Source organism: Erpetoichthys calabaricus, chromosome 12 (genome assembly GCF_900747795.2).
Source record: "Erpetoichthys calabaricus chromosome 12, fErpCal1.3, whole genome shotgun sequence".
In the NCBI taxonomy this organism is placed as follows: Eukaryota; Metazoa; Chordata; class Cladistia; order Polypteriformes; family Polypteridae; genus Erpetoichthys; species Erpetoichthys calabaricus.
In genome coordinates, this window is record NC_041405.2 from 81,854,026 (window position 1) to 81,926,114 (window position 72,089).

The following is a 72,089-nucleotide window of genomic DNA, read 5'->3' on the forward strand; positions in this document are numbered from 1 at the left end:
AATTCAAGCTCAGTATTGATTTATGAAAATGGGAATTCAGGACGCCAGTAGGAGACAGTATCACCTCAGTCAACTGACCTCTGTGGCCCAGGGTTTAAAAACACACAGAGATTAGAAAGAGACGAGTGCCACTGAACACCACATCCATATCCCTGAAGTATGCCAGGTACCGTTTCAAATTTATGTGGCAGAAGGCTCTCCATGTCATTGTCCATTCTTTATGTTCTTAAGGTTTTTATCTTTTTTGTGAGTGCTGGAGGGCATCAGTTCTTCTTTTAACTGTTTCACATTCATCTCGTTTTTATTTTGTCATTATATTTGATCTGTAAAGCTACTTTCTAGCTCCTCCCCAATATCTGTCATTGCTGCCTTGTTAAATTTTATTGCAGTTTACTGTTTTTGAGTTTTATTTTCCTGACCAGTTTCTGTATTTAACATTGCATTGAAATGCTGCAAGCTCTATAAAGTGCCTTGCAATAGTGCTAGATGTTAACAGCACTACTTTATATAAATAAAAGACCACCTGATTTGTAGTTGGAAAATTTGATCCAGAAGGCATGTTCCCTGTTAGAAACAGGAGCCACTGTGGTTCACTCTCAAGGATGTACAGTCTAATTAAAAACTTTAACTATGTTGACTTCAGGGTGGAAAAGAATAGCGCAGCCTTGCCCTTTCTGAATGGATTTGGGCCTGAAGATTGAACTTCACGCCAGGCTTGGAGCACACCAGGACCCTGGCAGACTTCAAATCCCAGCAAAGCCCAGTCCACCAGGCAATGGGCGAAAGACATTTCCTACTCTCTTGGCAGAAGCATTCCCTTTAAAGGAAAAACAATAAATTCTGCTGGAAAAGCAAATTAGTACAAGGTAATGGTCGACTGTGTCATATCTGGGGGGGCTGGGGTATGAGAGGTTCAGAAGCATGCCAGAATAGTTAAGCAGAGCTTCAGCACGGAGGCTTCAGTGTTTATTCTGGCTGTGCGTCATCAGCAAGCTTCCAGCGGTTACAAAAAACCACCAGCTAGCACAGCTCACAACATCCATGCGGCCAGCCACTGAAATGATTTGTGGCAGACATGCTTCCAGAACATTACAGCTCTTTTGTTCCTTCAGACGTGGTTGTTTAATAATCCAGAGCTCATGGGTACTGAGGAGTGAGGGAGCTAACACCTACCTCCCACTAGAGCCAGAAGCCAGCAGGTTGAAATGCTATTGCTGGAGCAACTTTGGTCACTTACTTAGAGAAGAAGTATGCAGGACATTCATGATTTCTGAAGACTCGGAGAAAACTCAGAAGCAGGTAACTGAAATGAGACTGGCAAGACAATCTAATAGCCATTAGTCATCCAGGCAAAATAAAAAGTGCTCTTGTTGTGGAAAAATCTTTCCTCTATTTTTCTTAATTTAATCATTCTTGGAGACCAGATGAAAATATAGAATGATTCTTTATTTGGACATAGATATGCACACATGTCTTAGTCCATGGAGTCAGCAATTAATAAAGCAATTCATTCCCTTTATATTTTTCTATTACGACAAACACATCATGTCACCCGACTCTTAATAAGCAGAATTCTGTCATCTTAGCCAATTGACTACAGTCACCAGTAACTTTGTATACGTGTCAATTCTTCCGTTGTTCAAATCATCTCTTCGTTACTGGGGGAGTCCTACAGGTGTTCCCATCAATCTTCTCACCGCTTCATAATGGGGGTGTTTGGGCTTTCTCACAAGTTTGTTCTTGGTTTTTAAGGGAGTGTTTATTACTCATTTACTTCATTTTAACCTTAGTAATTACCTTGTTGGTTCCTCTTAAGATGAAGCAACCCTCAAATGCTCAAGCTTTAAGCCATGTTTAGTTAACTCTTTAGTTACCTTCAGTTCTTTTCCTTATGCTTTTAATAATCCAATGATACAGCTTCATTTAAGTATATACTTGTATTAAATTGTAAAATTACCATGTATTAATTAAAAATATTTGATTAAAATTCTATACTCTAAACCTAACTTTAGTGAAAATCACCATACAGTATAAGAATACATGGAAAATAAAATACAGGGCAAAAGGAGAACAGAAAAAAACAACAAATGTTTGAATGACAAGAAGCCATTCACACCAACATAGCTCTTCATTTTGATTTCCCCATCCTAATATTGACAAATTTGTGACATAATCTTCTTAGCCCTGTAAAACACACAATGGTGCCTTTGTTTAGCACAATATAAAATAGAAATATCTCTTAACCCATCCTTTCCTCCATTTGTCATACTGGCTTAGGGTTCTGCCTGTTCCAGAAGCATTGGACCCAAGGAAGGAACCAACCCTGGTGAGTTCTTTCAAGACTTTTGTTCAATTAGCATTTCCAAAAATGTCATTGCCTTCTGCTCCACTACTATTTTCCATGTCTATGCAGTTCAGAGGGAAGAAACATTTTAATTTAAACCATTAAAAAGCCAGCAACTAGGATGTAGAAACAAGACAGGTCAGCACTTCATAATGACACCATGGGCACTCGAGTTCCTTATATTCTAGTCCTTTTAAATGTGTATGAAGTTAAGATGCAGTGACTTCAAAAACATCACACGCTGCTGTGATGGGCTGCTAGCTGCACGAGGGGCTACCAAGCAGAAAATGGGCAAATAAATAAGGCCCAGTAAGACTTTAGTACAAAAAGGCAACTACACACTGACTCAGACAATGTACATTGTCATGCAAGTGCAGGACAAAATGTATTATCTATCGTAACGGACAGACGGAATTCCTACCTGGCTGGGACTCCACTATAACAGAAACACCGAGGGAAAGAGCTTACACAGGACAATACCTCCACCAGGACGACAGAGGGCAGCTCCCCTGGCTTGCTACAGTGCCATGGGTTTGGAGCATGGAAGCTCAGTCCTGTTGGGGCCTGTGGCCACCGCCAGGGGGCACTTGGAGAACAGCTGAGCCCTCCTCTGCAGGGCTGCCACCACACCCGGAAGGAGATTGTGGAACACCTGGAGCACTTCTAACTTCTAACAACTTCTAACCCTAACCCTTACTCCATTCAGGGAAGCCAGAGCCGGGAGGAGGTGGGCAATGCTTGTTTGAAGAGGAGTGGATGCAAAGAAGAGATAGAGAGTGCTGTGGACTGTGCTGTATAAGGTGGGAAACGAGGGAAAAATGTTTCCCACACTTAATAAAGGTGTGTTGTGTTCGGGGTTTGGGGAGCTGTATGCCCCCTGGTGTCCACAGTGTTAAAAATGTATTATGTAATATCATGGGTGACTGACAATAAGCCAGAAGAAGTGTCTCTCAAAGGATGACAGCGAAGGCTTTCTGCCAGGAACATCCAAGTCACACTGCTTTGTATTGTGAAGGACTGGAATGGAGTTAGAGTATCTGATGATTTAATTATGTATTGAGGCTATAGTACTATTTCTTAATTATATTATTTTACATTTGTTTACCACTTTTATCCAAGTTCACTTACAAAATTAAGATTCAGTACAGTTTATGTATTTCTCTCGATTTACAAATGGAGCACAGACGGTTTAAATTTCTTGCTCAGCGCTGGCTGTTGCACCAGAAGTAACCGCAGGGTGGAGTTTAAAGGCCTTTCACTACTAATGGCTCTTCGAGTTTTGAGCAACGGTTTACTTATAAAACGATGGCCAACCAGGCCAGAGACTGAAAGAAAGAGAAAGAGAAATGGAAGCAGGTAAAGAGGATGTAACATCATGTGGTGGGAAAGAGGGTAAATCCCACCAGCTAGATAAGGGACAAGAACCCACTGAGGTAGCAGGGCTTGCTGTTTGGTCTCCTTTTAATTTCTACTAACTTGTTCCTTCTTGGTGTTCATTTTGCAAATAAGTGAACTACTTTGTATATTTTGGCCTCCTTGGTATTGTTTTGTGAGCTGCTATGTCAGACTCCACTACTGTTACACTAGTTACAGGGACAGACATTGATAGGCAAACTGAAACAAAGACACATTTAGAGGAGAGGGAGGGAGGAGTGTCCGCAATACTGGAGACCCTGAAGTATAAATATGAGTGGCGGACTAGTGCCTGATGTAGCCTAAGAAAGTAGAGAGTCACCCCTTAAGCATTTACAGTAATAGTAGCAGTAGGCCCAAAATGGAAAAACTGTGCAGTCTTTAATTCTTAATATACGAGACCAGGTGGATTACACAGGGGCCTCAGTCTAACAAAATGAGCCAGGGATGATATTTCTGCCAGCTAATCAAACTTTTTTTTTGCTATTAAATCTAACTACATAAAAGGGCTGTTTAAAGGAGAACAAGTGGTTATTAAGCTGGCACCTCCTACTCATCAAAACCAACATCGATACAGGACAGTTATTTATTTATTTATTTTAATTATATAGGAAATTACTGTATATTACTTTCCTATATAGGAAAGTTGCCTATCATAGTATATGCCAAAAAGGGCTGTGGAGATTTTATAGTGTTTTCAGTGTTGTAGTAAAAGCCGCCTGGTCAATAAGGCAGAAGCATTCATGATTGACCTCAGAGGACACAGATAGAGACACACATCTACTCTGCATTGAAAGAACTACTGTCATTAATTAACAAAAAATGAGAGCCTTTATTTGACCTAAAGCACATAGGAAATGCAGAAAAAGGCACAAGAGCAGCCTCACTTTCTGACGCACCCAAGGAAGAGAAAACAAGAAAGTTCTTAAAACTTGTAGCTCCACATAACAGCAAATATCCTGATGGGTACCATCACTGTGACGTGTTCTAACAGAACCACAAGAAACAGGAAGGCCACACAAAACACATCCACAGAATAAAAGTGAAAGGCTAAAAGCGATACTGGTCTGTGCCATATGCGGCACTAATAAATGATTTTCAAACTCTGTATTCACAAGCTGTTCTTACCTCCAAAGCAGACATGTTCCCACACCAAGTCAAAAATATGAGATGCTCTCTTTATAACATGCTGTGATGAAACTATCTATTTGCAAAGAAATTGTGCAGCTCCAAAATTTATCACCAAATTTTAATTTATTTATTTAATACAGGATCGCCAGGGGAATGGTGCCAGCAACATCAGGCATCAGGCAAGATAGGAAGCAATCCTGGACAGCCCACAGTTGACAACAGGGACCACTCGCTCCGACCAGACACTAAACTGTGCTGCTAATTTTAGGTCTTGTGTTTTTTAGATCACTTTAGATAACTGTCACCCTGCTTAGTCCAGTGCGGGATCATGCGTCACAAGACACAAACCAAACACAGACAGGGTCACAGTTTATCACTGGGCACATTCCAACACTCACTCTCATGAGAGCTGCTAGCATAATGTGACTAAAACCCACATAAACATACAGTACAGAGGATGTACAAACTAAAAGGACTGGAAAGGTATATGAATCCAGGATTCTACAGCAGTAAGATGTCTGCGCTAACCTCTGTGTCACCATGATCATAACAGATTTCAATAAATGGGGTAAACAACATCTACTTTGACAGAGTAAATATGGAGTGCTTAACAGTTTAGAGTGTTTACCAGTCCTCTTACTATATTTTCCTGTGCACTGATGACAAATAGCTTTATATATTACCTTATTAAAATCTGATGGCACTATTCACATTATGAGCCAATGGTATTCAAAACTGAACGATTAAGTCTGTAAAACAGAGGTGTCAGTCTTGAGATGATAGCAACATGCTGCTGACAGCTTTAAACATTGTGGGCCTCTTTACTTTACAGCAGTGACGCAGTACACGGGTGCGATTTTTGACACAAAGTTGTCATAGAACTCTCACATTAGAACTAAATCAACAAAGATACTTTCACCATTCTGTAAATCCTGTGAATCTTTTTCTTTTCTCACTATGAGAAAAACAAAAAAAGTTTGCTGTTACTCCAGCTCTTCAGGCCTTTAGGAGATTGGTTTGTACTCCCTTCAGTAATACAATCTCAATTATTAATATGCGTTTCACATTTGTTTAGTTCAATACGTGAACCACATAGGCAGTATCACTCAGAAAGCAGAAATCAGTTAGGAGTGAATACAATTCTAATGTAGAATACACAACAATCAAAACGGGCAATTTTACAGCCACTAATTCAAATAATCCTTGGATTATTCAGTAAGAGGAGTCTGTCGTACATGGACAACATCATATGGACACAAAAAGAATTGCACAAATGCTAGATTGGCTCGAAGCATGCGCTGACAGAGTGTTGCTGCACCCACCACACGACAAACCACCTGGATGCTCTGGAAATTTCCACTTATTACTGAAATGTTCTGGAAACTCCCTAGTACTACTAAAATGTTCTCTGTTTCATTTTTTTTATTGTTTATTAATCATTTAAGTCTGTTAAGAACCCTATGCAAGAATGCATTCACAGTAACAAAACAAATAAAATGTTAAGAATGGAGCGGCCACTAAATGTTTCACAATAAGGCTGAAATTTCACAGGCAAGCAAGCTATCCCTTTTGAACAAAAGCAAGCCTTGTGGAGAAATTATTCTACAAACATCACATCTTTGCATGGGTTTGTGGACTACCCTAATATTATTTATATACTGGGGGCTCTGCCCCCTGCTCACTTCGCTCACCAACCTCTCGCGCTAGCCACTTCGCAGATCTGCCACTCACGTATAGGGAAGCGGAGGTACAGTTTAAACAGATTGTTACTTTCATGTTATTTTCAGTGTAATTTTAATTTAATTGTTACATATACATAATAGAACTAACTGTTTTACATTACAGTGAGTAATTAACCATAGTAAAATGCAATAAATTGAAAGAAAATTATGTTTCATGTTGCGTTAGAGGTATTCGTTATGTTATACATTTTTGTTCTGTTTGGCTTTGAAATTAACACCCAAATACTTTTTAAACTTACACTTACTGTAAAACTTCAGTAAAAAAATTTTTAATTAACTTTTTGTCAATATTGCATTGAATTTTGATTCCGTGTTTGGACTTACATCATGACAACGCAACGTATATCTGCCTGTGAGTGAATATCGTTTCTTTCTCTCTAATAAATAAACCGACTTCTCGAATGTTTATCCCTGTGATTTGTTAATTGTCATATCAAAAGCTAACTGTAAACATTTTAATACGAATGGCATATCAAGATCTCCTTTGGTGTCTAATGTTATCCGCAGAACATGTACTGCATTACCTTTCTTGTCATCTGTCAAAATTTTACATCTGAATTGATCAACCAATTTTGAATACAGCTAATCATGTCCTATTGCATAGCCCATCACTCAGACATAAATTACGCAATAACAATATGATACCTCCTTCTTTCAACAGTAATTCGGCCAGTGGAAGACCGGACGGTGATAACGGTTGTAGATATTCTACGGGATATTATAAGTTGATGTTTTCATCTTTTGCACCATCACCACCAACTGTTTCAGCATAGTCTATTGATACACATTTAACCAATTTGCCGTGTAACCGATCGACAATTTTCGCATTAATTTGTTTCATCGTTTCTTGGTGCTAGGATTGCCCGTGTACTAATTTCTTCTGTTGATAACTCTTCGGGATGAAATTCTTCAATAAGATTTGGACATAATACAGTGTCTTCTTTTTTGGGAACTTAAAGTGAGGAAAACGTAAAAATTTATAAGACCTGAGAGTGCAGGAACTGTGCATGACAAAAGCATTCAAATGGTTGAGAGGAGGGTGGAACTTGAAAAAATCTCTTGTCAATAGCCTCGTCTGAAGAAGTAATACATTAGGCTGATGTTTACTCATCACCTTTCTCTCCTTTACTTTAAGAGATAACAGGACAGATTAGGTTTTCACTCAACACATTATTTTGCACTACCTTACAAGAATGTTTTTGACCTTGATTGCCCACCTACCGTAACAGTTTATTCATCTAGAAGAACTTCCTGCTGGAATTTGGGAACGTCAATAGCAAGGGTTCTTAGGTAAAGTGCTTCGGCCCCAGGCAGTTGCAGGTTTTTGTTATGAAGTGCTTTCTGGGTGTCATTTTACCTCAAACTGATCTCATTGTTCAGTCAGAGGGTCTTTTCTTCTTCTCTTATTCTATATTCAGAAAAATGCAGTAGTTTGAGAATAACATTTATGAGAAATGTATAAATATTTGTATTTTGCCATAGCTTTATATCCTGAACTGTCTTTTGCCACTTTCCTAGTAATTCCCTTTTTCTTGTGCCTTTTGCTCCCTTAATGGTATCCAAAGAGCAGAGTAGACAGCAGGGCACACATCGCTGAATGATGAAAGACTGCAGCTACTTCATTCTCACAGCCAATACTGAGCACATCAGCAAATAAGCAGCTTAAACAACCAGAACACCAAAAAATAGAATTACTGCAACATGATAACCGAAATCTTAAAAAACAAGATAAAAACACTCAGTTAGCCCCATTTAACACAAACAAAGACTTGCTACATTCCAATACAAGTTCAGCAGACCCAGTCTTGTTATTTTTAAATTGGCATCAATATACAGAAACTGAGGAAATAACGGCTTGATTAGTTAATGTAGAAGGTCAATAAAAACAGAAGTTGGTTGGGATGAAAACCTCAAGCCACATGGGACTGAACTCGAGAACCTTTGGTCTGTGGTTTCTCCCAACAAACTATAGGCCTTTGTGTTAAATATGACCCTTTACAAAGTGCTTCACAAAGCACGCAGTTTCAGGGAGGCACACTTCACAAAGTGCAGTGTATACAACAATATGGAGTAGAAGGATATGCAACACAAGACGATTCTCATACTGTACATACTAAATTTGATGGAAACTTACTTAGTTAAGCTTAACAAAACCCAACAAGAAATAACAGAATATAGGAATAGACGGATAGAGCCCAGAGGATACCACATCAGCTTGACATTGGCACACTGCTAACTCATTTATTAATTTAAGCACTAAGTAATCCATCCATTTTCAAACTAACCTTTGTCCATTTCTACACAACAAATGTCAGCTAACTGACATCTGCTAGCACATATCACACCAGTTAATGAGCCCTGAGGCTGACAGTCACTCGTAAAGACATTCCAAAGGCAGTCGGAGCAGACTAGAGGCAGAATAAGTGAATATGGCATATAATGCTGAGCTCTTAAACACAAATCTGACATTGTGCCTCCTGGATAAGCTCACAGATCTCCAAACCACCACCAAGCCCAAGTGTTTTGCTGCTGACTGATCCACTATGATCTCACTTTCATCTGATCACCACTTGCTACTGCTCAGCCTGAATACCACAGGATAAAAAGAGGCAAAATAAAATATAATCAGAAAAACGCATAACTAACTTTTCTGGAGTCGGCAGCAAATATGAATTTCTCCAAGAAGCCAGAGTGGGAGCCTCATGAGCAGCAAAGGATTTGCCAACATCAACTGGAAACTTGGACCAAGTAGCCCCCACTCTTCCCCTTTCCTTCAGCTCAAGACAAAAACATAAGGAATGAAAGGGGAAAAAATTTTAACACTCTGACATGTATTTCAGCCAAAAAATGCAGAGGCACATGTGAATAATAAGAGGATGAAAAAAAAAAAAAAGCAAAGCACATAGACAGCGAAGAAAGGGAACATGAGCACCAGAGGAGTATATATAAGAGGGCGTAAATACCAGCTCAGAAAAATCTATTTGTACATGTTAAACACCAAACGAGAGTGGTGAAGGGTGCCAACAGTGGGAAGTGCTGCTTTACCCTTCTGGGCACTAAGGTTCAATTCCTTGCTGGGCCTTTCTCCTGCTGTTTATGCATTTTTTTCCTGCAAGTTCTGATTTCCTTCCCAAACCCAAAGGACATGATGTTATATTAAATGTCTACTCTAAATTATCTGCGTGTGCAACCACAGGTCCTGGTCAGGGTTGGCTCCCGCTTGTATTCATAACTCTATACAGAAAAGTAATTATGAAATGGGTAGAAGAGTGAACTATAGAGTTAAGAAATATATCAAAATGCTAATGTGACATTAAATCTAGTCCCAATGTCAGCAGTTTGTATCTAATACTCTTTGCAGAAGCAGCAGCAGACGCTTGCGTGAACCTCAGTCACACCAGCTCACTTCTCCAGCTGTTTGAAACTCTACAGAGACGGTCTTCATGACCATAAGAGTACAATATGCAAGCAAATTAGTCTTTGTAGAAAATCAATTAATCAAGAGGGAATATGCCTCTTAAGCTTGGCTCAGTGGCATGTTACACATACTGTAAAAACAACCTCACTACTGCATTATCTGCAGATCACAATGATTTAGTATTTCTCTGACACAGTGTATTTTCAGCTAGGCACTATGATGACCTGCTATCAATTATGGTCCAGTCCAGCCTAAAATTTTAGCTTGATACTTCCAAAATGGATTTTAACACTCCATTCTTTTAAAAATATTATGCTTAAAAATGTGAACTATAATTAGCCACAAACCCTACACAACAAACAAGCAACTAACAATAGGCTAGCTGACAATGTAATTGGCACCATAACTTTAGTTGTAATCTACAAGCCTATTAAGGGTTTCATTTTTAACTACAGTAAATGATATTGTGAGGTGCTATCCAAAATATATGAACTCTAGCAACACATTACATTCTATTGTCAGTTATCCTGGAATATGACTTAGTGTAATACAAATATTTAATAAACAAAAATGTGATAAGTCTTCAATCAAAGTGCAAATGCTCTAACTTTCAAAACAGTTAACTATGCTCTCAAATCCACCGGATTTGTTTGTTTTGGAAGTAACACCTTATTTTGTTGACCCCTCTCGTGAATGTTTCACAGTCTGCAGACATCTTAAACTGGAGATCAGATGATCCTGATAAAGTTCTATTGCATTTGTGACCACTTCCTCCCAGTTCCACAAAAGCTGCATCCTTCTCCCTACCAAATTCACCATTTTTCCCCTCTATAGGCCACATGAACCGGGTGCATAGCCTAAGTGGATTCTCGAAACACTAGAATCTAAAAGGGAGGAAAAAAGAAAACCGTACTAAACCCAGTAATTACTATTGTGTCCTTTCTTTCACAAGATATTATGCTTTTCAATACAATGTGTGTAATAATCAATTTGAAAACTCATTTTAAAAACAACGAAAGCGAGAGAGACACATCCGTGGTTTTTCTTTTCCAACTGCATGCACATTTACAATGAAAGAGTACCTATATGAATACTGATGAAAGCTTATTTATTTACTTTTCAAGAAACAGATTTCTCAGACGTTCACCTACACTGACTGCCCGCACTCGACCAAATGAAAAAAGTGAAACCACTCACTCAGAACTCTTAAATTTAGTCAGGCACCACTAAATCTGGACTTGGGAATGCAGACCTCTAACTCAGATCTTTAGTCTGAACGGACTCCTGCATAGGTGAGCTTGAATTCCTCAGGAAAGTGCAGTACTGCCACCTAGTGTTCATGAGAGGGAGGAAGATGTGGAAAATGCAGATTCTACCATCTAAACCTGCTTTAACTAAAATTCACTTATTGTACTATACACCTCATTTGATCCCTCCTGTATTCCTAAAATCTCTCTCACTCCAATTGCTTCAGTACATCTCATACTTTTTTTGAAATATTTTTCCCTGTTCTACTCAACATGTACAACAATAAATTAACACGTTTCACCACTTGTAATTATATACAAATCTCATACATTCCATTATCCTGTTCCCCAAAATTACTATTTGTAATTGTAAGCCCAAGTCATAGCTTTGCCATTGTGGGACTTTCTTTGCTACACAAGTCTTTGGGTTATTTGCTGCAAATGAATCTGCCACCATGACCAAACCACAGGGAAAGCGAATGTGAAAGCAAAGTGAAAGTTATTGTATGGGGACGTTTTGTACAGATTTCTTCATAGTTTTGGCCCCCCCGGGAAAAGGTGAAGTACAACAGTTACATTTCCTCCTTATTTCTACATGCCAAACCCAACTCTTGCATTGACTGGCGACTCCTTAATACTCAAAGACCCGGAAGTGCAAACAATGGAGGAATGGACTTAACACACTGATGACGTTGCTCCCAGTTGGATCTTAAAAGTCCCATTGGTACCTGTGCATGTGAATCCTCTGTCTCCCTCACCAGCTGCTCTACACTCCGCCCACGACTGACTGCCTCGCTCAGAGCCTGGAATTACAGGTTGTCTCACTCCGCTCACATTGGGTCAAAGGCAACACCATCTGTCACACTTTCCCAAGTCCCATGAGCTGATCCAAAGCCAAACTCCTACTAGCATATACCACACAGTCTGACATAGTTTAGTCCTTGTCACCCGAGAACATGTCCCTCAGATGTAGACCAAGGGTATTAAAATACCACTTACTTTGTACTTTCATCCCATACCTTCTGCCACTTCTTAAACCCAACCACCTTCAAAACTGATTTAATTTCCTCCTTCCCCATACTGTCATATCCACCCCTGATGTTTTTATTGCCTTCTTAGCTACACTATTGACCTTTTCGTTACTTAAAACTTCATATGGATAATGGATAAACAAAGAAACACATATTGAGAGAGAGTAATGACTTCTGTGAATTATTAAAAGGTGTTTCACGCAATCCAGACAAAACAATAGCATTAATACTGGCACCTTTGTGGTATACAGTCCAAAACCTCAGCCAGCAGGCCACACTTCCTTTTAATGGAAAACCAGAACCTGTTCACTATTGATAAAAGGATCAAATATTTACGTGAGCTTTGTGGGTTTAGGTAGCATGATGCACAAGAACAGTGTAAGAATGGGATTTGACTAACTGACAATGAATGCTTGGATTTTAGCAACTGACTTGAGTCCTGTTGTATTAATTACACACACACACACACATATATATATCTATATATATTGTGGTAGACGACCAGGGACCTTGCCCCACCGGGATGCCTGGATAAGGGAAGGACCGGGAAAGAAGCAACATCTCCCATGGGCGCAAGAGGGCAGCCCCCCTGATTTCCATCAAGGGCCACAGATACGGAGCTGGGAAGCTCAACCATGTGGGGGTCTGTGGCCCAACCAAGGGAATGCCTGGATGGTTCCTGAGCCCTAGAGGACAGCACTTCTGCCACACCAGGAAGTGCTGCCACTCCAGGAACTGTGTAGGCCCAGAGTGCTTCCGGGTGCAAGGGCAGCACTTCTGCCAGACCAGGAAGTGCTGCCAGAAGACCATCACCGAGCACCTGGAGCACATCTGGGGTGTGATAAAAGTGGCTGCCTCACTCCCTTCGAGGAGCCAGAGTCGGATGGAGGAAGACGGAGCTTGCGAGAGAGGAGTTGAGGCGGACGAAGAGAGTTAAGACTGAGGAGTTGTGAGTGAACTAATGGAACCAGCATGTGTTTTGGACATTGGTGTCGTGTCTGTCTGTGGCTGGGCTAGCTGTTACATTATATACAGTCAATATGAAAAAGTTTGGGAACCCCTCTTAATTCCTTGGATTTTTGTTTATCATTTGCTGAGCTTTCAAAGTAGCAAATTCCTTTTAATATATGACATGCCTTATGGAAACAGTAGTATTTCAGCAGTGACATTAAGTTTATTGGATTAACAGAAAATATGCAATACCCATCATAGCAGAATTAGACAGGTCCATAAATTGGGCACCCCAACAGAGATATTATATCAATACTTAGTTGAGCCTCCTTTGGCAAATATAACCACCTCTAGACACCTCCTATAGCCTTTGATGAGTGTCTGGATTCTGGATGGAGGTATTTTTGACCATTTTTCCATACAAAATCTCTCCAGTTCAGTTAAATTTGATGGCTGCCGAGTATGGACAGCCTGCTTCAAATCATCCCATAGATTTTCGATGATATTCAAGTCAGGGGACTGTGACTGCCATTCCAGAACATTGTACTTCTCCCTCTGCATGAATGCCTTTGTAGATTTTGAACTGTGTTTTGGGTCATTGTCTTGTTGGAATATCAAACCCTTGCGTAACTTCAACTTTGTGACTGATGCTTGAACATTATCCTGAAGACTTTGTTGATATTGGGTTGAATTCATCCGAAACCTCAACTTTAACAAGGGCCCCAGTCCCTGAACTAGCCCCACAGCCCCACTGCATGATAGAACCTCCACCAAATTTGACAGTAAGTAGCAGGTGTTTTTCTTGGAATGTGGTGTTCTTCTTCCACCATGCAAAGCACTTTTTGTTATCACCAAATAACTCAATTTTTGTCTCATCAGTTCAAAGCTCTTTGTTCCAAAATACAGTAAATCTGGCTTGTCTAAATGAGCATTTACATACAACAAGCAACTCTGTTTGTGGCGTGAGTGCAGAAAGGGCTTCTTTCTCATCACCCCGCCATACAGATGTTCTTTGTGCAAATTGCACTGAATTGTAGAATGATGTACAGACACACCATCTGCAGCAAGATGTTCTTGCAGGTCTTTGGAGGTGAGCTGTGGGTTGTCTGTAACCATTCTCACAATCTTGCGCATATGCTGCTCCTGCGTTTTTCTTGGCCTGCCAGACCTGGGTTTAACAGCAACTGTTCCTGTGGTCTTCCATTTCCTGATTCCATTCCTTACAGTTGAAACTGACAGTTTAAACCCCTGAGATAGCTTTTTGTAGCCTTCCCCTAAACCATGATACTCAACAATCTTTGTTTTCATATATTTTGAGAGTTGCTTTGGGGATCCCATGCTGTCACTCTTCAGCGGAGAGACAAAGGGAAGCACAACTTGCAATTGACCACCTTAAATACCTTTTCTCATGATTGGATACACCTGTCTATGAAGTTCAAGGCTTAATGAGCTAATCCAACCAATTTGGTGTTGCAGGTAATCGGTATTGAGCAGGTACATGCATTCAAATCAGCAAAATTACAATGGTACTCAAAATTTTGCACAGCCAGTTTTTCACATTTGATTTAATTTCATACAAGTAAATACCACTTCACTAAAAATCTTTGTTCGGAAAACACCCCAGTACTCAGATGTTCCTAGGAAGTGAAAAAAGATACCACCATTATCTTTTTTTGTTGAAAGTAGAGTAAATTAAGGGAAGGAAGGGAAGGGAGGGAAGTCTGGGCATCTCTGCTCAAGCTGCTGCCCCGCGACCCGACCCGTATAAGCGGAAGAGGATGGATGGATAGATAGAGTAGAGTCAATTATTATGTAGGCTGTATATATCTATCCATCTCTAATCCAATGTCTGTCTGTCTGCTTTTCACAAGAGAACTACTTAATAGATTTAGATCATTTTTTTTTTTTTTAATAATTTGCTTGGACATTCCGGTTGACTTTGCGCTAAGTATTATAGTTCGATTTATTCTCACAAATCCGAGAGACAGGCTGCAGACCAAGGGGAGGGGGAGGCTGGAAACTCAGTAGGGAACTGTGTGGCACCATGCTCCATTTGATTAAATTCTAGACCAAGTTAAGTTCATTTTTATTGCAAAATGTTATTACTAAGTACAGCTCACAAGGTCAGAGTGTGATACATTTTTTTTTTGTTTGTAATTAAAGCATAAGGAATGCAGGCACATTATTCAGGGTCTACCCAAAACAGGGCACCAGCCCCAAAATCCTGAACATGGGCTGCTTGGATGAAGGATTCATATTTACATCATTCCATTCCTAAACATCCTCAGACCAGCTCAGGATTGTGGTATCCTGTGCCTCTACACAGAGTTATGGGCACAGCGAAGGAACCATATCTGAACTTCAGGCTGATACTGATTATGCAACTGAAAAAAAAAAAAAAAAAAAAAAAAAACAAAACACATTGATATGCAACTAACAATCAGTATTTAATAATGTTAGAAATAAGGACATTAACTGGAAAATACACCATGCACTCAGAAAGCTACTCTGTGAAAGTAATTTGCACTAGCATACTCTCAGACAGACTTTCAATGGTTATTTGGACTGAACAGCAACTGATTAGAGTATTCATGATTCATGGAGATGGTGGTGTAACCCTAATGGTAGACTTAAGGCTTTACAAGGGCAATAACAGAACCATCTGAAGATAAGTGATTTGGAGTGTCCTTGATCACTGTCAGAGAACTGAGAGGCCATTAGCTATAGTACAACACAAGGCTGCTTAAAAGCACACCAGTGGCTTGAGCCAAACACTGTAGTCAAGACCCCTCACCAGAAGATCATGATCTACTAGGAGGAAAACCAGGATATGCTAAACAGATTTCTGAGCTGCCCTGTGAATTTCCTAAGAGGGAGCCAATGAGCAAATTGTTTGTTAGGTGTACAGAAAATTCCAGTCTAACCTCCAAGAGCCTCAATAGGAAAAACAGATGGAACATGAATTAATGGGTTAATACAGCTCATGTTCCTGGTCAGATTCTTTAACAGCAACTTTAACATTCTAGTAATTTCTTAGTTTTAGGAAACGGTCCAAAGTAAGCAACTTTCGGTACTGAGCCACAGCTTAAGAAATGTCACTTGCACAACTATGAGAGAATCAATCTAATTTTTATATTATATATATATCCATCCATCCATCCATTTTCTAACCCGCTGAATCCGAACACAGGGTCACGGGGGTCTGCTGGAGCCAATCCCAGCCAACACAGGGCACAAGGCAGGAAACAATCCTGGGCAGGGTGCCAACCCACCGCAGAACACACACAAACACACCCACACACCAAGCACATACTAAGGCCAATTTAGAATCGCCAATCCACCTAACCTGCATGTCTTTGGACTGTGGGAGGAAACCCACGCAGACACGGGGAGAACATGCAAACTCCACGCAGGGAGGACCCGGGAAGCGAACCCGGGTCTCCTAACAGCGAGGCAGCAGCACTACCACTGCGCCACCGTGCCGCCCATTATAATTATAATTATAATTATATATATATATATATATATATATATATATATATAAATAAAATAAATAAAAAGCACTGTGTGTTTTCAACATTGGAGTAATCTGATAAACTTTTCTTTATAGCCTGTAGAGTGAACACACAGAACTGAGATACTGCTAGACACCTGACCTTGGTGGTTTTGTGACAATCTAATCAGATCTAAAAAGAATGCAAATACAGGAATGAAAGGATTGCATGAAAAGAAGACAGGACATGGAATGGAGGAAGGGAAGGGTTGGGAGTATGCACTAATAGCACGTTGCTGCTCTCCCCACAAAACAAACACCCTGGATTGGGAGCCGAGTGCAGTGGGTGACCCCTCAGCATCACACTGGAACGCTGTGATTTTTTGCTGGAGTGCCAATCCTGCCACCAACCCCCAAGTTTTCCCTATAAGTTGGAGGACCTTCTTGTAGGGCTGGATACAGATTAACGTCATACCTAGGACGGGCCAATTTCAGGTCAAGGACCTTGCTCAAAGGTTTAACATAGTAGAGTCACTTCTGGTTTTTGCAGGATTCAAACCAGCAACCTTCCAATTACCTGTGCAGATCCCTAACCAAAGGGCCATCACTCCACCCAGGGCAAGGAGATAGTGAAAAAATATAAAATACTGCAAAATTGTGACTGACGTCCATATTGGCAAAAGGAGCCATTTCAAGTGCGTTCTGAAAAAGCTCAGCAGAGTATTTTTTTTTCTAAAACAAGCACACAGATCTATACTTTCCTTTCTCCTGAACTGAATATTCCATTAAACTTGGAAAACAAAATAATACAATGATTTAAAAAAAATATTCTAACCATACTATCCGGTAAAGAAAACAAAAAAAAAAAAACACCTTAAAACTGAACAAATTAGGATGTCGCACAGAACAACAAAAAGTAAAGTTGATGATTTTTCCAGTTCACTTCAAACAACACAAGTCTTCATAGACGCATGTTCTTAGTAAAATGGAAAATTCAAATTTTATGTAGAGAAAGTTTGATTTTGATTTGTCTTGCCTTTACCCTCTAGGCCACACATCTTGGCCAATGACAATGGTCTCCATCAAAAGGAGCATCATTATCATAAATGGGGTATAACATCCATAAAACACCTAATGAACAACAAAGACTTTTGATATACAGTATAATTCCCATTTTAAAAATATCTAAAAATAAATTGATCCATGCTTGATTGCACCTTCTCTCGCAATGGTTATTTAATCTCTTTCGCCATTAAAACTTAAGTCCAAAATCCAAACATTAGATTATACTGTATTAAATTACCAGTGGCAACCAACTGAGAAAACATTAAGAACAGAAAAAAATTATTTGGAACATAATAATCCTGCTAACCCTGCTTTTATCTCCTTGTGTCAAAAGCATTTCTTTAACTTGACATTTTTAATGTAATTGCTGGAAGTATGATTTTTCATAAAACAAATCACTAGGCTTTCCCATAATGTGATCATTAGAGTAACACAGAATAAGCAAATGTCAGATATGACAATGAAGGGGGAGTGCAGGTGTACAGTTCAGCATGAATTAAAGAATAATCTGACAAACCTCTACACTGAAGATCAAACTGCATTTTTTTTAATAATTAAACAGTATTGGAAGGAACATGAATTGGTCAATTTCTTTAAACGTTTAATGTTCTGTCATCATTGGTAGAAGGGTAAATTAATCCTCACTTTTCTGATAATTTTGTCTGGAGGGGACAATGCAGCTTTTGTCGTGTACATGTGGGAACATACCTGTCAACAGTGCTCAAGTTTCAACCATGATCAGTCACTTCAAGCTCCTCATCCATTCATCAGAATTATAGTTTGAACTTGCGCAGTGTTGTCATTTGTAGTGGATGTGGACAGGCATTCTGCTCCTTCTTTGTGCTTAACACTTGTAAAACCATTTTTGAACTACTCGTAAATACTGCTGTGGTAAAACACCATCTAGATCTTGTGCAGAAAGCCTTCTATGGATAATGTTTAAAACTCCCAACTTCGACCAGAACAGAGAGCTAATTAGTAATAAAAAGAGGCCCACTGTGTTATACAAGCTCATATTGATTAAAACAACAGAGACACTGGCTGAGTATCAACACTTACTTTAAAACATGAACAACTTCTTGTTAAATTCCACAGCAGTTCTGCAAAGTTCCATACAAAGAAAATTAAATTTTCTCTAGTTTTAGATATCTTCCCAGGGTGTTACGGAATTTGGATTAGGATTCTTTTCCTTGAGAAGAATTAGTTAACACACTAAGAAAGCAGAGTTGGAAAAAATAATGATAATAAATAATCCCCTGCATTGGATCTTGCACTGTACCTGACGCTACCAGAATAACCTCAGGCACTCTGTAAACCAGGAATAGGAAATTTTTTTTTTTTAAAAGTATTTAGAGAAACATTTTAGGCAAAGTTCACAAAACTAAATAAAATATAAAAACAGGCTCAGAAATTCAGTTTATAAACAATGACACCACAGTTTACATTAAAACTAAATTTGTTCTTTAATTTAGAATACAAGCTGATAACAACCCCTTTCATACTTATGTTCAATTTATAATACAATTGCCCGCAGTGTTACCTAAAATCAGGAAGAACACACTGCTCTTGGTCTTTGTGAAAATTGGTGCCCATTAACTATTTAAAATAATGAGTCCCGGATGAGAACGAATAAGGGAAGAAAAATAGAAGACATCCCATCACACACTGATCTCTGCTGTCTTACAAATTAAATGGATAAATGCATTAACAACTACGACATTTATGTCGAAGATAACGAATGCGAAAGATATCAAACTCAAACTAATACATGTACAACACACATCATACCAATTCTTGTGAAAACTGCCATTGTCAGCTTCTCAGAAGTTCACCTAAACGTGTTCATACATACAGTGGTGTGAAAAACTATTTGCCCCCTTCCTGATTTCTTATTCTTTTGCATGTTTGTCACACAAAATGCTTCTGATCATCAAACACATTTAACCATTAGTCAAATATAACACAAGTAAACACAAAATGCAGTTTTTAAATGATGGTGTTTATTATTTAGGGAGAAAAAAAATCCAAACCTACATGGCCCTGTGTGAAAAAGTAATTGCCCCCTTGTTAAAAAATAACCTAACTGTGGTGTATCACACCTGAGTTCAATTTCCGTAGCCACCCCCAGGCCTGATTACTGCCACACCTGTTTCAATCAAGAAATCACTTAAATAGGAGCTGCCTGACACAGAGAAGTAGACCAAAAGCACCTCAAAAGCTAGACATCATGCCAAGATCCAAAGAAATTCAGGAACAAATGAGAACAGAAGTAATTGAGATCTATCAGTCTGGTAAAGGTTATAAAGCCATTTCTAAAGCTTTGGGACTCCAGCGAACCACAGTGAGAGCCATTATCCACAAATGGCAAAAACATGGAACAGTGGTGAACCTTCCCAGGAGTGGCCGGCAGACCAAAATTACCCCAAGAGTGCAGAGACGACTCATCCGAGAGGTCACAAAAGACCCCAGGACAACGTCTAAAGAACTGCAGGCCTCACTTGCCTCAATTAAGGTCAGTGTTCACGACTCCACCATAAGAAAGAGACTGGGCAAAAACGGCCTGCATGGCAGATTTCCAAGACGCAAACCACTGTTAAGCAAAAAGAACATTAGGGCTCGTCTCAATTTTGCTAAGAAACATCTCAATGATTGCCAAGACTTTTGGGAAAATACCTTGTGGACTGATGAGTCAAAAGTTGAACTTTTTGGAAGGCAAATGTCCTGTTACATCTGGCGTAAAAGGAACACAGCATTTCAGAAAAAGAACATCATACCAACAGTAAAATATGGTGGTGGTAGTGTGATGGTCTGGGGTTGTTTTGCTGCTTCAGGACCTGGAAGGCTTGCTGTGATAGATGGAACCATGAATTCTACTGTCTACCAAAAAATCCTGAAGGAGAATGTCCGGCCATCTGTTCGTCAACTCAAGCTGAAGCGATCTTGGGTGCTGCAACAGGACAATGACCCAAAACACACCAGCAATTCCACCTCTGAATGGCTGAAGAAAAACAAAATGAAGACTTTGGAGTGGCCTAGTCAAAGTCCTGACCTGAATCCAATTGAGATGCTATGGCATGACCTTAAAAAGGCGGTTCATGCTAGAAAACCCTCAAATAAAGCTGAATTACAACAATTTTGCAAAGATGAGTGGGCCAAAATTCCTCCAGAGCGCTGTAACAGACTCATTGCAAGTTATCACAAACGCTTGATTGCAGTTATTGCTGCTAAGGGTGGCCCAACCAGTTATTAGGTTCAGGGGGCAATTACTTTTTCACACAGGGCCATGTAGGTTTGGATTTTTTTTTCTCCCTAAATAATAAAAACCACCATTTACAAACTGCATTTTGTGTTTACTTGTGTTATATTTGACTAATGGTTAAATGTGTTTGATGATCAGAAACATTTTGTGTGACAAACATGCAAAAGAATAAGAAATCAGGAAGGGGGCAAATAGTTTTTCACACCACTGTATAACAATAAGAACCGATTTAGCTTAATCCTTCTATAAAAAGTACCAGCAATTTCAGACTCGGCAGATTATATTTCTAAAGTTCAAGAATGCTGTAGTTATTTTAAGTAGTAAAAGTTTATCGTTAATCTGGCCAAGGAAGACAGACATTTTCGCCTTTTACCACAAGAAGCTGTGTTTTAAAAGTGTGCGGTGTACAAAGATAAAAGGGAAACTAGAGGCATACGTGAAACGTGCAAGTAATGGAACAGTATGCTTTATCTCACAGGGTCAATCAATAATTTAAAATGCATCCGTTTGTTTCACTCATCTATAATTTATATACAATACCTTCAATGTAAAGAGACAATTTTAGAGCAATGAAAAAATCAAAGGAATAAATCAAGTGATGTTTAAACACCCTGTATCATAAACTGCCATTGGCCTAGACACTAAAATTCTCAAGGCACATCAAATAAACTTCAATAGTGCAACAGACCCCAAGTCTGAATAAATAATAAAGCTAGTTCATTTGAATGAAGATAATGTTCAAAACATACAAACTAAGTGAAATAGATTATATAGACTGAGGAAAAATACATATCTCCGAATAAAATATTTAATTTCACTGAATATTCTTTAAGATTCTGTCAGATATATTGTGTAAACTAGAAGCAATGTTTTGAATCACAGTAAGGGCATCTTTACAAACCCAGTAGCTGTAAGTAAATGAACTGCTGCGGTAAAATGAGGCCTTATAATACACTCCTTGAAAGTAATTTCAGTCGTTGTATTCCAAATGTAAAATTAAGGTCGTAAAGCAAAGAGGTATGCTTTGTTTGATTTACATTACAATCTGTAATACTCCACTAACACCTGCAGTACACAGTGGGGGCAGAATTAGGTTTATTTTTTTTAGGCTTTTTGAAGATGGAGTACAGGCTGACCTTGGAGCAAACCTATATTATATAGTATGAAAGTGATTTCTGAAAAGTCTAAACTAAAATCTAAAAGTACAAAGTTTGGAGACTGCAGTTTACAAACTAGTCCTAAATAATATGAAACAGTTTGAGGCAAATTACCAAGAATGATGGCTGACAACTTCTCTTGGTTGTTATTTCTACAAAGAGATATCCTTCAATCACAGACAGGAGCCCTGTAACAACCTGTGCAATCAGAGTAATAATATATTTAAATCACAACTGGAAAAATATTTAAATATCTTTAAAACCTGACAGTATATTGATGAATGCATTTTCAAACTGTGCGTTTCTCATATTCTGCTACTTACAAAAATCACAAAAGTATGTAGAATATCAGAAGTCATTGTATATATTAAAAAAAAGTCTGGCTAATATATCAATCACTGCAAAATATTTTATGAAAGATTCCTCCCAATTCTTTATAATGCACTAGTACATCTTACACTTGAATTTTGATAAACGAGCAGCTTGCAAGTTTATGCGACAATTCATTGTAATTCTTTATTTGGTTATGTCAACACTCCTCAGAGTGTTAAGTCCCACTCCTTACTTGTAGGAAAAACTGACCACAAAAGTGAAATAAATCAGAAGAGGTAATCCCTAAAAGCAGTAGCACAAAGAGCTCTCCTCCTTTCCGATATTTTACACTAGTCAGTAGCTACAATTGTAAAAACACATCTGGAATAACATATCGGAGATAACATACGGTAGTGTAAACCAAAATGAAGACTCTGCAGGCCAAATGCAAAGAGCAGACACACTACTTTATTACATTCAGAAAAATGACAGTACTCAGACTTATCACTTCTCCATTTGGCTTTTGTTATATTTTCTAACAAAATCTTTTTTTAATACCGCCCATATCATTTATTTCCATTGGAAACAGTGGCAAATTAATGATGCAATATGGATTTAATAAGACGAGTAGATTTTTTAACAAAAGAAACAATGCTGACTATGTAGCACTTTAGAGCAAGGACGTACCTTATGATTAAACAAGTGACATGACAGGATTCAATTTTGTAACCTGCTTGGGATTAACAGATTATTCACTTTTATATAAAAGACTGTACCTTCCTTATGTTCACATTTGAAAACAGTTTTGGAACCATAAACCAGAGGACAACATCAATTTTTTTTTTTTTAATTTAGTGCATTATTCAGTGATTAATTGGCAGGAAGTAGAACAGAGTATTCTGTTGCTCTTAAGGAATAGGAATGAAGATCTCGGTTTAAAATCAGGTATATTAATCACTAATATTCTTTATTCTAATTTAATAAATAATGATTTTGATTTACAGTAATTAATTTTTTTGAAATAAAAGTAAAATAGATCAAACAAAAAGCCACTTGCTTGTAAATTTTACTCACACCAGGTCAGGAAAGACAGCAACAATCCCATAAAGGTCCATGTCAAGCTAGGTGTCTCAAACAAGTCCAACTTTTGCCATTAGGTTTCTTATGGTCAACAATCTAGCCAAAGCTGAATTCGTTTTGGCAAGTTTTGACTCCAGGTCACCACCACCAAGTTAATTACAATGACAATTAATGGAAAATTAGATGTGGAAATGGGGACCATACAACTGAAATCCATTGTTCTTTAAAATATGCAAAATGTTGTAGTTCAGAAGATTCTTAAAAAGGTGCACCCAAGGCACATTACCATGTAATAAACTTGTCACTACAATGCCATTTTTAGGCATCACTCTGATCCAGATTACCTCAATGCTCAGCCTGTCACTGAAGTAACAAATGACCAAAATGTAATGACTACAGCAATACTAATTAGGCACACCATGATCTGAAATAAACTTTGCTGAACTAATCGCTTGGACTGAATTGTATTCACTCATCTTTTTTGCCTCTTTATCTCCAATCAAATTTACAACGTGTAAGTCCTTTAAATCCAGTATTAAACCATTTTATTTACACACACAAAAACAAACGATACTCAGAGATACTTCATGCTTGAATTTGATTTCTTCCTTCCATTGCTGGCTCCTCTTCCTTTAGAAATCAGTCAAGTTGTTCACATTAAGAGCACATACTTTAGTTTAGCAGTACATGGCTTGGCACCAGCTTAATTAAAAGACATACATGGATTGCCAGTGCACCAAAACAGCAATTGAGGCCTTTAATCTTTAAAGTCCAGAGGATGTTTTGTTGCAACATTATCAAAAATGTACACACAAGTCAGTAAACAATTTCTTATTTCCTTGTCACTTGCTTGTAGAATTAGTTTAATTTTCATTTCAGTCTTTCCTCATTGGCCAAGTTTCCACAGCACATCTTTACATAAAACCATTATTGCCCAGGAAGAGGAAACAAGTTAACAACTCAAAATGTAGTTATACAGCAGATATTTCAATTACCCAAATTATGTATTCTATATGTCCTGCGGTGGGTTGGCACCCTGCCCGGGATTGATTCCTGCCTTGTGCCCTGTGTTGGCTGGGATTGGCTCCAGCAGACCCCCGTGACCCTGTGTTCGGATTCAGCGGGTTGGGAAATGGATGTATTCTATATGTTTTTCCAATATTTTTCCATTGCATCATTCCTCATCTTCAACTGTCCACATGGCAAGGCATAGAGAGGGAATTGTGCTATAGCTGGGCATTTGGCTCATGACAACGGTTAGGCTTTACAAAACAAACACAATTTTAGGGAAGAAAACAAAAGTAGATCTAATTAATTTGCCTTCTTTAAGGGATCGCCCAAGGTGGTGATCAATTTCAAGTTCATTACCCTCATTATACAGAGGGTTTTGGGACGATGAGATTAAAAGGAAAAATGACTGTGCAATACTGAAGACGATTTACAACAGTAGACAGCAGCTGCTTTCTGTGGTCTTTTCTCGATTTCTCTGACCTGTGCATTAAAAGAAAAATGTTATACATTAAATTAGCTAAAACTGACTTAAGAAATTGTATCTGTTTCCCAAAGGAACAATTTTGCTAAAGAAGGAAGTACTAAATACAAGAAATACAACATTTCCCACCCCAAAAAAAAAAAAAAAAAAAAAAAAAAAATTACCAGCAGGCTGCAGTGGAAAAACATTGTTGTTACTGGGGTTGCATAATTATATAAAAAATTAAGATTCATAAACATTTTCCAAGCCTTGCAAAGCTTTTTGAAATTTATGCCCACTGTGTAAGTCAGCATCTAGTTACTAAACCAATTACCAATGCACTCAGAATGAAAATTCACATTACTGGCCAGATACTCTAATGTGTATCAGGAATTTGTCTTGGTAATACTGAAACGTGATGAAACATACAAAGACAAGCAGAGAATACAAAAAGATTAACATCAAAAGATAAAATATGACATAGCACACAAAGACAACACAAAATATAAAGAGATAAAACAGTCTAAAAAGAAAGTCTGGGTAGTCCAGTGTGCTAGTATACAGAGTAGCAGCTCAGACCTCGTTAGTCTGAATAACTGCATATATGGAGGTGGGGGGAAGAGTTTGGGTGACGTGTTATTTTAGCTTTCATTTCACTAAAGCATTAGCCAGAGGGAAGTTTTTGGAACAGATGATGCCCTGGTTGAGTTGGATCAGCAATGATCTTTGAAACACAATTTCTTACCCTGGACTCTGAGTTTGAATGGGTGGCGAGTTAAAGCCTGCAATCATTTCACAGGTTCTGGTGATGTGCTGTAGATTGGCGTTAGTCTGAGCAGAGGCAGAACCAAACCAGACAGTTACAGAGAAGACCAGAATGGCCTCATACATGGCTGTGCAGAAACAGACCGATATTGTTTGGGGGAGATTGAATTTCCTCTTCTGATGTAAAAACATTCTCTGATGAGCTTTCTTAATAATACAATTTAACGTTAAGGTCCCACTTAAGGATTTTAGTGCACAGAAACTTAAATGACTGTCATTCCAAAGCCATTGAGTCATTTATAGCATGTGATAGGTGACCAGGTATTGTTTATTTCTCCCCCACCCAATCATTATTTAAAATGAGGCTTATTAGTGTGAAATCATTAGAAAATGTAAGAGGTTTGACAGATGATCACCAAAACGCACTGTCATTTGCATATAGGAAGAAGAATAGTGGGTAAAGGACACAGCCCTGTGGTGTATCAGTTGTAAGAGTTTGTGTGTCAAACGTGTGCCCAGCTGCACAAGCTCTTTCCTATCAAAACTAAAGTCTGTAATCCAATAGCAGGTTGAACTGGGCAAGTTTAAAATTGAGGAACTCTGGAATGATTGTTTTGAAAGCAGAAATGAAGTCCACAAACAAGATTTTCACATAAGCCCCTGGTTTATAAAGGTGTTGGTAAAGACGTTTTAGACCCAAATTCACTGAATTATTCACCCACTGGTTGGCTCTGTATACAAACCAAAATGGGTGCATGAAGTCTTTTGTAGCAATCTTGAAATAAAAACATAAGGCATGCAAAGGTCTTCACTAATATGGAGTTTAAAGCTACTAGTCTGCAGTCATTCAGGTGTGCGACCTTTGAATTTTTTGCTACTAGAATGATGGTGGAGGACTTAAGGCAAGCAGGAACAGTGAACAGATCCAAAGTTTAGTTGAACAAGTCTGCAAATACTACAGAAAAGTGGACTGCACAGTATGTGTGTGCGTGAAAGGGAAAATAAGATCCAAGCCTACAGTTTTGTGATGACAGGAGTGGAAGCTGTGGAGAAGAGGACTGTGGAGTGACACAAGTGAAATCATTAAGCTGATTTCTGTTCCATCGTCTTTCAAAATGACCATAAAACGGATTTAAATGATTAGCTAGAATAGGATCAACAGAGTCGGTTGACTTTTTTTTCCTGTAGTTAGTGACTGGTTTAAGGGCCCTCCAGAACAATGTGCTGTCATTTGCAGTGCATCATTCCTCTATAGAGTTGTCCTTCATGGTAACTGATAAATAACCAGTAAAGTAATGCTTGCGCTGCTGAACACAAAACCCCAGGCAAGCCTTATCAATTAAGATTGTGACTAGTAATGGGACAGCCCAACAACAAAACACTGATATCCAATTAAATAGATGATTTTCAGTAAGTGATGTAAAGTTTAAAAAAAAAAAAAAAAAAATTGACATTGACTGGTTGCAAATGTTTAAATTACATTATAGCTTCGTGTTCAGACAGTGACACAACTAGAATGTTGCCATCTCATACATGGCTTCATACAGACTGTTTGGATACTACATACATCTCTATTCACTTGTGTCCCAGTGACTGAAGCAGTGGAGGTAGTACGTAAGAGATTACAGAATGACCCCACTCTCAGTAAAAGAACCTCTCTCAACGCAGACCAAGTGTGCCTGCTTTTGGAACTGTGTATTCAATCAACATATTTCATATACAAAAGCCAGTACTACAGGCAGAAGCACGGGTGTGCCATGGGTTCACCTCTTTCACCTATAGTAGCCAATCTATATATGGAAGAAGTGGAAAAGAGGGCTCTATCATCCTATCCTGGAACACCACCGAGCCATTGGTTCAGATATGTGGATGACACCTGGGTGAAAATCAGATCTCAGGAGGTACCACAGTTCACAGACCACATCAACGGGGTGGACAAACACATCAAGTTCACCAGAGAGGATATGGAAAATAACAAGCTAGCCTTCTTAGACTGTGAAACTTCCATCGTCAACGGGGGACATTTGAAAGTGGATGTGTACCGTAAACCCACACATACGGACCAGTATCTAAGGTTTGACTCTCACCATCCACTAGAGCACAAACTAGGTGTCATTAGGACTCTACAACACAGAGCTAACACCATTCCCACAGACTCAGAGGCCAGGGAAGCAGAAGAACACCACGTTAAAAAGGCCCTGAGTAAATGTGGATATCCCAGCTGGTTCTTTGTCAAAGCAGGGAGGACACCTAAAGAATGCTCCAAGCAATTCATGAGAGAGGAAGGACATCCACTGCCTAAGCGAAAACCCTTAGTGATCCCGTATGTGTCAGGAGTATCGGAACAGCCGAGGCGCATTTTCTCGAAACACCGGGTCTCAGTGGCTTTCAAACCCCAAAACACGCTACGCCAAAGATTGGTCCATCCCAAGGATCGGGTCCCACGGCACAAACAGAGTAACATAGTTTACGCAGTTAAGTGCCAGGAGGAGTGCCATGAATTGTACATCGGGGAAACCAAGTAGCCACTGGCTAAGCGCATGTCACAACACAGAAGAGCTTCCACGTTAGGCCAGGACTCCGCAGTCTATTTACATCTACAGGATAGTGGTCACTCCTTTAAAGATGAAGAGGTGCACATCCTGGACAGGGAGGAGCGCTGGTTTGAGAGAGGAATCAAGGAGGCCATTTACGTGAAAAAGGAACGACCATCTCTGAACAGAGGAGGGGGCCTAAGGGTACATCTGTCGCCATCTTACAATGCTGTGATTGCAGCCATTCCTCAACCCTCTATGAATGGTTCACACATCTACTAATCAGTGGACAATTTGCATATCACTGATCAACTGGCCCTTTGTCAATGGTGCTAGTCTCTGTGATTAAGCAAAGGTACTGTTTATAAGGTTGGGGAAACCTGCAGTCAATTGAGACTGAGGAAGAGACTTGGATAAGTCTCGAAATATTTCTCCCACTTAAAAACTTTGTCCAGATGAACAGAATCAAATTTCTAGGATACTACATACAATTTCACAATTAAAACTATATACAGTTTTAAGTTGTAGGTAGCATATTTTACATTCATTCAATCTCAGATTTATAGCATATGTGTTTTTTGTAAACAGAACCCTGCTGCCCCCCCCCCCCCCATTGTTTTACATTTAAACCATCAAGGGTGTATTTACTGTACATGACAATTTGCAACAAAGAAAAAAAGAGCACGATTTGCTACACTATTTTATTGCACTGGCAGCTTACTTCACCTCAGCTTTTCAATGTGTCATACTATTAGCAGAAACACCCACAGTGTTCATGTGCAGGCTCCAAGCATTAGTTTCATTAAAATATCAATTTAACAATAAAAATTGGGTCTGCAAACATGCTCGCCTGCAAAGAATGAATGTCTTAGCTAAATTAAGCTCTTTTCATCATAGCTACAATTTTGAAGTGCTTCATGAGAGATAAAATCAAGGTAGTCATGCAATATACCCCAGCAATTTCAGATTTGATTTCTAACCTGATTAGACATCAGTTTCAAAATATATTTTTGACAAATTATTTTGAAGTTACAAGTTAGCATTTTCCATGAGTTTAAAAACTATTATATTTTCAGTGTGCTACAAAATACAACAGAATGGCTATTGGGATGCCTCAAAGTTGGTATGAGTTTAGGTGCGGTATATTATAACTGACACTAACGGTGGAAATGGAAAGAGAAAAAAAATAAAAACGCACACAAATCATATGTGGTAGCTGAAGTACATACATCTTACTTGGTTAGCACTATGCAAAATAGTAATAAAATAGTTATAATCACCTTAATTACATTTAAATACATGTACTGTATGAATTAACCAAAACAAATGTTGTAAGCACTCAAATAGTCATGTGAGTAAAACAGTGACTTTACCATGGGACAATCCATGGCACTCCATAACAGTGTTTGAGAAGTTCAGATCTAGATAAAGGTTTCTTTGGGTTAAATGAAATGCCTCACTGGGTCACATGTTTTGGGCCTGCACCAAATTAACATCGTTTTGGACCAAAATTTTTAAGTGCCTTTCAGACAGCCTTGGTGTCACAATCCCTCCTAACCCATTAATAGCTGTGTTTGGTGTTCTTCCAGATGGATTTGAAGTGGAGAAGGACAAGCAAACTGATTGCATTTACTACACTTTTGGCACGCAGACTTATTTTGTTAAATTGGAAGAATCCTAACTCTCCTCTTATAAGTCAGTGGGAAGCCGATGTTTTATATTATTTGAAATTGGAAAGAAAATCAAATTCTCAGAGGATCTGTATAGAACTTTTTCAAAGCCTGGCAGGATCTAAATCAATAATATTTTAGAATAAGAAGAAATAATTATCTTCACATTTTTTTTCTTCTCCATTTATCTTTATTGCCCCATTAAACTCAACAATCTAGGTACAGTGGGGCAAAAAAGTATTTAGTCAGCCACCAATTGTGCAAGTTCTCCGACTTAAAAAGATGAGAGAGGCCTGTAATTTTCATCATAGGTATATCTCAACTATGAGAGACAAAATGAGAAAAAAAAAATCCAGAAAATCACATTGGCTGATTTTTAAAGAATTTATTTGCAAATTATGGTGGAAAATAAGTATTTGGTTACCTACAAACAAGCAAGATTTCTGGCTCTCACAGACCTGTAACTTCTTCTGTAAGAGGCCCCTCTGTCCTCCACTCGTTACCTGTATTAATGGCACCTGTTTGACTCGTTATCAATATAAAAGACACCTGTCCACAACCTCAAACAGTCACACTCCAAACTCCACTATGGCCAAGACCAAAGAGCTGTCAAAGGACACCAGAAACAAACTTGTAGACCTGCACCAGGCTGGGAAGACTGAATCTGCAATAGGTAAGCAGCTTGGTGTGAAGAAATCAACTGTGGTAGCAATTATTAGAAAGTGGAAGACATACAAGACCACTGATAATCTCCCTCAATCTGGGGCTCCATGCAAGATCTCACCCCGTGGGTTCAAAATGATCACAAGAACAGTGAGCAAAAATCCCAGAACCACACGGGGGACCTAGTGAATGACCTGCAGAGAGCTGGGACCAAAGAAACAAAGGCTACCATCAGTAACACACTACGCCGCCAGGGACTCAAATCCTGCAGTGCCAGACGTGTCCCCCTGCTTAAGCCAGTACATGTGCAGGCCCGTCTGAAGTTTGCTAGAGAACATTTGGATGATCCAGAAGAGGAATGAAACCAAAACAGAACTTTTTGGTTAAAACTCTACTCATCGTGTTTGGAGGAGAAAGAATGCTGAGTTGCATCCAAAGAACACCATACCTACTGTAAAGCATAGGGGTGGAAACATCATGCTTTGGGGCTGTTTTTCTGCAAAGGGACCAGGACGACTGATCCGTGTAAAGGAAAGAATGAATGGGGCCACGTATCGTCAGATTTTGAGTGAAAACCTCCTTCCATCAGCAAGGGCATTGAAGATGAAACGTGGCTGGGTCTTTCAGCATGACAATGATCCCAAACACACTGCCCGGGTACCGAAGGAGTGGCTTCATAAGAAGTATTTCAAGGTCCTGGAGTGGAATAGCCAGTCTCCAGATCTCAACCCCATAGAAAATCTTTGGAGAGAGTTGAAAGTCCATGTTGCCCAGCGACAGCCCCAAAACATCACTGCTCTAGAGAAGATCTGCATGGAGGAATGGGCCAAAATACCAGCAACAGTGTGTGAAAACCTTGTGAAGACTTACAGAAAAGGTTTGACCTCTGTCATTGCCAACAAAGGGTATATAACAAAGTATTGAGATGAACTTTTGTTATTGACCAAATACTTTTTTTCCCCACCATAATTTGCAAATAAATTCTTCAAAAATCAGACAACATGATTTTCTGGATTTGTTTTTCTCATTTTGTCTCTCATAGTTGTGGTATACCTATGATGAAAATTACAGGCCTCTCTCATCTTTTTAAGTGGGAGAACTTGCACAATTGGTGGCTGACGAAATACTTTTTTGCCCCACTGTATGTTTACAAGCTTTAAGTATTACTCCTTTGGCCATGCTCTCCTTCTCAGGGGTGGGGTTTGATTTGTTTTCAGTCCTATTTTTTGTAAAAATTGATCTATTTGTACGGAATGATTACAATAAAATTAATATATTAAAACAATAACATTATATATATACATTGATTTTCTAAAAAGGTATAGATGAAATAGGTTTCTGGAGTAAATTCAAAGCATCAAGCATGTATACAATTGAAATTTTTGTTACATAACTAGCACTGCTCTTCGTATACATAGCATAACTTTATGATAAACCCATTTATGCAGGTGAACTTGATCAATATACTAACATGGTAAGCAGTCTGGTATAGTCCAAAAATAAAATCTAACTGCATAATTAAAATCAACCCACCACCCAAGAGACATGTAATTTACCATGGGAGTTGGGCTCTGGCAAATTTTCACGAGCCACAAGGTGCATCACAGTGGTTCTCCTTGGTGGTAATTTCAAAGCTGAAATTAAAAACAAATACCAGATTTGCCATATACCCACAGATAAAAGTAGAAATCCTCATTTTTCCAGCCACTATTAAATTCTCTTTACATAATGATGCAATAAAAGATGCAAGTCAAGAACTCCAGAAAAAGAACAAATTCAAGCTGAAGTATACTTCTTGTATACAGTATTTGAGTTCATATAACATAATCAGTATATTAACTATAATGTAACTATTAAAAAAATACACATTTTTGCATCAATAAAATTGCAATTTGAGGTAACCACTTGACACAAAAGGCAAATTAAGTAAACCCTTATGCACCTACCTTTCAGACGTAGCAAAACCACAGTTGTCGAAAAAAGAAGTGTACCTTTTAATATGCACAGTTTAAAGCTAAACAGTAGCAACATTGCACAGGAGAGTAAAATTAACCCATTAACCACATAATGGCTTGACAATTTTGTTGGTTTCAGTGATGACTTCAATTGTGCCTCCAACTCTGGTCCTGCAGGTTTGCATTCCAACCCTTTTCTTAATTGGTGGCCAGTTTGTTAACTTGTTTTCCTTTCATTTTAATTGATTTGTATTTGTGAGATTTGTTCCTTTGAATTTCTTCACTGTTCCTCTGAATTGTTTCATTTCTTTCCTTAAATGGCACCCAAACAGAAATGAAATGTGGAGTGAGCCAACAGAAGACCACCTAAGTCAGAGCCTCAGACTCCAACCAATTGCTTAATTAGGCACCAATTCTTGTTGTTAATTAAACCCGCTCTTTAATTCCATGTCTTGTTACTACTCTCATTGTGCAATACCATACATTTCCAAAAATTATTGATTTTCTCTTTTCTAAGAGCAGTGTTAAAATGTTTTGGGGACCTAAGCAGATCAACATCCCAGGGACCTTGATCTTTCTTTTTTTTCAGCTATTGTATTACGGACACAGCTTGCTGTTTATGTTTTGGCTCATTTTGCATTGCACTGTTTGACTGCTAATTAAGAAAAAAGAAACAATGAAGGGGTCGGAGTCTTCAAGAGCATTTCAAGTAAAATAAATTCAAAAGAAGTTAATTAGCAGCAAAAACATGTTGTCACTAATTACCATGCAGCTACTGTGGCCCTCCAGGACCAGAGTTAGGGAACCCTGGTATCAGCTATTATGATCCAAAGTACAGCAGTAAACCTTGAATAATGCTTGAGACAGAATTCTGCTGCCATATAGTGGTTAAAATATCATATTGCAGAAAAAATTATTAATATTTCTATGCGTTTTGCCATTCTATGGTAATTCATTAATATTCATAAGTAGGGTAACGCCCATACTGATCAGTATATCCAAACCACCAGGATATGCCTTGTGAATTCAGTCGCATGACGGCACACCATGGTATAAGTTGGTGCATGGCAAAAAAGCGAAATGACTGCAATTAAATGGAAGGGCATGACAGACGTTAGCCTCTTAAGCACTTCATAATGCATCAACTGTTAATGTTAGTGTTGGGGGAATATGGAAATCACAGGAATACGTGTTGCACTGACTATGTGGATAAGGCACGGATATTTTACGCTATCATGTGCAAGATACAGAAAAATTTAACAGCAGTGCGCAAAGAAACATGCTTCTACTGTCCCAACTGCATCATCCAGCTGTGCAATGGTGACCACTGTTGAAATCTGCCTCAGTACAGTACTGTACACTAAACATACAGTGCATACAGAAAGTATTCACAGTGCATCACTTTTTCCACATTTTGTTATGTTACAGCCATATTCCAAAATGGATTAATTTTTTTCCCCTCAGAATTCTACAAACACCCCATAATGACAACGTGAAAAAAGTTTACTTGAGGTTTTTGCAAATTTATTAAAAATAAAAAAATTGAGAAAGCACATGTACATAACATAAGTATTCACAGGCTTTGCTCAATACTTTGTCGATGCACCTTTGGCAGCAATTACAGCCTCAAGTCTTTTTGAATATGATGCCACAAGCTTGGCACACCTATCCTTGGCCAGTTTCACCCATTCCTCTTTGCAGCACCTCTCAAGCTCCATCAGGTTGGATGGGAAGCATCGGTGCACAGCCATTTTAAGATCTCTCCAGAGATATTCAATCGGATTCAAGTCTGGGCTTTGGCTGGGCCACTCAAGGACATTCACAGAGTTGTCCTGAAGCCACTCCTTTGATATCTTGGCTGTGTGCTTAGGGTCGTTGTCCTGCTGAAAGATGAACCGTCACCCCAGTCTGAGGTCAAGAGTGCTCTGGAGCAGGTTTTCATCCAGGATGTCTCTGTACATTGCTGCAGTCATCTTTCCCTTTAACCTGACTAGTCTCCCAGTCCCTGCCGCTGAAAAACATCCCCACAGCATGATGCTGCCACCACCATGCTTCACTGTAGGGATGGTATTGGCCTGGTGATGAGCGGTGCCTGGTTTCCTCCAAACGTGACGCCTGGTATTCACACCAAAGAGTTCAATCTTTGTCTCATCAGACCAGAGAATTTTCTTTCTCATGGTCGGAGAGTTCTTCAGGTGCCTTTTGGCAAACTCCAGGCGGGCCGCCATGTGCCTTTTACTAAGGAGTGGCTTCCGTCTGGCCACTCTACCATACAGGCCTGATTGGTGGATTGCTGCAGAGATGGTTGTCCTTCCGGAAGGTTCTCCTCTCTCCACAGAGGACCTCTGACAGAGTGACCATCGGGTTCTTGGTCACCTCCCTGACTAAGGCCCTTCTCCCCCGATCGCTCAGTTTAGATGGCCGGCCAGCTCTAGGAAGAGTCCTGGTGTATTTTGAACTTCTTCCACTTACGGATGATGGAGGCCACTGTGCTCATTGGAACCTTCAAAGCAGCAGAAATTTTTCTGTAACCTTCCCCAGATTTGTGCCTCGAGAAAATTCTGTCTCGGAGGTCTACAGACAATTCCTTTGACTTCATGCTTGGTTTGTGCTCTGACATGAACTGTCAACTGTGGGACCTTATATAGACAAATCATGTCCAGTCAACTGAATTTACCACAGGTGGACTCCAATTAAGCTGCAGAAACATCTCAAGGATGATCAGGGGAAACGGGATGCACCTGAGCTCAATTTTGAGCTTCATGGCAAAGGCTGTGAATACTTATGTACATGTGCTTTCTCGATTTTTTTTATTTTTAATAAATTTGCAAAAACCTCAAGTAAACTTTTTTCACATTGTCATTATGGGGTGTTGTGTGTAGAATTCGGAGGAAAAAATGAATTTAATCCATTTTGGAATAAGGCTGTAACATAACAAAATGTGGAAAAAGTGATGCGCTGTGAATACTTTCCGGATACAATGTACATTGCCTGCTGTATTTAAGTTGATGATTTGGTATTTACTGTACATATTTCTGTTACAGAACATTGTCTTGTTGAAAAAAAAAAAAAAAAAGTTTTTGGTTTGTTTTTCTAGGGTTAAAACACTAAGGAGGTTGAAAGTGGAATGCTCATCATATTGCATACTCTTCATTTAAATAAACAAAAAAAAACAATACCTACTTAACAAAATTAAAGCGATACAAAAATATCTGTAAAAGATTTGATAATTTGATCATTCACGTTCATTGGGATTCATAAAGGGGAACTTTGCTTACCCACAGTTTTATGCAACAGAATTTTTTTGTGCATATGCACATTTCTACTTTTGTCTATATGCTATGTTTTAGTGTGAATTCTATGCAAGGCATTGTACATGAGGCCCTAGATCTTTACAGTAAAAGCACTCAGTGATAAAGAAAATTAACTTCAACCAAAAATAACTCTAAAAAACAAACATTCATACAAGCTTGAAGCAGGACTTTAGGATTTTATCCTTTAAAATAGAGATATTCACCCCTTTATTAAAATCTGTGGCAATCACCCTAAAATGCTTTTTTTTTTTTTTTTTTTTTAATATTACTGAAAGGCACCAACATCTCATCAGTTTACTTTGCTATTAAAAGTGTACTCTATAGGTCCAATACATTTTTAATTTAGACTATTTTAACATATTTCTATGCAGTTGAGATGAAGCAGTCAAAAACATGGAGCGCTTCAGTCATCCTGCTTTTGCATACTTTTAAATGTAATTTAAACACAAACAAACACTTATCGTTAAACATAGTGTCTACCTTGTAATGTCCATTACATCTTTTGTACATTGCTATAACAGACTTCTGTCACATACAACTGCTGTATAATATCACACCAAAAGGGTGAGACTTGGGAACATAAAAATTACATATGGAATACCGCTTAATCGTTCTTATATGAAGTTGGCCAAAGAGACTAAAGACAAAGATGGGATATTTAACCAATTCATTATGAGACTTGACTCAGATGTGACGTTATGACTACATTTAATGGTTAGCCGAGAACAGATCAGTACAGGCAAAAAGTGCCAGTTGGATTGAACCATGAGAAAATTACCATTTCCAATCCTAAATTGTCATAAATAAATTTGGAGATTATATGCCACATCAGTACTCCTTTTGGCCTTAAACAGATTACCGAGAGTAATCACTGATTAACTGATTTAAGGAAATGGTAAGTATTCAATTCCTGAATTTCTGTTTTCAAAGCTAACCACATCATATAGGCTGATCTCCAAACTGAACTACGCTTAGCCAACTTCAAATATTCAGGAAAATCTGTGCAGCTGTTTAGCCAGTTTTTGAGTGATGTGGAAAAAAACTATACATAATTTAAATTAAACTAGCTGTGTTACCTGTTTTTGCCTGGGAAGTATCTTTATATAATATATATACAAACAGGGGCTAATATTAGTTCACCGGAGCTCCTCACCCTTGACTACGCTAAACACAATTGCCCGTGAGTAACATTTGTGCTCCAGATCCATTCTTGCTTTTCCTAGTGATTAACCTAGGCTTTTGCTGATAACCACTGGAATACAATTTCACAGGAAACTGCATTATTTTGAATTCAAACAGGTAATTAGTAGATATTTGGGGTAATATAATTACATCCCATAGCACACACTGAAAAAACAGCAGCTTCAATCAGATTTGATCTATAAACTTGTACCATCACAAAAATTTGGAAAATTTAGATTAAAAGCAATATACACTAAAGTGTGGTTTACGTTAATTTATTACATACAGTATGGACTTCTACAGGCCGCACACTTACATGGGACGTGTAATAAATGTAAAATTTTACGCACTGTACAGAAAAGAAAATACTATGGTGATCTGTGTACAATGCTCCAGTACTTGAAGTGGAACCAAATTACTGGTTGTACCATGTTTCGATGGCATCTTAATTAGTCAAAGCATTAGGGATTTGGGGGGATTTTGTTTTTTCTACTGGGTTGGGAAGGGGAGGATTGGAGTTATCCCAAAATACTGATCTATTAAAATGTCCTCTCTTAAATGCCTACTGCAGGCAGAATGCAAAAAGTTAATTGAATGTTGCCTCACAATATTCATGCCTCACACAGATGTCATGCAACCAGCACTGTATATTCACCAGTCCTGAAGTAAACAATATTGGTATTAAGAGGACTCTTGACCAATGTATTACTATTTTCAATTCCTGCACATATTTAACAATGTTTTAGCCAAAAAATGCATGCATCTTACATGTTTTGAGCAGACAACTGGATAGATGGCTTTATATTGTTTGCTGTTGTCCAGCATTGGTCACTATAACTTCCCATTATATCCGAAACATTACTTCCCATTTGCCATGAAAACATGAGTATGAATTTTTCTCAGCCATCACTACAAACTACATGGGGTAATATATTACAAGTCATTTTTGGGTAGAGTATTCCTTAAAGGTTTTTGGAATAAACAGGTATGCCAGATTGTGCAGAGTAATATGGTTAAATATGCCCCATTCAACTAATAAAAATGGGGCGGCACGGTGGCGCAGTGGTAGCACGGCTGCCTCGCAGTTAGGAGACCCGGGTTCGCTTTCTGGGTCCTCCCTGCGTGGAGTTTGCATGTTCTCCCCGTGTCTGTGTGGGTTTCCTCTGGGCGCTCCGGTTTCCTCCCACAGTCTAAAGACATGCAGGTTAGGTGGATTGGCGATTCTAAATTTGCCCTAGTGTGTGCTTGGTGTGTTTGTGTGTGTCCTGCGATGGGTTGGCACCCTGCCCGGGATTGATTCCTGCCTTGTCACCTGTGTTGGCTGGGATTGGCTCCAGCAGACCCCCCCGTGACCCTGTGTTTGGATTCAGCGGGTTGGAAAATGGATGGATGGAACTAATAAAAATGCAGTTGAATTAACCAATTAACTAACTACACATTAATTTATAGTTTTATTGACAATAGTCTATGAAATTCTTCAACTTGGGGAAAAATGTTCTGTACATGTACATGCTTTAAAGTTGCTATTTCTTCATAACATAACATTCTTACGCCTTCCTAACTAAATTCAGAGTTGAAAGAGAGTAGTTTGTAAATAAGTTATTAAAATTAAGAAAACTATACATTTGAACAGTATATTAAGAGTGATCTGATCATGTTGCAGTCTTAGTGAGCAATGCCATAGCACTCCCTACCCTCCGGTAGGCTATTAAGCAGAAACTTTCATTTTACACCAGACACTAATCACAAATTTCTTGGGTTGCTACCAATATGCAGTATAAAATCTGTATTTAAGAAAATATTTTATGAAGATAACAGCCAAGTCCGGCAACAAAAACAAAACGCCACCAGACATTCACCATTTCAAGAATCAATAAGGAGATCATTATCACATACAGTAGCTGGGAAAGATGAACACCCACTTAAGAACAGCCTTCCTTAAAACTCCAAGCATAAACAAAAATTTGTATGTGAAGGGACAACCTGGAGCTTTACCATTAACAAAGGGAGCCACATACACCTCAAAAAAGGTAAACAAGCAAATTATGCTTTTTTTCAGATATGGAATCTCAAAACACAGGACTGCATCAAGTCTAACACAATAACAGAAAGCAGACTTGCAGGTACTGATCCCTCATACAGAATCTGATAGCTTCAAGCCAAGGCAAAGCACAATAAGACAAAGAAATATTTTGAGGTCGCAAATGGCTAGTAAAGAAAAAAAAGTTTGCCTTTGAACATTTTTTTTTTTTTTTGTTGTAAATTATCTGTTGTCATCTCCCTCGGTCACATTTGGAGTCGCCAAATGATTATGCATAACTTCATTTATAATCTAAAACAGTCTCTTAAACCAGGTCATGATTAACAGTTGTATTTAAAGGGAATGTGTCACATATGGTTTGCTGCTCCGCCATGATGTCAGCAGCAATTCTCCAAGGAGGACCAACCCACAGACCCAACCCCCCCCCACCCCTCCAGCTGCGACGGTCAAAATGGACAGGTATCAGTGAGGCTAAGAAGGGCAAGACTGCGTTGCAAGGAGAGGAAAAAAATTTTTTAAAAAACCCTGATCTAAAGGTAAAAAAAAAATAAATAAAATGCTTAAGTAAACACAGAACCTTTCCCAAATACCTCCTAAAATGCAATAAACCATTCTACAGTCTTCCTATGTTAAACTGCTTGCTTAGAATTTGCTGCTATTAATTAAAACGCATTTGGCACTTGGCTTCAGCTACATTCTCTTATTCCTTTATAATGACTCTTAAAATGGTAGTTTATAAAGCATGTGAAAATTACAGACCAGTACAGTAAAATCTGTTAAATATTTGTATTTATAATATTACCTTAAATTAACTGTGGAAAACCAAAAGTAATTTAATATATGCTTATATTAAAAGGACTTTCTTTTACTATTCAGAAAGAACAGAAATCCAGTGGAGAACAGAAGTGCTGTGTCATTACAGTATGACAATTTGTATCCACCAACATACCTCCCAATGTGACATTGCCATGCAGGAAGCGACCTTGGTAAATCAGCCGCAGGATGTTGGGGCTGCTCACCTGTTCATCTTCCCAGTCTACAACATGAAACAAATACGTATCAGCAGATAAAACTTAACAGATTTCATCTCCTCCAGTCTCAATGAATCACATTAGGTAAATGGTTTATTAAAGATATTTTAAACCTACAATTGTTTACGCAAAAATATTTTTGATTCTGTTTTCAGAGCAAGCTCAAAATTTAAACCCCACTCCGCAGACCAAGTTCTGGCATACAAAATTCTGAAAAACCAAAAACAAAAAACTTACCCACTGGCCAATTCTCATACACATGTTTGGCAATATCTGCAGCAGAATCATTGGATGAGAATGTAAATTCGTCAGTTTTCCCACTGACTAAGATTAAGCGAAGTCTCACCTGCTGGGAGAGTAAAGGGAAAGAAAAAAAAATGTGTTAAGTGTTCCATCTTCAATTTAAAAAGTTCAATCTTGCTTTGTGCATTACTCCAATTTACTTGAAGTACTTACTAAGCAAGATTTTAGCACAAAATTCATTCATTTTACAAATTTCAGCATGGATGACTTGTGGATTACACAAAACAAATATTGTTTTCCTGGAAATAAATAATATGAATAATGTTGCATCAGTGCCACAATGTTTTCTAAAATGTACTATACAGGGCATAAAATGAGTTATTCCAATCATCATGTATAACTATATCTGTTTTTTTTTGTCAGTGCGGCTTTGACATCATGGACCATAAGGCGCATACTAATCCAGCATGAGCAGGAACACTCAATAAAACTGAATAAAAATTCAAATGATGGTGAGATACGAAGAAGGAAGATTCACCAGTGTTTGTGTGTCAGCTTTTATCACTCCAGATCAGAGAATTTCCAGTTCCATTGTCTCAAAACACCACTCACATGTACAGATATTCCCAGTTTCAGATAAAAAGTAAACGGATCTGATCTGGGGCGGGTTTGTTGTATCGTGATCGTGACAGAGAATAAAAGTGAAAAAAGTACAAGTACTATAAATTTACAACGGCTGTTACAGACAAATTGAATTTATGTTTTATTGTATAATATTAACAATAAGAGCAGCTCACAACTGAAAACTGTAAATTTGCAGAGGAACTGGTTTCGAACTCACGACCTCTGGATTGTAAATTGGCAGTTGTAACCACAGGACCACGGAAGCTGTTGTATTGTACTTGCACCTTTTGTGAAAGTGTTTGATATTTGGCCATCAGCCTTCACACATTATACAGTTCATGTCTACATTTTGTTATTTATTACTAAAACATAAAAAAAACGTTTCTGTTTTAACAATGTGTTTACATAGATTGTTGTAGACACAAAACACACATCAAATTATTTCCACTTACAATTCTGGGTAGCTCACTCCCAGATAATCAATCAAGGCAGGAACTGGGAGGACTTCTTGCCTGTTCTAAGGCGGTGGGGGGGATGGTATAAGAGGCTGCTTGCTGCTTGGGCTTAACATCTTTTTGTCTTCTAAATGTGTTGATAACGGAGAGGTGCGAAGGGATCGAAGGTGGGCTGGAATTACGAGTTTTTTCGTTGGCTCTGGTAATTCTAGTGTTAATGGCCCTGTGTAGTTATATTTGAAAAGTAAGAAAAATCACGGTTCACATTTCACTCCAGGATTGATCAAAAGAAAACTGTTACATTTAATTCCTTGTCCCATTCTATATTCTACAATGTGGATCTTCTTAGCTGAACACTGCAAACAAATGGGACAGGAACAAAGCAATCTCACATGTACTTAATACATATAATATATTCAATAAACTTGAACAAACAATTGAGAATGATATACAAAGTAATCAAACACTGTTTGCTCTGTATCATTTATAAAAGACTATTTTGTAACATTGAGTGGTTTTAGATTACAAAAATGGAAATAGCTTTATAAAAGGCAAGAAGTGTTGACCTATTTTCAGGCTGCTTCAAAACATTTACATTCCTGTATACTCACCACTTCTCTCCTGTTAGCTCACAGTTAAATAAAAAGTATATTTACCCTCTGGAATACAAATGGAATTTATTACAACCTACCTATAGAAGGGGCCTGAGCTGCCTTTAAAGCTTGCATATTGTAATCTGTTCAGGTAGCCAATAAAATGTGTCATTTTGCTTGACTTCTCATTGCATCTATAATGGCTAAAATGGTACAACACCCTAGCACTACAGATGGAATGTAGGAAAGATAAACCCTCCCCATACATCCAATATAAGCAAAACAACATTTTCACCAGTATAAAATCTGTCGCTGCTACTAAAAAAGCAAACCAAAGAGGACTTGGCAAAAAAAAGAAAGCAGCAGTGGCTATCTATGGGGATCCTCACTGGAATGCCCTCTCTTAAGATGTTTAAAGTACAGTAAAGTTTAAAGAGCTCAATTTTAAGTTTTTAAGAGGGCTAACATAATGCTTGAAGGGTTAGGGTTAATTTCACCGATGCCCAGATAACAGGAAAATACAGTGGGGCTTCTGAAAGAGTTTAAAGAAAAAACAGCAATGTCTGCGGTTTGCAAAACTATAACATTATATGCACAACAAATCACCCCAAAAGTAACAATTGCTACTTTATTGAAATGCCATCTTTAAGGCATTAAAGTGTTATCAGTTATCACTGTCCTTAACTTGACCTGAGGTGTTATCACCTACACTTGTAAAGCCCAACTCATTGTGTGTAAATAAAGCAGTTGCCAGGTAAAGCTCACCATACAGTTACACTGTACTTGTACACAGAAACCAGTAACATAACTTTTCCTAAGCTGTTGACCTAGGCTTAACTCATTTCTGAAACCAAATAAACCCAGCAGTGCTCAAGCACCTAAGCCATTAAATCAAAGTAATATTTTACGTTAATACCAACCTTATATTGTTCCTTACAGTACTAGGGTGTTGTACCGTGTTAGCCATTATGAATGTAGTGAGAAGTCAAGCAAAATGACACCTTTTATTGGCTAACTAAAAACATTACAATATGCAAGCTTTCAAGGCAACTCAGGCCTGTGGTGCCCGGCAGGCATCCATGCCGTGCCGGGACGCCCAGGAGTAGTGGAGGAGGGCTTGTGCCTCCTCCAGGACACGAGGGGGCGTCCTCCCTGGTGGCTTTGGGGACCACAGGTACGGAGCTTGGAAGCTCAACCCTGTAGGGGCCCGTGGTCACCGCCAGGGGGCGCCCCAGTGCCTTGGGAGTGTTGGCCCTCAGTACTTCCGCCACACCGGGAAGTACTGGGGGGAAGAGACTTAAGGACACCCGGTGGACTTCCGGCTTCACCATGGGAGCTTCCGCCACACAGGGGTGTGGCTACGGAGACCCCGAGGATGCACCTGGAGCCCATCCGGGTGTCCTTAAGTCTCTTCCCCCCCAGTACTTCCTGGTGTGGCGGAAGTACTGACGGTGAACACTCCCAAGGCATTGAGGCGCCCCCTGGTCCCCAAAGCCAACAGGGAGGACGCCCCCTCGTGTCCTGGACGAGGCACAAGCCCTCCTCCACTCCTCCTGGGCGTCCCGGCAGGGCATGGATGGCCGCCGGGCACCACAGGCCCCTTCTTCTGGAAAGATGTATTGTTCCTTACACTAACCCAACAACTTACGGGTGTACTGTTTGCTCTAGGATTAAGGATATCCTAGAAAATGTGACCAGGCAATTGTCTAGATCAAGAGCCAGTACATTTCCTAGAACAGACATGCCCTACAACAAACTTATATTGCAGTAATGTTAAATTTAGTGAGCAAACATGACATGTACAGCTCTGTTACTACTGGAAAAGCTTTCGGAAAAAAGTCTTTTTTAAGATAATACTTGTCCAAGGTTAAATATTGCAAAAATAATTGAGCACTAGGCAAATTCCAAAGTAGTCTTTGTTAATTTGATTACTTATAGAAACAAACAAGGAAAAATTCCTCAGCAATTTGATACCAATGAAATCCATTGTGAAGCATTATATTAAAAAAAAAAAAAAAAAGAAAAGAAAAAATCCAGCGTGACAACACTTTTACTGAGGGACCGAGCTGGAAAAGATGTGCAGCAGGTTAGGGTAATAAAGGATAAAGATGGAAACGTACTCACAAGTGAGGAGAGTGTGTTGAGCAGATGGAAAGAGTACTTTGAGAGGCTGATGAATGAAGAGAACGAGAGAGAGAAGAGGTTGGATGATGTGGAGATAGTGAATCAGGAAGTGCAACCGATTAGCAAGGAGAAAGTAAAGGACAGCTATGAAGAGGATGAAAAATGGAAAGGCCGTTGGTCCAGATGACATACCTGTGGAAGAATGGAGGTGTTTAGGAGAGATGGCAGTGAAGTTTTTAACCAGATTGTTTAATGGAATCTTGGAAAGTGAGAGAATGCCTGGGGAGTAGAGAAGGAGTCCTGAGGAGTAGAGAAGGAGTGTACTGGTACCAATATTTAAAAATAAATGGGGATGTGCAGGACTGTAGTAACTACAGGGGAATAAAATTGATGAGCCACAGCATGAAGTTATGGGAAAGAGTACTGGAAGCTAGGTTAAGAAGTGAGGTGAGGATTACTGAGCAGCAGTATGGTTTCATGCCAAGAAAGAGCACCACAGATGTGATGTTTGCTCTGAGGGTGTTGATGGAGAAGTATAGAGAAAGCCAGAAGGAGCTGCATTGCATCTTTGTGGACCTGGAGAAAGCATATGACAGGGTGCCTCGAGAGGAGTTGTGGTATTGTATGAGGAAGTAGGGGAAGGGCAGAGAAGTATGTAAGAGTTGTACAGGATATGTACGAGGGAAGTGTGACAGTGGTGCTGTCTGCAGTAGAAGTGACAGATGCATTCAAGGTGGAGGCGGAATTACATCAGGGATCGGCTCTCAGCCCTCTCTTATTTGCAATGGTGATGGACAGGTTGACAGACGAGATTAGACAGGAATCCCAGTGGACTATGATATTTGCTGATGACATTGTGATCAGTGGCGAGAGAAGGGAGCAGGTTGAAGAGACCCTGGAGAGGTGGAGATATGCTCTAGAGAGAAGAGGAATGAAGGTCAGTAGGAACAAGACAGAATACATGTGTGTAAATGAGAGGGAGGTCAGAGGAATGGTGAGGATGCAGGGAGTAGAGTTGGCGAAGTTGGACGAGTTTAAAAGTTTAAATACTTAGGATCAACAGTACAGAGTAATGGGGATTGTGGAAGAGAGGTTAAAAAAAGAGTGCAGGCAGAGTGGAATTGGTGGAGTGTCAGGAGTGATTTGTGACAGATGGATATCAGCAAGAGTGAAAGGGAAGGTCTACAGGACGGTAGTGAGACCAGCTATGTTATATGGGTTGGAGACGGTGGCACTGACCAGAAAGCAGGAGACAGATGGAGGTAGCAGAGTTAAAGATGCTAAGATTTGCATTGGGTGTGACAAGGATGGATAGGATTAGAAATGAGTACATTAGAGGGTCAGCTCAAGTTGGATGGTTGGGAGACAAAGTCAGAGAGGCGAGATTGCATTGGTTTGGACACGTGCAGAGGAGAGATGATGAGTATATTGGGAGAAGGATGCTAAGGATGGAGCTGCCAGGCAAGAGAAAAAGAGGAAGGCCTAAGTGAAGGTTTATGGATGTGGTGAGAGAGGACATGCAGGTGATGGGTGTAACAGAACAAGATGCAGAGGACAGAAAGGTATGGAAGAACATGATCCGCTGTGGCGACCCCTAACAAGAGCAGCCGAAAGAAGAAGAAAAGAAGACAGGCCTTTGCTGGTAGGCCGTGTATATTAGTTCACTGCAGTGACATTCTTGTTCAATTACTATCTGACTTACCAGCAGTGGCAAAACTTGTACAAACAATCAGAGAATCCTGAATTAGTAAAATGAAGTCAAGTTGTTGCAAAAAAAAAAAAAAAAAAGTCGACTTTAACCCTGAACATGCCCGTCTGTACATGAAAGCCAAATCAGCACCAACAAACATCTGTTCACGTTCCACAAGCTTTTTAAAACTCTGAAAGGCTTCCGCCCTTGGTCCCAGGCACAATGCTCTTGACTTCCGGGGGTTGGCTGGGGGTTGGGTGGGAGACTGTGTTCTCTTTGTGAATTTGCATAAGCAGTGATATGGAAGAATTCTTCAGAAAACTCAGACTAAAAGAATTTTTCCACAAGAAAGAAAACAATAACACACAGGAACCAACAACAAGCAGTTACAACAACCCCACCAATAAATCCACATGGACACCAGAAGCTGGCAGAAACTCTACCCTGGATAATTATATAGACTGCTTCCGACAGAGAGTGAAAACAGGAATCTTAAACAGGTAACAAAATCAGATAGAAAACATTACTAGGGATGAGCGGAGAGCCATACATTCACTAAGGGAAAATACAGAAATCATTATCAAACCAGCAGACAAAGGGGGTGCGCTTTAGTCATCATGAACACATCAGATTACATACAGAAGGCACAAAGATAATTGTCCAATACTATGCATTATTACAAACTGCAAGAAGACCCAACAGATCTCTACAAAAAGGAACTAAAAAAAATAGTAAGTAGCTTTCCTCTTGACATCAGGGATCATGTAAACAGTTTAATTTCTGAGAACCCCAAAATGGGTTACTTCTACATGCTTCCTAAAATCCAATAAAAGGTGTCATTTTGCTTGGCTTTTCTCTAAAATCCACAAAGAAGGGAACCCAGGAAGGCCTATAATCTCAGGAATTGGCTCCCTTACTGAAAATGTTTCAGGTTGGGTGGAGCACATCCTTAAACCCCTCACTCATAATACAACCAGCTACATCCAGGACACCACTGACTTCTTAAAAAAAAACTGTCTGCTTTAGGCCCCTTACCTGAGGGAACCTTACTGGCCACAATGGATGTTGAGGCACTTTACACTAACATCCCCCATGATGATGGCATATTGGCATGTGAAATGTACCTCAAACAACATGATTTACCCACAAAGTCAGTAATAGAAATGATAAAATTCACTCTGACACATAATCTATTCTCTTTTGGACAGGATTGCTACTTGCAACAAATGGGGACTACAATGGGATGTCGGTTTGCACCTCACTATGCAAATCTTTTTATGGCAAAATTGGAGGAAGATTTCATGTCAATGTGCATCGTAAAACCAATGTTGTATCTCCGTTACATAGATGACATCTTCATAATCTGGACTGCCAGTGAAAAGGAACTCCTCCATTTTCATAATGAATATAATTGTTTTCACCCCAACATAAAGCTGAAGCTGAATTACTCAAAAACAGAAGTCAGCTTCCTTGACACCACCGTTCAACTGAAAGACAACACCCTTGTAACTTCTATTTTTCACAAACCGACAGACGGACCTACCTGAAAAGTGATAGCTTCCACCCTAAGCATATAAGGCGCTCCATTATTTTCAACCAAGCAATACGGTACAATCGTATTTGCTCAGACCCGACAGACCGGGATCAACAACTGCAGGAGCTCAGACAAGATTTCATCAGACAAGGTTACACCCCCAAAACAGCAGACACTCAAATAAGAAGAGCTACTGCCATACCCAGAGACAACCTTCTGGAATATAAAAACAGACAACAAGGATCGCATTCCCCCTTGTTGTCACCTACAACCCACATCTTGAAACACTTCGAAAAATTATAAAAGAACTTCAGCCAATACTAAACAATGACCAAACACTGAAAAATGTATTTCCTGAACCTCCCCTCCTGGCATACAGACAACCACCAAACCTTCAACAATTAATTGTCCGAGGCTCCCTAAATGAACCAACAGAAAATGGCACATCTCCATGCCTACAGAAAAGATGCAAAACATGTGCCCACATCTATGATACAGACCGTATAGTTATACCACACTGCCGACTTGAACATCACATAAAGGGATCATTTTCCTGCAGATCATCTAATGTAGTCTACCTAATTTTCTGCATGAAATGTCCTGACACTGCACTCTATGTGGGAGAAACTGGACAAACACTCTGCCAGAGAATGAATTTACACAGGTTCCACATTAAACATGGCAACACAGATGTTCCTGTGGCGGCCCACTTCAACAGCAATGGACACTGTGAGAAGGACTTTAAAGTCACAGTGCTTATGGGCAACTTCAAAACACAGCAAGAGAAAAGAATGGGAAGTTAAACTCATGCTAAAATTTAATACTTTACAACATGGATTGAATAAAGACAAGAGTTTTATGGCCAGATATGAGGATTGTTTACATCTCTCAGAATGACAGACAACCTGTCTACAGACCCACATTGTTTTGAAAAAACTCATTACAAACTTCAAAAGACTTTGTTGGACAGTTATCTTATCCAGAGATCTTGACAATACATTGTTCTTTTCTCTCGTTAAATTAACCCTAACCTGAATGAATATTAATTTTTTGCATTTAAAATTTCTCATTTAAATATTTACCAATGTTGTTTCTTGTCCTAGAGTGTGTATATAAACATAGGAAACTTCAGTTTCTGTATTACATCTTGCCTGAAGAAGGGGCCTGAGTTGCCTCGAAAGCCTGCATATTGTAATCTTTTTAGTTAGCCAATAAAAGGTGTCATTTTGCTTGGCTTTTCTCTACATAACAATAATAAAAAGAACAAAGATTAAAACTGAAGATCTGTACATTTTCTAGGGGCATTCTGTGTGAAAGAAGCTGATGCATTCAGGAAGCTACTAACAGGCTGGCCTTCTATTTCACATAACATTTTACAAAAGTGAGCTGCCACTCTTACAGAAGCAACACAAATAAAGTGCAAGTTTTAGAAAAACTGATTGCTACCACTTTTTTTTCTTTTTAATATAAACAAAGCCTCATGGAATTCCTGTCCTGTTTCAAAGTCTTTGTTCCATTTGTATATTGTCCCTCTTAAAATTATATATAAAGCTATAAGATAAATTGTAAATGAAAGTGTCGTTAACATTCACAGATTTGTGCATCATGTGATAACTGCACATACCCACACCATTTTTCACATGGGATCAACTAACCCCAGGCCACTTTTCATGCAATCAGCACACGCCCAAATCAGGTGTGACACAACCTAGACTGAAAGACTAATGTAAAAGGAGCCCAAATAACAGCACCAGGATGCTTCTTAACAAACGGATCTTCCACCACAACATCTTCAAAATATACTTCAGGAAATATTCACATTTATTTTCTAGCTGTAATAAGGTTATTCCATTTAAACCCATAAAAAGAAATTTAGATAAAGAAATCCTGAACCACACATGACTTCATTGTGACAAATCTGATAGATGACACACAAATTTCAAAATAACTTACCAATTGATTTAAATAGTTACAGTATACCAGTTAAAAATCAGTTATCCTAGAATGCATATCTTTAGAACTTGAAAACATAGCAATAGAAAGGCCACAAAGAAATTCAGAAAATGTGTAAACTCCATGCAAATACATTTTTTTTTTTTTTTTTTTTTTTAACCAGTCAAAAAAAAAAAAAAAAAAAAAAGAGTTCAATAACTGTCAATTAGTCAAGATGTGGATGAACTGCCTACAAAAAGGTCCATTCACTGAAGAAGAATAAGAAAAAAAAACAAGCATCTTAAGAATGAAGCACATGCAAGCCACTGGTAATCAACAACTTTTATAGTTAAAGAAAGCAATTTGATATGTATAAGGTGCTACAAAATCTGAGCAATTTCTTTCACAATTTTGTAATAAAATTTAAATGTTTTATACTAATAAAAGACAATTTTGGTAAAATGTTGATGCTTTACAGCTTAAGAAACATGTCAGTGTCCACACATTAACAAAAATAAATAAAAAGCACCAAGAGTTAGGAACAAATTTGCTACATAACTTTGAGAAAGGATATAATTATCTCAGTATTGGATGCAAACACTGCAATATATGCAAGAAGTGCCATCAGTGTTCATAGATCATTGAGATGTCACAAATAGTCTTGGACATTAGCAAGCTTGCAATGCTGTACGTTTGATTAGACTACCCAAAGAAGTAATTTTCTTAAGTCTTCTGTTTTTATTAGGTCTGCTATATTTTACCATAAAAAAAAAAAAAAAAAAAAATGTTAAGGCCTTCAGGCTTATTTATTGCAAAATGCAGCAGAGTGTCCGGGGCCTTAAGGAATTTGCTTTACTAAATGTTTGTACATAAAAACGTAAATGAATGTTTTAGTTTTGCTGATTTTTGATCATCAGGCAATACACTGACAATGTATAAATGATATTAGTAAGGCATATTAGCTTTGTCTTCTTCTATGTGAAGGCTGTTTGTTTATTACAGTACACTTAGCAAACCTAAATGATAACCAACTGAGTACATTACTAAGTTTCAATAAACTGGACTGCTGCAAAAATTAAAATTTGAAATCAAATACAATATTTGCAATTTCTATCAAAGAAATGCAACGGTTACAGATGCTGCACAATTGACAGGGACAGCACACAGTTTTCACTCAGAACATGTAAAATTCTTTGATTTCTTTTAGCAAAGTTCTCAAATTAATGATTTGTTTTAGTTTCTCTCTAAAAGCATATAGTTCAGGATGAGTGACTACACACTGATCATGCGTAAGATTGACTGGGTTTAAAATGACAACAACTAATATGGGTAACAGTTAACAGCTGCATCTTAAGAAGAAATGTTCAACCCTCGGTATTTAGTACATCCTAGGATGTTGCTGGAAACCTAATACAGTGGGGACAACAGAGCGGAAGGATGTGATTGAACACTCAAATCTCACCAACCAGAAATTACCAGTATAACCAATGAAAGGGAAAAAGGCAAAGGACGCCCGGCGGACAATTTACAACTCACCGTATCCGAGTCGTGCTGCGAGGTCATACTGCTTCCCAGAGAAGATTACTGTCGCAACTTCTGATGCCTCTAGATGAAATGGTCAGTCACTCAGGTTCTCCCTAAAGCCCAGAAAGCTGTACTCCCGGCTAGCGCAGCAGGACCTCTGGGGCAGCGGCACACCATCGACAGGCACTCCACCACCCCGATTAGTGAAGATATCAGATAGGACAGGACCACGCTGTGCTTAAATCACACACTCGGATTCGAGTCGTACGAAGTTTCTGAAAAGACAGACATACCTTTATTTCTACCGTGGTGGTAACTTCCTTGTCAAAACTACGACTAACGTAACACCATCAGTTCCGCACAAAGATGGTAGGAAATCGTTTACTCAGTAAATTGTTTACCAGTAATCCTGCTCCGAACAGCATTCAGGGTGCTGGCGTTTTAAAAAGGAAGTATCTCAAATGAGAAAAGGGAAAATGTACGGTGCTTTATGATCGTTCCAGGGCAGCGCAAAATGCGCCCTACAACTTCCACGTTCTCACAGATAGACTGCTGACCAAACATTCGACATCGTTTCGCTTTCTTTTCGCTCTTAAACTACACAAACACAAACAGAATAGCTATTTAATGGCAGACCATTTTAAAGACGCAGGAAATCAGCTGGCCTTCTCACTCGGGAACCGAAAGTGCGCACAGCCTTCTGGGAATTGTTGTTCCACCACTCAACTGCATGGTCGGATTAGTTGCGTGCTGCCACCCACAGGACTGACTTATTGTCCTCCCAAGTGCAGTCAGATTCAGACAAATACAACAAACAGAAACGAAGTTTTGCCCGTTTTAACTTTGTTTAGATGTAACCGGGAGGATTACACTGCAACGATTTTCAAGAGGTTACTCATGGCAAGTAAGTAGTAACTTCCTCTCAACAATTTAAAATATTGTTGAAGTATGTACAAGCAAACTTTACATAAACGTCATAATCACATTTTTTTCCAATTTGTCTCATCAGTGCTACTCTAAGTGTTTGATTATCTCTCTTTCTCTCACTTACTCATACACACACACACACACACACACACTCTCCCTCTGCATTGGCTTTAATAGCCGGCTTCTCAGAATCCCTGCTGACAGTCCCTGACACCTTTATATTGTTTCTCTCCCAGTTTTGTGTGTCTCCCAGAATGTTCATGCCAAAAATTCCACTAATGCACCGTGCTACAGTTTTACAAATGTTCTTTTAAATTTCATTTTGAATGACCTTGTGCTGTTTTGATTAAGTCAGTAGTGTCAAACCTTAATTCTGTTTTTCCCAGCCCTGGCTTTTTGTCACATTGATCATAGGAAAAAAACGGAGATTTTCTATGTTTAATTCACGTGCCATTTGAGGAAACAATGCTTTTGTAGGTTAAGTCGAGGACTAATAAACAAGCATGTTCTATAATGAAATATTAGTAATACCAAAATAGCAAAGTCCAGTTTGTAATTAAACTCTAGTTAAAGTTCAGGAAAGTAAATTTTAAAAACTAATGGTGTTTTTGGGATGCAGGTGGGGGGCTTCTGTGGCTTTAGCCCCTGATCTCTGAGATTTCAGCCCTTCTTTATTGCATTCTGACATGCATGAATGATTAAGTGAAAACTCCATGTGGAAACCATTGCTCATCATCTTTGTGAAAATTCTGGAGGGGTACTCATCGAAAATTCCACAAGATCCCACCTCTACCACTTTTTCCATCTAAAACATATGTTAAGGCAGTATATGTGGAAGGCATTTTCAGTGGTAAGGGGGGGGGGGGGGTCAGGGGTCTTGGATTAATCCCCTAATATATCCATCCATCCATCCATTTTCCAACCCGCTGAATCCGAACACAGGGTCACGGGGGTCTGCCGGAGCCAATCCCAGCCAACACAGGGCACAAGGCAGGAAACAATCCTGGGCAGGGTGCCAACCCACCGCAGGACACACACAAACACACCCACACACCAAGCACACACTAGGGCCAATTTAGAATCGCCAATCCACCTAACCTGCATGTCTTTGGACTGTGGGAGGAAACCGGAGCGCCCGGAGGAAACCCACGCAGACACGGGGAGAACATGCAAACTCCACGCAGGGAGGACCCGGGAAGCGAACCCAGGTCCCCAGATCACCCAACTGCGAGGCAGCAGCGCTACCCACTGCGCCACCGTGCCGCCCCCCCTAATATATCCTCGGTAAAAACCACAAGTAAAAACAGCAAAAATGTAATGCTTTTTATGGATTATCAAGTATTTTGGACACAAAACCTTGTGTGACACCAGCTTAAAAACCATTGTTCTAGTGATGTAATGTGACATGGCAAGACTTTTGGGGACTAGGCCTAGCAACTTGGACTCAAGATGACAGCACCCACAGAAAAAACAATATGGTGTTGTAGATACAGTAATACAATACGAATTATCACCAGATTTTCCAAGAAAACGTCTCATTTTGAGGCTTTGCGCTTCTATTACTGTTTCATTTACTAAGAGATCCTTGAGAAGACTGTCATTTAGGATTCGGGTATGCCACACCTTATGGGTGCAGTCAGCATGCCATGCAAGTCTTCCTCTTACACTTAAGAGCATTTTATTTTTTCTTTCTGCAGCTATAGCATTGAATGGAAGGTAAAAGGATGTCTACTGCTGCGCTGTCATTTAGTGCCTGTCCATACTCTTATTACCTGCTCTTGCTCCTGCTCATTAAGGGTTTACTGTTCTTATGTTGGGCTATTCAAGTCTCACCACCCCTGACCTTCACACTACATGATTGTTTTTCTTTGTTTCCCTCAATACAGCCAGGTGGGGTCTACACACTGATTCAAGTCTAAGAGTCCTGTTCTTCCTCAGCCCCCGTGATTTTCATGATCACACCTGTCAGAACACAGTAGATTCTGTTTTCTGATTTTTAATATCTTTTCAGGCCTGCAGGTGGCAAAATTCTGTCTATAAATTGTATGTGTCTGAGATGGAATCAGAGATTAGTATGGCTGGTAGAAAACAACAAAGCCCAGCACATTGTTGTCGGAGAAGGATATGTTGTGTGCTGTAGACATTTAGAGTACAGTAAAAAAAAAACCTCAAACCTTAAAATTCACCTAAATTTCATTACAAATTGGCCCATGTTGTGCAATAAAAGAAAAAGATAAAAAGTGCCAATAGTCAGCACAGATTTGTTCTGCACAAATGACATAGAAAATATTTAAAAAATTACAGAATTGTGTGAAATTTTTCATACCTGGTTTTGATTATGCTTGTTTTTATCAGACAAAAACAAAACCAGATAGTGGAAGCTTACTACACTACTTGGTTTACTAACATTAAACTCCTATTATATCCAAATCCATTAAGTATACAATTCTGTCTGATTGTGACACAAAACTGAACTCCGTAGGAGCTCCATGCCATAATTACTAAAACTAAAACTGTGTGATATATGGCCGGCCGTTCAACCCGTCCAATACCCCCAGGCCGCCAGGTGGAGCCCTCCCTGCAGCATGGGGGTGCCCCAAATGCCAGCAGGGAATTATGGACATTGGAGTTTTCCTTTACAGCCCTGCTGGATACCACAGGGGCCGCTAGAAGGCGCTGCAGGGAGGAGCAGCAACTATTTGCCCTACGCCCCGGAAGTACGTCAGAGTCACATGGACAAGAGGAATGACGTGCTTCCGGGATGAAGAAGAGGACTTTTTCTCTGACCCGGAAGTGATAAGGAGTCACATGGACTGAAGGATGGGAAAGACTTCCGGGTTAGGGACTATAAAAGACTGGGAAAAACACCAGAGCATTGAGCTGAGCTGGGTGGAAGGGTGGCAACGCGTCTGGGAGTGTGGAGGATTGTTTAATTATTAGTTATTGTGTATTATATGAGTATTGTGGAGAGGAGGGTGCTTTGTGCACGTTATTGTCTAAATAAATATAATATTTGGACTTTTACCTGGTGTCAGGCGTTTGATCGGAGGGTTCAAGGGAGTGATAGCGCCCCCTATCTCTCACAACTGAAACGAATAAATATAAAAATAAAATAGAAATGTCTTTGTGAAATAAAAACTAAACTATAAATAAAAACTAAACTAAAACTAAAAATACATGATGTAGGAAAACTAAAACTAAACTGAATTTCCAAGTAAGGTCAGAAAAAATATAGAAATAAACACTAATATAAAAAGGCAAAACTATAATAACCTTGCTCCACACAGGGAGGACCTGGAAAGCAAACCCAGGTCTCCTTACTGCGAGGCAACAGCACTACCTGCGCCACCATGCCACCCATCTATCAATTAATCATCTCAAATATTTATTCTAAATATCCAATTCAATCTTATCCTCAAAGAATTATGGTTGTTGAAATCTTTTAGTTTAGTGTAGCTTGTACATTTCATATGTTTTTTTGCTGCATGTCATAACACTTTGGCCATGTGTACAAATGTCTCTTACGCAAGCCTTTGCAGCACCAGAAAGTGAGCACTGTGTGAGGGTTGAAGATGAACCAGTGACTTTATAAATATTTTTGTCACTCAGTTTGAGTCTATGCTAACTCTGTCACGTTACAGGAGTAAGTCCATTAAACTTTTCACTTAATGGTGTTTTTGGTATGTGGTTATAAAGGATGTGATGATTATTGGCTTTTAAGTAATTTCTGTTATCAGTATATCATCTACATGTTGAAGGTTTTATAGAAGGCAAGAAAAGGTCCAACATATGTAAATGATTACATTTTGTTTATCCTGAATGTTAAGTTTTTTGTTACATCATTAAAGTAAGTTATTTATGTATCCAAGAATACAGGGTGTTAATAAAATTGTAATAGGATAACAGAATAGCTGTTGACACTAGTATGAACTTCTCAACTGATGTAGGCATTATTATCGTTTATCCTACTGGTTAGTTAGTTGAACATTTTGGTAAGTCTTTAACCAGATTTTCCAAGTAATCTCAGTAGACAAAAAAGATAAAAGCCTAACAAATGTAATGGGAGTAGAGTACAGAGCAAGGCTGGGAGAGAGACTGTTGCTGTGTAATACGATGCATGCCCAGTTGCAGTAAAAGTTAATTGGAGGAGTTGCTCCTTCTGTCTTCAAGGCCCTTTTTTCACAGCCATCCATTAAATGTGAAGATATGAAAGGTATGAGGGGGGCTACCTAAGGGAGCGGGCCTGTTGTTGTGTTATTTGATTCCCTTCCCGTTAAACCAGAAGTCAATGGTCCTGCTTGCTCTGCTAAGATGGGGAAATCCACTTTAGCACAGTTGGATAAGCATTGTTTTCTGATTTGTTTGCCCTGGGTTTGTAGTCAGCCTCTCTATGAGAGGGGAAAGACTCTGAGCGATTCCTTGCACGTGACAGTCGATATTTATCCTATACTTGACTGACTACCAAACTGCCTCAGTTAATCAGCAGTCTGAATTTAACAAGGAGGAAAAAGTTAATTTTATTTGTGTCAAAGGTAAAGATATAAAGAGGGAATTAATGATGAAAACAGAGGAAAAATAATAAACTTATGAAAAAAATGTGTTTCTACACAGGTGTCCAGGTACTGCAGTTGAATTAGAGAAGGAGCTTATGCACATAGATGTTCCAACCCAAACATTTCTATCTGGGGCTGTTGCTATGCAACACTACTCACGCAAAAGTCACATGACATAGGGGGGGAGGCAAAATTGAAAAAAAACTGCATACTTGGATGCCTTTGTGTACCTTTGTGCCTGTGCAACACTCTCGCCCTTTTTAAGCTTCCAAAGTGCTTTATGCTCATGTTCTCTTATGATTTTGAGGTTTGTTTTTTTTTTTTTGCTTTTTTTTGGTTTTAAATTTTTATCTAACAATTTGGATACTTTTGCTTGTGCTTGTCTGCCTTGTGTTCTGACCCAGTGCCTGTGTTCTAAATAGCTCTTTGTGGATTACAGATTTTAATAACAGATTTTTGTATGTGTTTGTCATATTTCTTAAACCTTTAGCTCTTCTATGTCTCATCATAGCTTTACATTCCTGTGCCTCATCTTTCCCACACTTATGCCAGTTGGTATGACAAGCTGACATGCATGACACATTGCTACTTATCTCAAAATGAAATGCAAGTTTTACAAGTTAGTTATCATCCGACTTAAGCAGACTTTAAATGCAAGAATTTTTTTATACTATGCTGAAAGCAAGTTTTACTTTTTGGATACAAGTTGAAAATCAAAGTAAAACCATTGCTCAAGTAAAGTCTACTCTTACGGTGTCCCTGTGTGGTGGGTTGAAGTATAGAAAGAAAGTATAACAAGACAAGATGATTAGTTATATTCTCGCAGTTGGCATAACACTATTGTTTTTTTTTTTTTGTTCAAAAAGTTTTTACTACTGTAGCAAGAGGTGCATAAAATTGGGAGTAATAATAAATGATAGATAGATAGATAGATAGATAGATAGATAGATAGATAGATAGATAGATAGATAGATAGATAGATAGATAGATAGATAGATAGATAGATAGATAGATAGATAGATACTTTATTAATCCCAATGGGAAATTCACATTCTTCAGCAGCAGCATACTGATACAATAAATAATATTAAATTAAAGAATGATAATAATGCAGTGAAAAAAACAGACAAGAACTATGTATAATGTTAAATGTTAACGTTTACCCCCCCCCGGGTGGAATTAAAGAGTCGCATAGTTTGGGGGAGGAACGATCTCCTCAATCTGTCTGTAGAGCAGGACAGTGACAGCAGTCTGTCGCTGAAGCTGCTCTTCTGTCTGGAGATGATACTATTTAGTGGATGCAGTGGATTCTCCATAATTGATAGGAGCCTGCTGAGCGCCCTTCGCTCTGCCACAGATGTTAAACTGTCCAGCTCCATGCCAACAGCAGAGCCTGCCTTCCTCACCAGTTTGTCCAGGCGTGAGGCGTCTTTCCTCTTAATGCTGCCTCCCCAGCACACCACTGCGTAGAAGAGGGCGCTTGCCACAACTGTTTGATAGAACATCTGCAGCATCTTATTGCAGATGTTGAAGGAAGCCAGCCTTCTAAGGAAGTATAACCGGCTCTGTCCTTTCTTGCACAGCGCATCAGTATTGGCAGTCCAGTCTAATTTATCATCCAGCTGCACTCCCAGATATTTATAGGTCTGCACCATCTGCACACAGTCACCTTTGATGATCACTGGGTCTATGAGGGGTCTGGGCCTCCTAAAATCCACCACCAGCTCCTTGGTTTTGCTGGTGTTCAGGTGTAGGTGGTTTGAGTCGCACAATTTAACAAAGTCATTGATTAGGTCCCTATACTCCTCCTCCAGCCCATTCCTGATACAGCCCACGATAGCAGTGTCATCAGCGAACTTTTGCACATAGCAGGACTCCGAGTTGTATTGGAAGTCCGATGTATATAGGCTGAACAGGACCGGAGAAAGTACAGTCCCCTGTGGCGCTCCTGTGTTGCTGACCACAATGTCAGACATGCAGTTCCCAAGACGCACATACTGAGGTCTGTCTTTAAGATAGTCCACGATCCATGCCACTAGGTATGAATCTAATCCCATGATGTCATATTATATAATAACAAACACAAAAGAGACAACATCCATCCCCACTGCCACCCACCCTTTCCCACCAGTGCTCTTATGATGATGTCTGTCATATTCAAACATGCTTTCTGCTTTCAAGAGCTTAGTAACTGCCACTGTAGACAATGAATCTTTCACATTTTTTCTCAGGAACAATCCCTTGTTGTGTTATGTGTCATCCAGGATCCTCCTACCATAGACTGGGGTTCAAGTGCTCTTTTCATGTCTGTTTTGTTTGTTTGTGATTCCTTTGCTTATTAATTGGTTATTTAGTTCCTATGTGCTGTATCTGTGTATCTTGTCCTATGTGCTATGTGGTTCATTACTTGCACTTTAGAGTTGGTGAGTTTTGATGCTTACTGAGCCTTTTTAATTATTTACTGGATTGTGTGACCTTATGCTCTGTTTTTGACTTCACATTGAATTTCATATTCAGATTTCATTTGACCTGAATTGCCTTTGTTGTTTCAGAAAACATCTTTTGTCTTTTTCTGCTCCACAGAGCTTATTTTTGGTCAAGAACATTTTTTGTGAGATTTTTATAAAGATTATTTATGAAGATTCTTCACTATCCTATTTGTCTCTAACCAGAGTTTGACAGTAATTCCCTCTTAGTGGGCATTTTTGAGTCATTGTTTGGGACTTTCATGCTTTGGGACTCTTGAGTTTACAGCAGGATGGAGTGGCAGTCCTCAGCAGGGCACTCAAACACAAAAACCTACACCCATTCAGACCAGTTCTTCTTACTCTCTGTCACCTAGATTTGCATAACCTCAATTAGTCATCGGATAACATCACCAGTCCGATTGATCCTCCCCGTTCAGCCGAGGCATCCATACTCCTGAGCAATCCTATATACAGGCACTTTTATCTAGGTTTAATGACAATTGATTAGAGAATTAATTTTATTCACAATATAATGTGACTATTTATTGTATTTAAGGCAAAGTACAAGGAGTCATTGTGAATTTTCAGAAATAAAAAATACAGGAAAAATTAATTAAGTCTCAAATGCTAAAACCATGTCCTTCATTATTTTCTTATTAGAAAGTAATTCATTTTTGTCTTTTTTCTATTTGTTAATTACTCAGCTGGCTGTGAGTGTACAAAAATAATTTCCATAGATTCTAATGTTAGACAAATGCCACAAGGAGATTATTCAGTGAACCGGCTCAACTGATGCTAGAAGGCTCAGATGGATAAAAATGTTTTGGTTTACGTGATGTCAGCCATTACTGCAAATACTCCCAAGAGTTCCATAGAATTTATGTTCCACACACGTTGCTGATCTGCAGTCATTCATTTATGCTCCTTTTTCAGAACAGATGTTCTTCCATGTATATCACATTTGTTGAGTCGGTTTCTGATATTTGATTCAGGCACCTTAAAATGATTGTGGAGATTGATAACTTTAAGTTATTTAATGTTACCCTCAGTCCTCAAGGACTTTTTTAAAGCATTATCTGAATTTGGAGGTTTGGTAAATAATGAAATGAGATTGTTTCCATTTATTGATTGTGTACTGCAGTGTACAATTACTGATTTGAAATGTTTTTCAAAAGTATTGTGTCTATCCTCCCAGGCCAATAGGCATTCAGTATGCACCTCAAGAGTGCTTCCAAATGAGATCCCAGTGTCTTTACAATGTTTGGTTATGACCAAAAGTTGACCGCTGCCCGTATTTGTCAAGCATCTAAGAGTATGAAAACTCTCCTAACTGGCTCAAAGTTCTCAGAGTGACACAACATAAAGTAACATGCAGATTTATACATTCCCCTAACATGCCAAGTGAGGTAACATTAAAGCAAGCTGTTTTCATGCAAATTGGCACACATATAAAGATCATTACCTCAAGTGTGGATGAGCAGGCATATCTCAATCTCAAGAGATACTGTATTACAGAATCACCGCACAGGTGGTCATGGATGAAAACTGTAGTGAGCATATTAATCCTGAAGATAGATGGGGCAGGATTGGTGACTGACATCAAAATGTCACACAAGTACACTGAGATCTGTATTCCAAACACCCCTGGAACATTCCCATTACATTTTATAAGCCTAGGAAGGTTCAAGAAGGCAGGAGCAGTCTCCGTGAGCCTTGGATAAGTAGTGCTTCACAAAAAAAGGGGAGGTGGGGCAGAGAAAGTCATGACACAGCACAAGATAAGACAATTTATCTGAAAGTAAGGCTGTAGATCATCCATCCATCCATTTTCTAAACCCACTTTATCCCAGTAAGCATGGGGAAAAGGCAGGAACGATCCCATGAGCACTCATTGGTAAATAAATGTGCCCATTATTACTCTCTTGGGTGTGTTTGTTGGTGTTCATTACAACATCATTCATAATGGTGCAAAGTAGCAACAATTATGGGCAGTTTAGCGCAATATCCTACCTTATTACATCTTCCTTCTTCTTTTTCTTTGATTATTATTTTATATTATCATCTTTGGGGTAAAGCCTCAGCATTAGTGTCAGAAAATTACAAAACATCATCATAAGGGTCAAGTTGCAGCAAGTGGTGCCGTAAAATCACAGCATTACTCATTCTAAGACGTGAATTTCTACTCTGAGCTGGAACTGGGACAAAGGCCCTTTTAAATCCACCTCATGTTGTACTCTGAGGTAGGGCAAATTCTTATCCTAGACGTTTAGTGCAATTCCTAGGAGTAATTCTAAAACTCTTGATAAATAGAGGCCCAGGACTCTTATATTTATTTAGGGTTAGGTGCCTTCCCGCTGATCATATGCTATTCAATTGGACCTAGGCTGGAGTATCTGATGACAAATGGAATCAGCTTTGAGGAAATTTAAAATACACATTAATAGCTTTTGCAGACCCCTGGGAAATGTATTACTTTGGACTTCTGTTGATGAAATTATTGTAAATTATTCTTTTTGGTTGTTATCTATAATATCATCTTACCTTAGTCTATTGATAAACAGAGATAAAGATGTAATATATATCATGTGTAATATATATCTGTTCACATGCTAAGGGTAAATACTTCTCAGCAGTAAACTTACTTTTTTGTACTACTTTTTAATTAAAACAAACTATTGTAAGAAGTGAATAATTACAACTAATTTAAAATCCAAATGATAGAGGAATAATCCACTTTTGAGCACTTTCGGCCCACCCCACCCCACCCCACCACAGCAGAGCTGAGCTACATTAAGTGTGTGGGAAGGACAAAAAGAGTTAAAAGTATGTAAATGTCACTGAGTATCTACAGTGTTATGGCACATCTAGTCTTGTGTAGTGTCAAAGTGTAATGATACACAAGATTCTCACCTTGTAAAGAATGTAAGGCTGTTTCGAAAAAGCATTGTTTGAAAAAAATGCAGTAATTGTAAATTTATAAAATAAAAAGGTGACTTACCATCAAGAGCAGGACAATTATGGCCACCTCCAAAAAGAAGACATCAAAGAGAAGCTTGAGTTAATTTAAATTGCTGACACTGGGATTACGTGAGATCTATGTAGAAAAAGGAAGAGAAGCATTCATAAAACTTTGAAAAAATACATTTAAAAAGAGAAAAATTTTTTTTAAAACAATGCTTATCACAACTTATCAACACTAAATGTACAATTTAAATTGATAATGAGTTAATTATTAGTGGAATATTACTATCTATTATTTTTTTAATTGAAAAGTTCTGTACAGCATATTGTGAAATATCAGGTGGGACCTGTGGATGAGACCATCCAGTCAGAAAATAGAAATGATAATAAACTATTGAAAGAGAATATGACTTTATGGAATGAATGACTTTTTTATGAATCATACTTTTTATTTACACAATAAATAAATATCCTTCTTAGTATTTTCAGTGAATATATCCAAATAGAACAAATACCCACATTCCTTAAAACAGAAAATACTTTTCTTATACCCAAATTTACAGAAGACTGATTGGTTTGAGGCGGCACGGTGGCGCAGTGGGTAGCGCTGCTGCCTCGCAGTTGGGAGATCTGGGGACCTGGGTTCGCTTCCCGGGTCCTCCCTGCGTGGAGTTTGCATGTTCTCCCCGTGTCTGCGTGGGTTTCCTCCGGGCGCTCCGGTTTCCTCCCACAGTCCAAAGACATGCAGGTTAGGTGGATTGGTGATTCTAAATTGGCCCTAGTGTGTGCTTGGTGTGTGGGTGTGTTTGTGTGTGTCCTGCGATGGGTTGGCACCCTGCCCAGGATTAGTTCCCTGCCTTGTGCCCTGTGTTGGCTGGGATTGACTCCGGCAGACCCCCGTGACCCTGTGTTCGGATTCAGCGGGTTGGAAAATGGATGGATGGATGATTGGTTTGATAAAATATGAGACCAATTACACTGTTAAATAATGATGCAAACCTCTAAGTCTTATTACTTGCAAACGGATTAATTTATGGATTATGGATTTATGTTACAGAGCACGTATCAGAGAGGACGCCTTCCTAAAGCACTTAACAAACACATACAGGATATCAAAGCACCTGCATAAGAAAGTATAACCTCAATGGCAGGGGAGTGAGGTGAGCATAATGAGGAGGCACAACCAAAAACAACCAAAAAAAAATGAGTGCCCATCTGTTGTTGACCATGTCTCAATTACAATAATGCAGTTACTGACAAGGAGTCAAAGTCATTGATGTCATCATATTAGAATATTGAAGATCTTGTGCACATTGTTAGAGGGAACAGTACATTACATTAAAGTGATTTACATTCATCCTGTTCCACCAAAGCCAGCTGTAGGGACAAGCGAAATGGCCAGTTGTCCTCTGATTTTACTAGTCTATTTTCCTAGAGATTTGGATAAACTGGAATTTCGTTTTTACCCTCTCTATTGCTGTTTCTGTATGGCAAACTTTAAAAATGTTTTGCAATTAAGACTAATTTTGCCTGAGATTCAGAGTTGAAATTTTAAGGCTTTTGAATTACAGAGAAACATAATTTAATATTATTTTCTTTGTTTAATTACTTTAAAGCAATGTCTAATTTTACCTTTGAGTTTTGTTAGTATCACTGTGCCATTTACTGGCAGTTTTTCCAGACTGTCACCATTCAGTTCTTTGTCCAAGATTGTGGATATGTTCTCTGTGGGTTCAGAGTAAATATCATTCAAATATCATTCAGCTATTTGACTTTAGGAAATGTTTTTTGATTCAGCATTTAGGGCTTTATTGCCAATTGGTTTGGCAATTTATTTTGATCTTTTTGCTGTTTTTTTTTTTGTTTTTTTTTTTGCTTAACACATATCTTCTGGTCCTTTTTAAAATTGATTTCTCTCTCTCTCTCTCTCAAAGTAGATTGATTCATTCATTCACTCACTCATCAACAAAAACACCATCTATTGTTTAGTTAAAAAGCTGAAATTTGGCAGGATGCTATAACCAGGCCAGTAGGTATCTGCTGAGACATTTCTATATATCAATAATAATGCTTGAACGAGTGGTCTGTTTCAAGGCCTTTTTCTGCTCAGTGCAGACAGCCTGCCAGTTGAACCCCAGCAGCACAACTGCACTACTCATCAATAGCATAGACGGATGAGTGAGTAAGTGAGGTTGTTGTGACAAGGAAAAAAGGACAGGATTACATATGGCTGTGAAGTGGAAGAAGGAAGGTTCACCAAAGCTGAAATAACAGGCGGCTACACACTCAAGGCGTGCTATAAACCTCAAGTCCAGCTGCCAGGAAGGGTGGGAGAAATGCAGGAGTTGTGACTGATGGCATAAGTGCACCTCAGTAGAGTGACTGGATAGACACTGTATACAAAGCTCACACGTAACATCAAGGGTGACCCAGCCCTCTGCACCACCTTTCCATTTATTACATCCTAAACTGCATGCATGTAACACTCCGCAGTGGATTACCAAGCAAACTCCCACATAAGGCCCCAATATTTACACCCTGGTGTAGGGTACAACAAATGCTAGATCCTAAATTGTACAGATAGTATTGTTTCTTTTATATGAGGTGCCAATTGCGGCACATACATCAAACTCTGAAAGCGCTTACACTGTGTACTGAAACATATACACTATCTGTTGTGTTAACAGTCAACAAATTTTATTAATTTTGCCAATGTTCCTGCTGAACAGCATATAGGCAAGAGCATTACTACAAAACAACTCGAGATCCTGTAGACAAATTTTGTTAAAATGTGGCACACTTATTTCAGTAAATTTATTGAGACAGTTCAATTTTCATGGAGATATCTTGACCAGATTGCGTTGTACACAATGTTAAAATTCCAAAATCTCCCAATGAAAAGCACTGGTGAATTTGAGGACTCCTCTATCTTAAACCAGAGAAATGTTCTGTGTGACTAAAACTACAAATTAGTTATTTATTTCAATTTTACCTTGACAGTGGTTATGCCTACCGACAGCAAACAGATCCCCAGGCCTGTTTACATTTTATTTGGATAGTATGCAGGTTTGGCCATATTAATGTCAGATTAATTTAATGTAAGTTTTAGTAACATGTAGGAAATAGAAACGCTATCTTTGAATACACAGTGGAAGGTCTGAAACGTGAAAGTACACATTATCAGAAGGCCCTGGGAGTCATAGGGGACTCATCACTATCTAAATTAAGAGCGCACAGAAGCAATCAAAAAGGCTAATAGGATGTTAGGTTGTTTCTCACTATGTGTACGGCACAAATCATGAGATGTCATGCTTAACTTATATAACACACTAGTGAGGCCTCACTTGGAGTTATGTGATCAGTTTTCATCTCGTTACAAAAAACTCATAAAAATGCTAGAGAAAGTCCACAGAAGAACGAGTAGGCTTATTATGAGACTGAGAGCAATGAATTATGTGGAGAGATTGAAATTAACCTTTGCAGTTTAAGGTAACTGAGATTAAGAGGTTACAGTATATGGTGTTTACAATTAATTAGAACAGTGGATTCCAGCTTTTACTTTAAAATAAATTCTTCAACAAGAACATGGGGGCACAGTTGGGAACTTGCTAATGGCACATTTCACTCAAATCTTAGAAAGTTTTCCTCACACAAAGAACCATTGACGCATGGAATAAACCACCAAGCTGTATGGTAAAGGTGAGGAGTTTAGGACCCTTCAAAACTCATCTTCAAGTTACTGTTGACAATCTGGTTGAATACAAAGGACAAGCTTGTTGGGCTAAATAGCCCCTTCTCATGGCAGTTGCTGTAATTTTCTAATTTAGGAACCTAACTTAAAAATAAAATTTATGGTTCTGCTTTTCTGTTCAGCTTTATTATTCTTTTTACTTTTTATTCTGTTCAGCTTTATTATTCTTTTTACTTTTTATTATAAAAATTTAGAAATGTGTGTTTGAGTGTGTAACTCTAGTTAGAAATTCAATTTGAATCAATTTCATTTGTGTACATTATGTATAGCATATTTTAACAGGTTCTGAGTGCTGTAACAAGTCTACCAGTAAAAATAAAAACAAAACAAACAACAAATCTTACAAAATATAACGTACACAAATAAAACTACAGAGTAGGTTAAACACAGTAAATCAAAGCAATTTTAAACTGATTAACATAATCGACCCCAATAATATGTTTACTAATGTTATGATTATGATGATATCATTATGATTATATAATATTGAGAAACACACATATAACAATTGAATTGACTCCAAGGGCCAGAATGCTAGACTGTAAATATAGATGAGCTTGTAAATGAAAATTTGGTGCCACCGTGAGTCTGTATGAGGAACAGCAGAGAAGAGTCATGTACACGCCACAAATTCATGTGCTTTCAACCAAATAGTTCAAAAATGATGGGGATGAATATTCATAAATCATGAGAAAAAATCAAGGAAACAAAGGCTACATTTACAAAATGTATAACTCAGAAAGTTTCCAAATAATCCACTAAAACATGACAATTAGCTCTCTGGGATCAGGATCAGTTTTAAAATGAAATTTAGATGGTTCTTTCTGGCAGATATCTTTGCCTGATTTCCTCAGTTTGGGCCAACATTTAACACCTAATGTTTTCATGAATCAAAAAGAACATCAGAATGGACAAATAATACACTTATCAACATTAAACCATTACTTAAAAAGTCAGACCTAGACCCACACATACTAAATAATTATAGGCCTATTTCAAATTTACCGTTTCTCTCTAAAATACTAGAAAAAGTAGTCGCCAGTCAGCTTCAGACACACCTTACGCATTACAATTTATATGAGAAATTCCAGTCTGGTTTCTGCACTGGTCATAGTACAGAAACGGCACTAACGCGTGTTGTAAACGACATTCTGATATCCTCTGATGAAGGAAACTCCACTGTAATTATGTTGTTGGACTTAAGTGCAGCATTTGACACCATTGACCATTCTATTTTACTGCACAGGCTAGAAAATGATGTTGGGCTTACAGGCACCATGCCCACTTGGTTTAGTTCTTATTTATCAAATCGATTCCAATATGTACAGAAATGTGCTGACAGTACTCCATCATTATACACAGAAGTTCAATATGGTGTCCCGCAGGGCTCATTACTGGGACCTTTACTGTTTTCACTTTACATGCTTCCACTGGGATCTATCATTAGGAAACATAATGTTAATTTTCACTCGTATGCAGATGACACCCAGTTATACCTTTCATTTAAATCAGATGACGTTTCTCCAATGTTGTCTTTAATTAGTTGTGTTAGCAAATTAAAGGAGTGGATGAATGAGAACTACTTGTCTTTAAACACAGATAAAACAGAGATGTTAATTGTTGGAGGGAATGACGCTGATCACAACAATATTCTGTTATCATTTAACTCAGTTGGAATCCCAATTAATTTTACTGAATCAGCCCGCAATCTATGAGTTATCTTTGACTCTAGCATGTCATTTAAAGCGCATATTACAAAGTTGTCCAAAACATGTTTCTTCCATCTTAAAAATGTTAGGAAATTAAGGTGCTTTCTAAATAAACAGGATTCTGAGAAATTAATTCATGCATTTATCTCTAGTAGGATTGACTACTGCAATGCAGTGTTCACTGGATGTTCAAACTGTTCTCTATACAGCCTCCACTTAATCCAAAATGCGGCTGCAAGAATTCTTACAAGAACAAGAAAGTACGAACACATAACTCCAGTTCTTAAATCCTTACACTGGCTCCCGGTTAAGTTTAAGGCAGATTTCAAAATCCTCCTTTTAACATATAAAGCATTAAATGTCCAAGGTCCGGCTTACTTGTCTGAACTTATCATGACTTACAAACCTGAGCGCACATTAAGATTTCAAGATGCCGGTCTGCTTATGATTCCAAGGATTAATAAAATAACAGTGGGAGGTCGAGCTTTTAGTTACAGGGCCCCTAAATTGTGGAATGGTCTGCCTGCCACTATAAGAGATGCCCCATCAGTCTCAGCTTTTAAATTCCGGCTGAAGACTGACTACTTCAGTTTAGCATATCCTGACTAGAGCTGCTGATTAACTGTACAGACTGTATCTCTGTTGTTAGTCATTAGCACTAAAACATAAATAACATGATAGTTATAATTGGATTCTAACCTTCACCAATTCTGTTTCTCTTCTCGGTACTCAAATGTGGCACTTGGTGCCACGGCCCAACTGCCAAGTTGTTTTGCCTGCCTAAGGTAAAGTCATCCCTTATGGAGGATCGCAGGAATCGTGGAAAAGAGGGGTCCTTTCATCGGATTGGCTGGCCCAGCACTGTTTCAGCCGTGGAATGGCCAAATGGGGGAGGCAGCTTGATGGATGAGGTCTCCAGGACTCTAAACATATCTAAATCTTATTATGTGTTAAATTTTGCTCCGTACATCTAAAATTTTTATTTTCATACTGTATTGAGGATTTGTTCTGTGTACTGTATTGTATTGACCCCCTTCTTTTGACACCCACTGCACGCCCAACCTACCTGGAAAGGGGTCTCTCTTTGAACTGCCTTTCCCAAGGTTTCTTCTATTTTTTCCCTACAAGGTTTTTTTTGGGAGTTTTTCCTTGTCTTCATAGAGAGTCAAGGCTGGGGGGCTGTCAAGAGGCAGGGCCTGTTAAAGCCCATTGCGGCACTTCCTGTGTGATTTTGGGCTATACAAAAATAAACTGTATTGTATTGTATGTTTCATTTATTGAATAAAAAACCTTCACGGTGTGAAAAAGTAATTGCGAATTACTGTAATCCACCCAATTACATGGACTGTCTTGACTGGTTTGATGACAGCCAGCACTGCTCAATAGAAACATCACTTATGTGGACCTTCAACATCAGTCAGGTTATCCAGCACAAAGACCCATTTAGAACCAAACGCCACTATCAAATAAAGTTGCTGAAGTCATTGTCTATCAGTCTGGGAAGGCATACAAAGCCATTTCGAAGGCTCTAGGACTCCACTAAACATCAGTGAAAGCCATGATCTCCAAACAGAAGACACTTGTAATAGCATGCCACTATCCATATTACTAAACGAGAATGGTAAACCGGATGGACGCAGGGACATGGGCCGTGGACGCAAAAGACGTACTGCGCAGGCGCCACACCAAGCCCTCTTCCAAGCACCGGAAACTTTAACTGATAATGTACACAGAGTGCTGAAATCAAAGGAACATGTGCAGTATTGGTGCTGTGGCAAAGTCTTGGACCCCTTCCTGGCTTTATTATTGATAAGTTTTCACTGGGAGTGTTTTTGTGACTCCATCCAAAATCTAATATCAGATAACGGGCACCTGTGTCTCTTATATATATATTTCTCTTCTGGTTCGTCCTGCTTCGACTTCAAAACCGGTCCCGCCCACACGCAGCCGACACGGCAATTCTCAATTCCTTTTCGTCCTCTTCCATGTCATGCACTATACTGGCCTGCTGAGCGTAATACATCCAACAAGTACTTGAGGTGCTGCCACAACGGTAAAGTAGCTTTACCACCTTTGCGGGAGCCACCTGTGTCTTTACAACAGCTTCTTACTGAGCAAACATCAAAAGCTAAAAATTATCGTGAACACATTTGAGAATACAACTCTTCTCTAGCGTTTGCTTCCATGGGTGCACAGATAACTCAACCTCCTGGCCACGAACCATACTGTTTTAAAATACACAGGCAAATTTATCACCAAATCTCTCCACTATACACTTAACACTTCTACCTCTCCAGGATATGGACAGTTGTATGTTTTTGACACAGCGCAAGCTACTGAAGTACACTTACAAAATAAAGCAAACTCTGCATGCAGCGAAAATGTACTTCTCCAGCTAGATTCCATGCTCAGAACCATCAACCCCTTTGCTAAATCATACAAACACATGCATGAAATCGCTCAGTCCAATCCAACAGCATCTGTTACGAATGGTTTTCAAGGAAAACCCTAGGCAGGATTTACGACGATACAATGCCCCGACATGTCACACTGATGTTGCAGCGATTTTCGTCGGAAAAGATGGCGAAAACACCTGCTGAAAGGGACATTTGCATCTATCCCATTAGCAACTCCTGCAAACAGATTTCCACGCTCAATATGAATTGCGATCCTATGGTTTACCCAATTTTATTCCCTTACGGAGACATTGGCTGGCACAAAGATTTACAACATGTTCCTGATAAAAGATTGGTGGGATGCGAGCGTCTTCTTTCTTTTTGTGTGCCAGGGGCTTGTTGAATCCTCCTCTTTGTGTGTGTCCCGTCCGTTGCTTGTGGGGGGGGGGGGTCGGTGCTTGGAGGTGGGTGTGGGATTTGTGGTGCGCAAGCGTTTTTTTTGTTTTTGTGTGCTAGTTTCGTGCGCCGCTGTGTGTGTCGCCTGCGTTTGACTCCTTTTTTCTGTGCTGACTCCTTTTTTCTGTGGTCGCGGCGCCTCATTTCTTTGACTCCTTTCTGTGCTCACTCCTTTTTTCTGTGCTCTCTTCTTTTTTCTGTGGGAGCGGCCGCCTCTCGCGGCGCCTCATTTCTTGGGGCGCCTGCGCAGTACGTTTTTTTGCGGCTACGGCCCATGGCCGGATGTCCCTGCGTCCATCCGGTTTAGCATTCTCGGTTAGTAATGTGGATAGCGATGTTTCTGTGATTGGGACCGGTATTTTGAATAAGGAGTGACATGTGCGACCATTTATTAACAAATTAGCTGCCACTCTGGTTGTAGCTGATGCGATAATTAACTGTTGTTTTGGAGCCTGGCCTGCTTGTTTTCCGGCATTTCAGACGCGTGTTGTAGACGTCTGTGTTCATTTATTTTGTCCCGTCGCTCCCGTTTTTGTACCTCTGTGACTTGAGCTCTTTTCTTTTGAACCCGTGCCTGCTTCCCTTCCGCACTTTGAGATGCGCGCTGCATGCGTCTACATTCATTGTGTGTGTCGCGGGTTCGTGTTTGTGGTCCCGTTACTCGAGCCGTATTGTTTTGTACCCGTGATCGTGAATTCATGACTTGTATGTTCTTAATCGTTAGTGATATGGATAAGTAATAAGGAGGATCGCACTCACTGTTAATATGGAGCCTTTTCTGTGTCCGGTTTTGTATCTCGGTCAGTCGAGGTTTCTCTTTTTGGAGCCTCGCCTGCTTGTTTTCCGGCATTTGAGACGCGCGTTGTAGACGTCTGCGTTTATTTATTTTGTCTCTTCGCTCAGGTTTTTGTATCTCTGTGACTCGAGCTCTTTCCTTTTGAACCCGTGCCCGCTTCGCTTCAACACTTTGAGACGCGCGCTGCATACGTCTACGTTCATTGAGTCTGTCCATCTGGGCTCGTTTCTGTAATTGTGTTAGTTGAGCCTTGCGTTTTTGGATCCGAGACATGTTTGGTTCATCGGTTTCAGAAGCGCGTTGTAGGCGCCGACGTGTATTGTTTTTTTTCATGCGGGTACGTGTTTGTGGTCCCGTTACTCGAGACGTATCGTTTTGTAGCCGTGATCGTGAAATCATGACTTGTTTGTTCTTTATTGTTATTAATATGGATAAGTTATAAGGAGGATCGCACTCACTGTTAATATGGAGCCTTTTCTGTGGTTGTACGGTTAATAGTGCATCATTGTAATGAGATTCACCTATGGTGTGTAGTTTGAAGGTGTGCAGATGACGTATGTTTAATAGGGACATTTCGTTTCTTCGTGTTATTACCCATCAGGTGTCGTGCCTGTATATGTATTGTAGTCCGGTCTCTTGTCTATGTATGACATCGTTTGTTGTCGTGCGTTTTTTTTGAGGGGCGCGTTGCCTCATTTTTTATTTCTGTTAGTGGAGGGGGGCTTTGTGTGTCGTGGGTGTGAATCCTCATTTTTGTGTGCGTACCGTTTCGTGTGCTATGTGGCGCTTGCGTCTGACTCCTTTGTTTTTGGTGTGCTAGGGGCGTGTGGCCTCATTTCTTATTTTTGTTAGTGGAGGGGTGCTTTGTGTGTCGTGGGTCTGAATCCTCTTTTTTGTGTGTGTCCTGTTTCGTGTGGTATGGGCTTCATGTGGCGCTTTGTTGCATGGGTCTGTTGCTATGGGCGCGGCGTATCATTTCTCAGTTTCCGGTGCTTGGAGGAGGGCTTGGTGTGGCGCCTGTGCGGTCACGGCCCATGTCCCTGTGTCCATCCGGTTTACCATTCTCGTTTAGTAATGTGGAGAT

The 72,089-nt window shown here is 39.1% G+C and overlaps 1 protein-coding gene across 2 annotated transcripts; it reads right to left on the reverse strand.

The window, feature by feature from the left end:
- Positions 1–23,011: 23,011 nt before the first annotated feature.
- Positions 23,012–51,701, reverse strand: ubl3b (ubiquitin-like 3b). Of its 2 annotated transcripts, none has more exons than XM_028815735.2 (6): positions 51,390–51,701; positions 51,001–51,263; positions 40,507–40,618; positions 40,188–40,274; positions 32,303–32,380; positions 23,012–25,134 (listed from the first exon to the last, which is right to left on the reverse strand). In XM_028815735.2, exons 2-6 carry the CDS (start codon positions 51,025–51,027, stop codon positions 25,082–25,084), a joined length of 357 nt encoding a protein of 118 aa, XP_028671568.1. In that variant the 5' UTR covers positions 51,028–51,263; positions 51,390–51,701; the 3' UTR covers positions 23,012–25,081. The 2 variants fall into 2 exon arrangements, with proteins under 2 accessions (XP_028671568.1, XP_028671570.1); XM_028815737.2 differs by having other exon boundaries at positions 40,507–40,615; positions 51,390–51,699.
- Between the last annotated feature and the right edge of the window lie 20,388 nt (positions 51,702–72,089).

Coding starts and splice junctions, on each gene's coding strand:
- ubl3b (XM_028815735.2), bottom strand. CDS start 51,027: ATGACCTCGCAGCACGACTCGGATACG. Junction 32,381..40,187: donor TGGCAATGTCACATTGGGAG/GTATGTTGGTGG, acceptor TTTTAATTTCAG/CTTTGAAATTACCACCAAGG. Junction 25,135..32,302: donor GCCAGAGCCCAACTCCCATG/GTAAATTACATG, acceptor TTTAATGCACAG/GTCAGAGAAATCGAGAAAAG.